Genomic DNA, 51500 nt, shown 5'->3' on the forward strand with positions numbered 1-51500 from the left:
TTCCCTTCCTTCCAGAGCTACCTGCTCTCTGTAAGTCTTTGGCTTCTGCTTCAGAACGGAGCATGTCTGTGCCTGGTGTATGTGCAGAACAGTCTTACAGCGAAGTCCTGAATTGTAAATGGCATAATCCTATTGCAGAACACAGAAAGGAGACAGTATTTGGGGACTGAAATAAGAAAGTTCATTAATCTTTTGGAGCTTTTTGCTGCCTCCATGAAAACTGAAAGTTCATTGGAGAGCACATGCCTATGTGCATGTGCACAGAGACACACTGATTTGAACACTTGCAGCACAAAGGGAATTTTGCATCAAGTCCAAATGAGCTTTTTCCACCCCTGAAAACAAGGTTAAAAACTGTTAGCATTTGGCCTCTACTGTTTTTTATTTTGTTTTACTTAAAAACCATGATGCCAGCTAATTCCAGTTGATATAAAACATGCACTATCATGCACATATATGCGCATATGTGGCTTTTTTCCAGCTGAAAATGAAAAGACTAGCACCAAAGCCCAGAATCAGCCTCCAAAATTCAGGTACAGTGTGACTTGGTCACCCTTCCAAATTACTTAACCCACCGTAATACTGCAAGACAGGCCCATTTGATTTGTCTGTGGCTCCCAAGTGCCCCTGATACTTCTTCCAGTTCAGCTCAGACTGCAAATCCAGCCTACTTCATTGGCAGCGCTTAGTGTTTGACTGCCAAGGAAGGCCTGGAGCAATCCAGGGCAGGACAAGCCCAGCTCTGCCTCAGCATTTCCTGAGAACAGCTGCTTCAGATAGGGGCAGTACCTGAATGTGCCCTGCCAAGATTTTCTCAATCACATTCAGAAAGCTAGACACCAAGGAAAGCAGTTTCTGGAATACTGAAATGACTGAGAAGTCCAACTCCAATTCCAAAGAAATCCATGTCAGTTACAAATTCCCTTGCTAAAAGTCTGCCAGAATCTTAAAACTGAGACAGTTGCTAGCTAATTGCCACATATGGTTATTTACCTCTTCAAATGAACGGTCTGATCTTCAAAAAGGAAGAATACTCAGAGCTTGGGAAAGTTGCAAAATAGTATTTTCCTTTTCTCTTAGGGGCAGTGGAGGAAGGGAGAAGGTAAATAATGGTAGACAGAAGTCAATATTAATGAACTTTTCTATCCACTTAACACCAAGACAGCAACTCTAGTTAGTCTGATCTCAAAAAGTGCCTGGCACATGCTGCTCCTGCAAGTTGCATTTTTGTTCTTGCAGTGGCTTGGCCCTGGGATAAAACCAAGCAGTCTCTGTCTTCAGAATAATCTTTTCATCCTGAATGATGAGCAAAGGAAAAAGAGGTTTCTTAGCTGATGTTTCTAGTTCTAGCAGACAAATAGTCCCTCATCTCTTCAACCTTGTTATGTCCTTCCTCCTCCAGTCAGATTTTGCCATTGTTTCAGAAACTGATGCCTATTTGTGCTATTGGCCAAGAGGACATCTGAAACGTCTTACATTGAAATTTTGTTAAAAACACTGGTCTCCTAATTAATCTCATGTGGTACAGAGTAGCTCCAAGGAAACAGAAAGGTTTTGAGCCTCTATTTCTGCTCCTGCTTTCACTTCCATGAGTGAATAGATGATTTTACTTAAAACTAGCTATTTTCAGAACAGTATTTGAATGCATAAAAAGTTAGAACATGCTGGATATGTGTTGCTAATGAGCATGGCTTACAGAGATATTAGCCTGCATCTAACACCTTGATTCCTGCCTGAGCAAGACTAATGTGACTCCAGAATGCCTTCAGAAGAGCAGCATATAATCTTGGGGCCTGAGAAACTAAAAGCCAACTGAAATGCAAATTTTTCTTAAATCTTAGCTCCCAACTTCAAATCATGTTGTGACTCAGTTCCATCAGTCAATCAGAGAGGAGATAACATCCCTGGAATCAAAATATACTAGCACAAGAGGTATCACATGTATGAGCCTAGTACAGACACCCTGTTATTCCATTTCCTGGATCTCAGAAATTATTCAAACCCAAGGACTGGATGACCTTTGCAGGTCCCTCACAGCCCAAACTATTTTATAATTCTATGACTCTGTCAATGTCCCCCTAACAGTCAAATCCCAGTTCCAATGAGTTAGGAGCAATTTGCAGCAGGAAAACTGCTGCTACACCAAGAAAGAAGTTAAGATGAGGATGTGCAGTTGCTGGCCTGCTGCAGGTGGTTTACCCACAGCACTACGGGTTCCACAGACTTATGGGAAAGGTGGAACTTGGTTGCCAATACTAACTCCCTCTTTTAAAGAAAAAAGGAGATTTCCATTTTCAAAATCTAATTTAATACAATGCATGTTTTCAGAAGGAGTAAAAGCACATGAAATGACAAAACCACTGGACCCACATCTTACCCCTTGCAGGTCATCCTCATTCAGAGCCAGTAGCTGAATACTGGAGCACCTACCTGTACTGGAGAATCACATATTACCAGCTACACTTCTCCTGCCATGTAAACACAAGTGCAGCTCAGATTGGAAGCTCTGGACAGCAAGCATCATTGAGGCTTCAATCTGGATCCTCCCAAAGGGCAAGCAGCAGAACAGTGGAACAGCCTTCCTTTTTGGATGCTAGTGCTTTACAACAGTGACAAAGGCAACTCAGATGCACATTTCAAAGCAGACAATCAAGTACGCCAAATGTGGAAAAAACCAAACCTGTCAATGCCACAGGTGTTGAAATGTGTAGAGCGGATCTACAATCAGCAGAAATAGACAGCATACAGAGCAGATTTCTTTCACTTATTTACAGAACACTAACAGTTTTATATAACTGGCTATTTTAATTAAAATTTAAAACAGGAGAGAAAATTGCAAACCCAACCCAGATCAATGAGCTGAGTGTTTGAAAAGTGTACTTCCTTTTTACCAATATCACAGCACTCAGCATGTGGCCCATACACCCCTGCTGCAGTTACTCTCCAGTTTGCAGATCCTTATGTATTTGCATGAACACAAAACAATGTTGCTTGCTTTTTCATCCAACTCTTTATGCAAGTGAAAACTTTAACAATATGGCCAGCAGACCACAAAGTCCTACAGCATAAGAAAATAACAAGTAGAGACATGGTTACAAGAAAGGGTGACAGAAAGAAAATAAAATTTAATGTTGAAGAGTCCTCATTATGCATCAGCGCTCTGTATGAAAAAACAGAGCAAAGTGCATCCCAGTGAACTTTACCACTCAAGCATCATTATTAGATAAAAGAGTGATTTTTCAGTCTCTAAAGTTTTAATGCTGAGGACTGGTCTTCTTTCCTGCGCAGGGAAACACCTACCAGGCAACTCCCCAACCTACTAAGAAGCATTGAGCTCAGAACTGGGCCACCCCTGTGCTACTTGGAGATTGCCCTGATGACATTTGCTTTTGGCTCTCAGAGGACAATGCTACAGTCTGGCAATAAAGCAGTGCATTAAGAACTGTCTGATACGGCTTATTTTCTGAATACAAACTCAGCAGAAACAATTACCCGTGTTTCTCCTACTGGTCAATTCCATTTTAGAGAGACAGCAGCTGAAAAGACAATTACTTTTATGTGGTTCTATTCAAAGCCTAGTTTGTCTAAAGCTTCAAGTGAAGAGCTCAACCAATGCCACGTGTTGAAAAGAGATACAGTGACTTGGTGTATGAACATCAGAGCTCAGCTAACATGCATGTTCTCCTTCTCCAGCAGGATGAAGAGGTCAAAATCCAGAATACAACTCAGTATCATTAAGTCCCTTGGAAACCATCTTTGCAGCATCTTTTTGCAGCGTGTGAAACAGATTACAGGTGCAGCTCTTACCTAAACCACACTTTGAATCAGCCTTAAGAAAGCACATCAGAATCCAAGCTGGCTGAAACTCAGAAGTCAAGTGCACGTTTTAGCAACCGCAGAGAGCTGGTGAGTTGGAAAGAGAATTTTCGATCTTCCCTCAAAATGCTGCAAGTAAGAAAGGCTGTGCTGTAAATCTTGAGAGAAACTAATTGGCCCGGTTATTACATTTGCCCTTTCACAGGAGCAAAAGCAATTATGAAGGCACATAGTGATATAGTTCACTTCACTGCTCACTCTTCCCGAGGAGAAGTGCATCCCACAGCAATTCAGCAGCATAGAACACTATAGAATAGCTCATGACAAGCTGCAAGTTCAATTTCGAAGCAGACTGAGCAAAGGCTGCTACATTATTCCATCTCTCCTGAGACACACCACTGTCTTAACTCCTAACTCAGCAAGAGAAGAGGGGCACCAGCTGCAAGAGAAAAACTAACATTCAAGGACTGCGCAAGAAAGTCTAATAAAAAAGCAACACAACAAAATACATCATGTAAATTCCAAGTCAGCATCAGCCTGAAAAAACTCATCTGCTGGGAGCAATCCCCACCTGTGAAAAGTGGAAGCAGAGGAACTGTCCTGCCCCAGAAAAGGCCAAATGTCCTTTTAAGCAGGGCCAACAGTACAAAGCAAGGCTTCAGGAAAAAATGTACACATGGAAGCATTAATTGCCTGATTCAACTAAAGTTTATTAATTTCAGTAGACTGCAGCAGAGACAAGTTTACACATGAATGTTGGTTTTTTCCAATAGTGACGTGCTTTTAACCTGCCAGTAGAGTTCAGCGTAGGACTATGAATTAATCATCGGCTGCATCTGCCTGAGAGCAGCTGATATCTGGGATGCCTTGCGAAGGCCTGAATATGCTGCCAGAGATATTTAAAAGAAAGTGCATCAAATAATGAGAAAAATGTGTAAATTATCTGAGGGGTGATGCTTCCTACCCCACTCACAGCTTTAGAAATTTTGGTCTGCTTAGTTCTCAGACCTGCCCTTTCTCACTGAAATGCTCCCTAGCTCCCTCCCCAGTATAAATTAAACCAAATCTTACTTACTCCTTGCTTCAGCGCCTCGTGTCATGAGTTTACAGAGCATTTTCGTGTTGGGCATGACACGCTGCTTGCCCACTGATGGCAGAAAGGTGCATCGTAACTCTGCTAGCAGCACCTCTGGGTTTTCATGCTGGTTTGGCTAGCAGAGGCACAAGAGCTATTCTAGATCTCCTTCCAGCAAGGAAATGCATTTGAAGTCCCAGTGCGATGCTGCCACTCCACCAGCTGGTGCCCACCTTGCAAGCCCCCTTCTTGGCTCTCTTCAGTGACACAGCGACCCCGGGTCACCTTGCAAAATCCAGTGTTCTCAAATTTTTGCCAGTCCCGGTGAAAAAGTCCCCGGCAGAGGCTGACAACACAGCACAGTCAGTGCAAGCAGAGGAAGAAGGAAAGCTAATGAGGAGATGATGGGCAGCATGAGACATGCGGTCATCGTCGCCAAAGCCCGGCAAGGGGACTGGGCTTGCCTCGTTGCACTGCTGCCCTGACCACAGAGCTTTCCGGGCGTGCTTTTGCTAGGATCCTCAGGACACCGGTGCCCCACCGTGAGAGCTGCTTCCCCCTCCTTCTCGAGCCTCACCTTGTCATGCCAAGGCCTGGGGGTACAGGGGGCAGGTGGCAGGGGACGGCTCAGGGACACGCCAGCTCCAGAAGGTCTCGTCCCCTCAGCCCTGCCGAGGACCAGGACACATGGGGCACACACCATCCCCTACCAGTGCTGCACCCCCCTCCAACCCCAGCCCAGCCCCTCCGTGTCCCTCCCCACCAGCCCAGTCCTGGGCACTTCCCCACAGTAGCAGTCATGGCAGCTGCCCAGGGGTCCCTGGGGAGTCTGCCCGCCTGGCCGCTCCCCTGGGACCTCCGTGGGGCCCTGTCCACTTGGCACTCCTCAGCCACCAGGAGCCAGACAGGGAGGAGCAGCGTGTCGAGTCTGGTGGGTCCCCGCAGCCCAGCAGTTCCCTTTGGGGGCATTAAGTAAGAGAGAAGTAGAAAAATTACAGAGACTACTGACTCCATGGACTGCTACAGTAAAACATGCACTTCTCCCCTCTTTTGGCCGAAGAGCTTTGCCTGCTGCCTGGAAAGCCAGAGCCTCCCCGTAGGCACAGGGTAGGGAAGTTGCAGGTGTCATGGCCTTGCCGAGGAGGTCTTCAGGCAGCTCCTGGTCTCCCTGAGACATCAGTTGCCCAAATCCCACCCCAGCCTGCTGACAGGAGATATGCCTGGGGTCATCCCCACCAACATGCTGCCCTCCTCCGTCTCCTCAGCACCCTTCCCAGCCTCTCTCCTTATCAGCCATTGTCTGCAGCATTTGTCGGTATTTGCCTTGCTCTGTTTGACGCAGGAACATCTATCCAGCGACAGCTTTGCATTCAGTTTCCCTTGGCTTCCCGATGGCTCATCAGTGCACCACGCACCACACCCATGGCCACCACTCCCAATACCTGGCAGTCCCAGGACAGCAAGGGATGTCATTTAAAGAGCTGTGCGTGATTGCTCCTTAATTACTGGGTAATCATCCCCAGATTATGAAAACTGTAATAATTGTTTATAATGATACTATTCCTGCACGTCATGTTAGGGTGGTTTGGCACTGTTGTCCAAGAGACCCAGGGGAAGATCCCGGGGCTGCAGCATCATCTCTGTACCAGCTCTGCTTCAGACTGGGGTCGGAGGGCCTCGTTTCCCTCTGTGCAGGAGAGTCCTGAGCTATGTGGCAGGACTCGTTCTTGTCTTCCCTCTGGAATGCTATTTTTCATTTCCTCCTATGCAGCCTGAACTAGGGTCAGAAGGCTGCCACACAAGAGTATAATCCAGGATTATAATGAACATACATCTGGCATTCACAGTAGCGTGGGAAACCACATAGTGGCCAGTGTCACTCGTGATAAGGGTTTATTCCTTCAGTTTCAGGATATCCTTTTAGTGAGTCTTGCCAGAAGGGCTCTGAATTCAGTAGTCTCCTTTTCCGCAGCAGCACCAGTCCCCAAGGACGTTGTAGACTGGAAGGTGACACAGCCCAGTTCTAGGGATCTTCAGATTTTCCTTCAGTTGTTGGTGGCCCAAAGTGTTTGCTTTCAGCACTGATCAAACTTTATTATTCACTGCTTCAAGAGAGAGGTAATTTATTCCTATCAGATTCAGGCACACTGAAAATTAGAGCAATTACTAATCTAACAAAGTAAAGCGTTTGGGTCTTGTTTATGCAATTAAAAGCACTTCTACTAAAAATAAAGATGCATACAATAAAATGCAGGCTTGGTCCACACCTAAACTTACTCTAGCTGTTGCTGCAAATGGCTTTCTGAGGTGTTTCTCAGCTACAAAAAAGTAAAGCTCCTACTTAGTGGTATGCTGCCTCTAGAGGCATAGCTTTCAGAGTAAGGCCTCCCTATGTTCAGTTATGCAGTTATATGTGAGGTTCTCTACGAGCACTGAATACAATTTATATTTCAAAGCATTTCTTTGTTAATTTAAGGACTTTTTTTTTTTTTTTTGCATTGTGGCCTTATTTTTAGCAAATCAGCAGCTAGGAGTCCTAATAAATTCCTAAGATTTACACTGCTGAATAGAGCGAGACTGGAACACTGGTGCTTCTGCTCATCTTCTTTTCCTCTTACGAAAGGACCTGAATTACGAGTTTACACAGAAATAGTTTTCAAATAATGTAACGTGCTTTTAAGCTCTGTTAATGTCTTCAACGTCCTCTCTACTGAAAAGTCTTCCCTGATCAGACAGGAGACAGAGGCCTCTGCTGGTGCTTGAATCTTTAAATGTACCTTATAACGGACACGTTGCAAAAGATTCTTAGGGAGGGCAGAATTTGGCTGCCCAACGGAGGTGAAATTGCTGCAGCTCCTTGCCCCCAGGTGCAACCAGAAGCAAGGCTGAGGAGGTTATTCCCAGTAGGCGCACACACACAAATGCACATACACACCACAGATATACATACATGGCTGCCACACAGGGCTACACAGACACACAAAGCACTCCTATGAACACAAATGGCATTAACAGCCTCCCTCCTTGTTTCCTCCCTGGCTGAGCAGGATAGAGATCCACTAATGTGAAATATATATGCATATGTACATGTACAATGTGGATCCCATCAGCAGCTGGGCTCTTGCAAACCAAAATATTATCAGGTCAGGTAAAACAGATAGACGATGCTCTCCATGGCTTGAATGTGCTATATAAAGATAGATAAATTCCAAAATTAACTTTGTGACTTAAAATTCACTTTTGATCCAATTCCTGCCTTTGGTTCCAGATCTCACCAGCAGAAACTAGCTACTTATCCTTGTAAGAGAGAAAACATCCAGCTTCCAACATCAGATGAGTTTCAGCATTGGGCTGCTGTTGTTAACTAGTGAAGGGAGCTACTCACCAAGTTCTTGCTATTGTCTTGAATCAGCTGTGGTGCAGCCCAGGGCTCCTCTAACATCGGGTCACAACTGCAGGCTGACTGAGAAAAAACATTCTGGTAATTAAAGAATGGAAATGGCAATCTGCTTTACACTTTGTATTTGACACATTTTGATCAAGATCCAGACTCTTGACTGCACTGTTTCACTTTCCCTGTCTACAGGCTGAATTTTTTCTTTTAAACAAAATTAGGATGACTTACATTACACTTCAGAGCCTGCATGTCTTATCTAAGCATTTCCCACCGTTGCTTAGTTGCTGTTGGTCACTATCCCAAAAGCAGACCTGCAAAGCTCAAATTACTCAGTATGAACTGCAGGTTTTCAGGTTAGCAACACGAAAGAGTGACTCCACTGAGGGATGTAAATAGATATCCCCCTCCACTGCTGCAGAGAAGACTAACCTTCCTGAATATCACACATCATGCTCCCATATTTCCTGCTGTAACCAAAGGGCAGTCAAAAGGAGACAACAGAGCCAGTACCTCTATTGCTAAATGCATCCTCTTTCTGGAGGGATCTCTGAACAGACTACATGATGCTAAATGTCCTGTGTCCACCCACTTAGGTCTCTAGAACAGATTGGAGTGGCTGAATTGCACAGTATTAGGCCCAAGTCTTTTCTGTAAATGCAGAAGTAACACGAGGGCTTTGCTGCAGTCCACAAGTTTAAGTGTCACATGTCCTGAAATGCACGATGGAGGCATGTGGGGGTGACTGCAAGGGCAAAGCCTAGTGACAAAGCAAAAAGGGGACCTACCGTACTCTGATCCAACCCATCAAGACTATCAGTAGCACTCCTTGCACTTGTATGGATTATCTCCGGAACCACATGTAGGTTTCTTCCTGGAAGGAACTGGTTGGTTCATTCCGAAGTAGATCCCTGTGGTGAATTGACATCCATGCAGGGTGGACAAACTGGGACCCAGGACATGGGAGCCAAGTGATCTGATAGTGCAGATATAGCCAGAAGATGAAGTGTTAGCTGAAGGGGCAGGGAATGACCATGTGAGCTGTACCTGTGGCAATGGTGTTGTGTGAAGGTACACAGTGGTGGAAAGATTGTAAAACCCTCTCAGGCTTTGGTAGCATCTAAAGTGTTTCTCCTGGAAAATGCAAGTTCTTCAAGGATACGGATGACCTGCAGGGTGAACTTATTGGCTGGAAAAAGTGAGGAGGACACACAAAGTGATTTGAGCTGCAGAGTGTTTGGTCCCTGGTCCCTACAAGAATGACTGGCTCTTCAGGCAGAATGGAAAAGCCTTGGTTTTGCTGCCTGAAGAATCACTCTTGAAGGCTTCTCCAGCATCCTGTTGCTTACAGATTAGATCGCTGAGTGCTGCCCCTTGCAAAATTACAGTGAGTAGCACAGGAGGTGCTTGTGGCTTGAAACAACTCATGTGGCAGTTGTTTCATACCACCAGGAAGAAGTTTTCAAAAGCCCACAAGCCTTTTTTAGATGAACTAATACACCTGAAAAATGTCTTGTACTAAATGGGAATCTTGGTGTTGCAAGGCATGTGTTGGAGCTATTACTCACGCATTGCTCAAAAGACTGGGAAAATTAGGTCTTAAAATACAAAGAGGGATGACATCACTTTATACGATATCTTTTATGTCTTTAAACTACTGATTCCACTGAACCAGTGGCAGCCCATAAGACCATATTAACTAGTTCTCTGCTTATTCATGAGATAATCTAGTCTTTGTGGTGTTTTCAATTAGAAGTTCCACGATCAAGATGCCTGGCTACCTGCACGTGATAGTCCACTTGTCTTCACGATTGTTCCGTAGTGGTTTATTGGACCATGCAGCTGGGGAACTGTTGCTCTCAGGCACGTGTTCCAACTCGATTCTAGCTGATGCTATAGAGTGAGCAGTGGGAGTGTGTCCTGGCTCATGGACCAAATACAACTTCATCCTAAGCATACCTTGTGAAATGTCTATTTGTAAGGATCATCCCAATCATCCCAGAGAACAAAAACCAGCAATGATTTTAGGTCTCAAGCCTGGCTTTCCTGTGATTGTAAAATATTCCTTTGACTTACAGGGTTTGGATGTTTCCAAAAGGGTAGAACAAGGGGATTCCATGAAATGGGAGATTGTTGAGTGGGCTAGTCTGGGGGCTGGTGTATTGTTATCTTTTTAAAAAAAACCTAGATATGAAACCCAAATGAACTCCTTTAACCATAGGGAGTGAGAGGTTATTTAGAATCTGAATCTGGAGGGAATTGATTCTGATTAATTTTCTTTGTAATAGAATCCAAAATTTGACATGCTGACATTTCAAAAAGGAAGCTCTCAGATATGTTTCTTTATTTTAACTCAATTACTGTTTGCCTTTTTTAAAGCCCAGTGCGTCAGTCTGCCCGTCTACCTAAAGCAGCAGAACAATATGAATAAGGGAACAAGGAAAATAGTGAAGACAGGAAAACTTTTCTACTAAAGGAAAAATTATTTTTACCCTTTAAAAGGCTCCCTGACACATGTTTTTGTCCTTTGTGATCAGGTGAAATACATGTTCATGGTCCCTTATGGCAAAGGTCTGTAATAACCAAATCTTAAGTTAAATCAGTATGTCATTGGTTCAAGATTTTGAGCAAATTCAGAATGTCAGCAATATAATTACTGCATCAGAATTACATTGTCCATAGATTGTTGGGTATTTTATTTTTGAGAAATTAAATTTTGGTATCAAAGTGTTCATTTAAATACAGTAATATTTTATACTTATTCAATAAACTGAAACAATAGAGAATAATAGTTATTGTTTGCACTGCTCCTGCACTCTTCTTGACCTCATCTTTTGTTCTTCTCATTGTGTGTCTCTGTGGATTCTCTGGCAGGCTTCCTAATCCTGTTGTTTCTGAAGAAAGATTGATTATTAGTTCTGATTGTCTTTGCTAGTCTTTTTTAAACTCTTTTTTTTTGCTTGCCTCATTATGTTTATGTCCTCCTATTTTCCTCAATTTAGACACAGCAGGGTTTTTTCAAGGATGTCTGTATACATTACACTATAAATCAAGAAAAATGGATGGTATTATTTCATGTGTTTCATGCCATATGAGGTTGTAATACTTTATTTTTCATAGGCAGGGCTAAAATATGTTCCAGAAAGATGACGTTGACAGCATACTAGTTAATTTACTATCAGTCTATCTGTAACAAAGATCTTGCAGGGACTGAACAGTGTGCTGTTTACTCTTCCCAATGTAACAGTGTTACAATGCTTAATATTACCTGATCTTTATTATTATAGAAAATGAGCACTATCAGAAAAATGTTCCATCCATTAAACACAAAATGATACAGCATAGTCTACCAACTGCACTATGAGCTGCCTGTTGCCAGCAAACTTTCTGAGAAATACCATCACTTGCAAATCTAAAAGCTTGCAGACGGGTACATGCCTTGGAAGAGTGGAAGGCTGTGTAGGCAAGTTTATCCAAAGTTCCAAAGTATCCAAACTCTGAGACATACACAATGCTATTCAGAGACACATTGGCTTTCTAAAACAAAATGTTTTGTCAGAGTGGGTTTGATAAGTGTGTTGTGGGGAAACATTTCTCAGATTACAATAGAATTTCCTGAGAAGATCACAGGCTAGCAAATAGCCTGGCACTGTTGATGAGGGTATTTGCACAAGTGAAATGGAAGCTGGGGCTCTGGCCCCACATCTACCTATTTTAGAGAAAGAAACCAGACAATAAAACAGGTATTGTAGTGTGGGGTGGATTGTTTGTACTTCATCTCAGGTGAAGTCATGACTGAGAAAGTACTCTTGGTCCTCAAGTGTTATGCAAATGTAAAGTGGAGCCATAGAAGAGAAACAAGTAATTATGTATTACTCATTCCTCTGGGAAATCCAAGGCTTCACTGCTGAAAGCTGCTTATATTTCCACTGAACTTCCTGCTATTTCTCTGACACAAAGGAAAACATGACTTAGATCTGTATTGACCGAAAATTTGAATGTCTCAACTCCACTTTCAGACTATGCAGTGTTCTGCATGGCAAATGGACATTCTCTGATGTGTTTATTTTCTAATTTGTGACTACATCTGGTGCCTAGATTCTGCACATACAGCTATACTGGGCGTTTTGGCACAGTGTAAGGACATCTGAGATGCTCTACACAAGGTAGCTGGGGTATCAGTGGTGGGCTAGTCACAATTTCATAGAATTCTCTATTGTGAGTGCAGTGTACATGCAAAACACTGAACCTAACTGCTCCCAGAAAGTGAGTGGGATCAGTGTTAGTTGGAAAACTTTACATTGCCCTGCTGTGTATGTATGCCCAGTGTAAAAGAGAAGAAGAGGACAAGTGCATCTGATGTAATAAAATGAATTGGCACATTCAGCTTTATTTGAAAGAAAACTAACTTGTGAAAAACATATGTTTCCAACGCAACTTCAACAATCATCCCTCTGACTCATCTAGAGAAAGAATGGAGAAAAAAAATGTATGTATATATAAAATTTCTTCATAAAAGAGAGCAAATGCAGTAACTTTCTGAAGTCTGAACTGAATGAGTTGAAGACATCTTGATGCTCTGCCATCCAAAGAGCATGCCACATGACTCTGCTTTGAAAACCAAGTACATATGTGACACTTAAGTCTTTATTTGCATTGTTTGGGTCTTGAAGTGCATTTGGCACTGTTCCTCATTTCATCAATTTTCTAGCCAAACTATGATCTCCAATTACATCTTTCCTTATGCCAATACAAAGCAGGGCCAGTCTAAGGTCAACAGATTGCTTGAGATGACATCCTGTATCAAGGCACCTTCTGTGTGTCTGTCCTGTAACAGCTGCTTAGTGTGAGGTTCATTATCTCCCCCATGTTAAATCTTGATCTTCATGCTTCCAGATGATTAATCCCCTCCTGCTCCTAGTTTCTTAATCATACAACCCAAAACTTCTTCTTTTTCACTCCTACCAAAGACAAATGGAATAATTTCCCCATTGTACTGTGGTCTTCTTAAGAATTATCCATGATATGGTAGTGATGTGCATAAAGATCTGAGCTTACTTTTTTTATCACAACATTGCTAAAATATAAAGAGGTCCTCTGGGATCAGTAATTTCACTAAAGTAATGAATTCAATAGCTTGTTTCCTGAGAAACATGTGCTCTTCGATTGGTCTGAACATAATGTTTTCTAAGATTTCGGTTTTCAAATGCTTTATCTTTTTCTTTTCTGCATATCAACAAGAAAGCCCTCTTACATTCATCCTAAAGGCATGCTGCACATAAAGGATGAGCAATTTGCACCAGGGCCCTGGAATTGATTGCCATTTTCTTCTCCCTCCTTGGTTTTTTTTTGCCTATTACTTAGTACCTGTTTAAAGTAAGACATGAGGTCTGAGGCATTTCAAAGCTGCAAATACAAACATGTCTGCAACATATTCTTAGCTGTCTTCTGCCCTCATTACAGCTAATGTGGTACCTTTCTTCACCATGGGACCGCACTGTTTGCATATCACTGGCCACACAGCTTTGTCACTTTAATGTCAGGTCATTCTGGGAAGCTTTGTGTGATATTTCTCACTAGTAACTCAGTAGGAATAAACAGTAGCTCCAGCAGCACTGGGGCAGTTTTCTTTGTGTCCTAACTAGGTCATCAGAAAGCTTCTGGGAAAGATGGGTAGGTTAGGCATGGGTCGTTTAGGGTATCACCTGTGCTTATGGAAAGACTAATTCCTGTATGGCTGAATCATTAGCAAGAATGTATTATATCATGAGAAGTGAAATTGATAGAATCTGGCTTTCAACAGTCCCACATCCATTTGTACCACATCACTACAGTAGTCCTCATTTCCTTCTCATACCCTTTACCACTGAAATAACTTCAGGCCCACTCTGCATTACCTAACACCTTTTTCAGTGCCCCTAGCTCTCCTTCATGTCCCTAATTACTCCTAAAGTATACTCAGCTTCCTCTTCCTATTCATCACCTGTTTGGCTGAGGAAGAGGGAGGGAAATTGCCAGTTACTTCCCTAAGTTGCCGTTACAGACATGTTGATTGGCTACCTTATTTTGTTTGGGGTTTGGGTTTTTTTTCTTTTCCTATGTAAGAGTGTGAATGCAGTCCCCCATTACTATAGATTATAGCCTGTGTTCAGGCTGTATTACCAAAAGTGTAGCCAACACTTCAAGGAAATTGATTTTTCGCCTCTATTCAGCACTTGTGAGACCACCAATGAAGTTCTGTGTCCAGATTTGGCTCCCCAGTACAAGAAAGGCGTTGACAGACTGGAGGGACTCCAGCGGAAGGTCACTGGGATGGTCAGTGGCTGGAAAAAACCTACAGAAAGAACCTGAGACAGTCTCATTTATTCAGCCTGAAGAAACAGAGGCTAAGAGGGGACATAATTGCAGTATTCTGCTATGTAAAGTGGGATTACAGAGAAGGCAGAGACAGATTCTTCTCAGGGGTGCACAGTGAAAGGACAAGAAACAATGGACACAAGTTTAGTATGGGAAATTCTGATTTAAGGAAAAAAATCTTCACAACATGGATGGTTAAGCATGAGAGCAGATGTCCAGAGATGATGTGGACTCTCTATCCTTGGAGATATTCAAAACATGACTGGACATGCTTTGAAGCTAGCCCTGCTTAAAAGGAGAGATTGGACCAAATAATGTCAGGAGGTCCCTTTCTATCTAAATTATTTTATGATTCTGTATCTTGATTATTCTGAAACTTCTTCTCAGTCAGATTTACTGAAAATTCACCAACAGGCTTACAAGTTGCTTGATGGGGGGAGCAAGGATAGGGGGGAAAAGTGGACTGACAGACAGATGAGTGAACAAATGAAGTAATGCTATCAGATGCCTTTCCCTAGAGATACGCTTGTCCTGACCACTGGCAAAAATGGTAGACACCTAGCCACCATTCCTTGCTGAATGTTGCTGTGCGCAGTAAGAAATCCAGATTACGATTAGGAGTTTCCTTCTGTGCCATACTGAATGCAGCTATAGTCTGAGGCTGTCTTATTACTGCCCAGGCCCTTGTGCAGGCATACAATAGCACTGTATTATGATTACTTCTGGTTTGTGAGATGTATCTACAGGAGATCTTCACAGAACAAGGAAATACTTAAGCGGTGGCAAATACTAATAGGTTGAAACATTAAGGAACCTTCAGCCAATGACACAATAATCAGAGAGGTAGGTTTCAATAAAACATTCAGATGGGCAGGAACCGGTTTGTCTTGCAATACCTCACAAAGCTATGTGAAATATGAGAGCTTTCTTAAGCTATTGTTTGAGAGTTCAAGGAGTGTGAGAACAGACAGCAGTGAGGAAGATGAACCTATGCAAATTTTATGTAGATATCTTTTGTTAGAGTATGATTGAAGCTGTGGAGGAGGAGCACCATCTCAGGCCAGTTTAAAAGCCAGAAGCCAGGCTGTCCACTTGAGATCAGTCTCTCTTCTTTCTTCTTCACAGACAGAGATGTGGTCAAGGATTCTGCTGAGTATTCTGTCCTTGAACTGGATTGCCACAGTATCTTCTGAACCGTAAGAGATCATACAATCTGTGTTTTTATGATAACATATTTTATTATATTTCCCACCACTTTATTTCTTCTGGGACACTGCTATATAATAAACTGGATGTCTGAGACCTAGGTTCTGAAATGTGTCTGAAGTAGATGACATTGAAGGATGATTTAGAATGATGCGCTCCATCATAAAACTGCTATGAAATCTGATGTGAATGACAGAAACCTAGAACTGGAGTAGATGAAGTCTGAAGTGCATGGGTAAAGCGGGGTGGAGATTCAAGACTAGACTAGCAAGTAATACTAATAATCAGGACTGATATGCATCAGCAGCAAAAGAGAGGCATGGTGTATGAGGGGGGTGGATAATGGCTGGTAGTAGGGACTATGCTGAATGGCAATACTAATATTAGTATGAGTATGAGTATAAGTATTAGTATTACGCTGGCTGTGCTGTCACAGCTTATACAGCACTGTCAATGTCCATGGCTTTATACAAACAGAAGATTTCAGCCACAATACACCAAGATTGGAGCTTAAATCCCCTTCTCAAAAGTTCTAAAGGAAAACACTGTGAAAGTCAGAAGGTTTAGCTTTCTTAGATACATTGTTGGTTTTAATAATTTTACTTTTTGGTCTTTGAATATCATGCAGTCTGAACTGGGCAAGTGAAAATAACAAACATAAGCAAGCAAAACTGTGGGAGAAAAAAAGGGAAAGGCTCAGATTACCAAGAAAAGATTGTGCGATTCATGTTGTGCTGCAGAACCAACTCATAAATTCTGTCATATATTATTTGGAAAGACTAGTTTGGGCAGCAGAGAACTGGCAGCCAGCAACAGAACCTTAGCCAAATATAGCAAATCTGAAGGAATGTTTTTCAGAGGAAGAATTTGGGGAAGGAAGGCTGCCCTAATTATAGAGAGCAGTATAACTAAAAAAGCCCAATGGAAGAAAGAAGCAAAGGAAGCAATGCAGGGAGAGAGAAGCATGGAAACAGAATATAGCATGCAGGTTAGATTGAGCGTTCCTTGGAATATTCTGCAAAATTGAAAAGCAGGATCATTTCTTGTGCATTATGCTGATTGACCTATGATAGGTCAGTTCTTATTTGGAGGGAGAGATATCCAGATAAAAATAAATTAAAAATTTGTTGCAACCGTTAACTAGTATTTTTGTCATTCATATCAAATGTAAATGTAAATGCTGTGTAAATACCTGGAATGGAAAGATGCAGTATTATGCTGGGCAAAAGACTGCATAGAATGTTGCCAGTCTTTCAGCTCAGAAAGAACTGTGAGGGACAAAAAAAAATTGTCATCTGTACTTTCTTAGCATATTATTCGAAATTCATTGAAAGAAATGGAAATCTTTCCACTGGTTCGAGCAAGCTTTGGACCATGGCTTCCTTCACATGTATGGCATTTCTGTGGTATTTTCCTCTCCTCTTTGCTCTGACTTTCCTCCATGACTGAACTGTCTGATCTGGTCTTGCCTTCTTACAGTCAGTATGTGCTGCTGGTCCCAACAGTAGTACGGAGCGACTCTCCACAGACCGCTTGTGTGCAGTTTCACAACCTCAGTGAGCCTCTGTCCCTGAGCATCGTCCTGGAATATGGCAGTATCCAGAGGACTCTCTTTGAGGAATCCATCACAAAGAATGATTTCTTCAAGTGCTGCGAGTTCAAGGTATTTTCTCTTTTGAGACTACTAGAGAGGGTGTAGAAGCTGGAATTACTTCTGAGTGCAACTCTTCTTGTCAGTGAGGGCAAGAAGATGAAGAGTGTGGCCAGAGAATAGGACGAAAAAAGATAACGTGCTGGAAAGGCTGACAATATAGACATATGGGTTGTAGGGGGAATCTGGAGAAAGGCTTTCCATCTCCATTCACAGAGTGAATAGAAAAAAGCTTTTGATTGCCATCACAGGTGCATGCGCCCTATGGGACTGTTATAATTGCCAAGCTGGAGAACCCAGCTGGGACATGCTCATTCCCTTTCCTGTGACTCTGCAAGATCTGGACAGATATGACAAGCAAGTCCCAAGGTTAGGTCTTCCAGAATGCAGCAGGAGAAAACACTTCAGAATTGAACGATATGCCTGGGGCAACCTGCATATAGGCAGGTAGCTACATGAGACGGGGAAGTGCATAGGACAGAGCATAGCTTAAATCCTTGGTACCTGGTGAACAGATTATGGGATTTCCACAGCAGAAATTCCCAGAGACTATCTCACTGGCAAAATGGGGCTTCTCATGACTTTGCACAAGATATTTATGACTCACTTGACAGTATCTTAACAGCCCTGTGCATCAGAGGACCTCAACATATCTCATTTACCACTTTTCCTCTGGGTTTTTGTTTCTCTCCAGGTTCCTCCTGCTACTTCTGACCCCCTAGCATTCATTTCCTTCTCTGCCAAAGGCACCAGAGTTGACTTAGCTGAGAGAAGATCAGTGGCGATTCAGAATGTGGATAATACCGTCTTCATCCAGACGGACAAACCCATCTACAAACCAGGGCAAAAAGGTGGCTGAGGAGTTTGAGTCAGCTAGTGACCTGGGAAACTGAGGGCAAGGGTGGGTCTAGAATGACAAGGACTTCCTCTTATGGAATAAAAGACCATGGACTGCAACGACCATGAGCAATCCTTCAGATAGTGTATAATTGTCATCTGAGGTTGGGCTCATCAAAAGTCAGTGAAAAATAGAAGTGATTCACAAAATGGCAACAAATGAGTAGAGTTCATGTGTTTTTACTGAGTTAATTGCATTTACAGGATCTTGAGTTCTGCCAGGTTTGCTGAGGTCAGTCACATTAAAAATGTCCTTAAAAATATAGAAAATAATAGGTTAAGCCTGGAATTAATGAAATTCATACAAAAATAAATTAAGCATGTAATTTCCTGTCAAAAGCTCTTTCTACTTAACTGCTAATGTAAATCACAGCTCTGATTCCATCATGATATTTAAATGACAGTACTAGCTGTGGTATAGTTAGCTGTCTCTTTAGTATAATTATACTTCAGTGCTGCACAGGGTTTGCACTTGGAATAAGGACAAATGCTTCCTTCTCTTCGATTTTCGCATTGAATTGGTTTTTATAAACAGTTTTTTAGGAAATGCTCCAAAGAACTGAGTCCTTCAAGAAGAACTGAAGGCAGTAAAGAGTATTTGTATTTACTATAGAGGTTACTTTAGTCCCAGTGGGTCAGAATTGAAGATATTTCAGCTGACAAGTTTATTTTAGTTTTCTTTTTCACTGGCTAAGATAATCAAGTCCTTTCTAGTTCTCTGTGGACTCTTTAGTTCTCCCTAAAAGCCTGGGCAAACTTTGTTTCATTTGTATGTTGAAAGTGACTCACCACTGCTAAGTAAATGATCCTTTTTTGTCCTACGTCTTTTTCAGTGATGTTTCGTGTGGTGACTTTGGACACCCAGTTCAGACCTGTTCAGGAGACAGTAAGTATGAGTGATAGTCAAGATTTTTCAAGCACCCTCCTGAAGTACCTGTTCACAGAGACACTCTCAATTAGAAATTTAATAAAAAGGGCTTGGGATAGGCCTCCTGATGTTTCTTTGAGAACTGCCATAACTCTTTAGCTTCACATTCCATCTTTTCCCTGCCTTTATAGAGGGCAAAGCGTCTGAAAGCACTCCTGGAAATCAATCACAGCACTCAGATTTTGTAGTCACTTCACCTGCCCCAGATATGTAGAAAAAGACTGGATGTTTTTGTAGAAAAGATAAATTCACAAACAGGTTATCCTCTTAAAATTAACTCTATTACAGACATGAGTTTCAAATTGATTCCTTGGCCCAGTCTTCTGTATCCAGGGGAAGCTTTTCACAGCCTTCTTTATGTTATAGTATTTCTCAAGCTCCACAGCTAATTTCTTGATGTTTTGATTTTTTTTTTTCTTTCTCTTTTTTTCCTCCTCCAGTATCCCCGAATCATCATTGAGGTAAGAGATGTAACATGTCATTAAAACACAAGTTGCTTTGGAAAGACTATGCTTCATCATTCCCCATAGTGTCAATAGCTGAGGGAGACTCATCCAGAGCACACTGTCCAAAGCCAATGAACTTGAGGTTGAACGGTGGCAGTACTCGTTATCAAACATTAGAGGAGAAGAAATCAGCAGAACTGGAGATGTGAGTCAGAGATGGCATGGGGTTGTTGCTGCATCTTTAGTTAGGATTCAGAGTGTTCAGTGTAGCCTTACTTTGGTAGGACTACAGTAAATGGGTTAGTGAAATAGCCTCATTCTCATACAGGCATAAGAATAGTAACTTCCTGAAACATCATGTTCTGCTGAGGGACAGGCTAACAATGAATCGGTCTTCTACCACATTTCATACCACTAGATCTCAAAACACTTCCTGAAGGAGGCCAGCATAATATTCCCATTTTACAGAAGGAGTTGAGTCAGAAAGACATGCTAGAAGAGCTACAGATAAGCAACATGAGTTTCAGTCAGGTACTATTCCTGGATGATCTGAGATCATCTGGCAGTGTAGCTAATTTCCAGTTAAACATAAATTTAGGCTTGTTTAATCCACAGATTTGGAAAATTAATGGGAAGTCAGAGCACACGTCATCAGCCCAAACTCACATTCAATCTGTGATACACTTAGCCAATATGCCAAGATACAAAACTTGGAAAGAAGGCAAGAAGACAAGAAACAGGGTGGTAAAGGTTTTGGTACATCTCTTTCTCCCACTCTGCAGGATCCAGAGCAAAACAAAATCTTCCAGTGGTTGGAGGTAACATCTAAGCATGGAATTGTCCAGCTCTCCTTTCCACTAATCTCAGAGCCTATTCTGGGGTCCTACCACATCACTGTGGAGAAGAAGTCAGGTGAAAAAGAGTACCAGTTCTTCACGGTGGAGGAATATGGTAAGCAAAGGCTGTGAACTGCCCTGCACGAGCACTGAGGCTGGCTCTGCCTGAGTCAGATAGGAGCTGCTAGTGCAGAGTTTAAGTGCTTTGAATTCTCCACTTCATGCCTGAGAAGGAAAGACTTGGAGAGGGCTGGGTGGAGAAAGGGAAGGCAAGAAGGGAAAAAAGAAATGCTGAGAAAGGCAGCATTTTTCAGGAATTAAATTAGGAGTCTAATTCTTTCCTGGGCTTGGCACAAAGTCGCTGTGTGACTTTGGGATCCACATCCTATCAGTCAGGCCTTACACTCCCTATCTGTTCAGGGGAAAATGAATTTGTCAGGCCTGTTCTGTTTTGTGGAGGTCATCACTAGGCTAAAATATGCAGTAGAAATCTGAAGATATTATCAAACAGCTTAAATGACAGGTACTGGATTGTTACTGGGGAAGGCTGGATAGCTAGTGGAAGTGCAAGATGGAAAACAGTGGGTAGCAGAGGTGCCAAAGCCCTCACAGTGATCTGCTTACTCTTTGGAATAGAACATATCAAGGGAGCTGCTAAGTTCATTTGAATTTTACAAGTTTTCTCATCTTATGGTGGCAGGTTTTCCTTAGTAGTTCCCAAAGAAACCTTGGACAACTCTCAGTTGTTTGGGTTTTTTGTAACGGCAGTAAAGCACCTTTCCTGCTTACCCTACAGAGCTCTTTCATACATTCCAGTCTCCTGTTTACAGGTGCATGAGAAAAAGGCCTTTTCCAGCTATGTTGTCATTATTGCTGGTGACCTGGGACAAAAGATAAGCTGAAAAGAAAGAGTGACAGTGACCTGTTTTATTTTACTATTTCACTTAATCTGTTGCCTTTCTTCTTCAATGGGGCTGGATTGCATAATAACTTCTGTTCTCCAGGGCTTAACTAGTTTGAGACATCAACATTACTGCCACCTTTCTCTTGAAGAAAATGTACAGCCAATTAAAGTGATTTATCACAGTTCTTATTGAGGCTATTATCATTATTAGTATGATTATTATTGCATTTTAAAGAAGTTATTCACCTTACCACTAAAGTTTATTTTTTTTCTCTGATAATATCCTACAACCAGCTCCTAGGTAGACTTTTCTTTGAACCATTTCCTCTCCCTTGTTGGTGAAAATGCCTTTGCCAATTGTTTTTTTACTGTCTTACACACACACACCTGTCTATGGTATGCAACTGCTGATCAGTCATATTCACATTGCATTCTCAGTGCTGCCAAAATTTGAAGTAACAACCAGTGTGCCGAAGAGGATTTCTTTCTTTGATGAAGAAGTCAGGGTGAACGTTTGTGCTTCGTAAGTATTACAGCTGAGAACAACACGTTTGTGCACAAGAAACACAGGATAGAGGATGGTGTGCCGTGCTGGGAAGCAGGCACCCTGCTGCTGATTCAGAGTATGGGTTAGAGCAATTCCTTTAGCTATGACTTCCATGACATGGAATATGATAAATCTCCTCCTGCTACATAGCAGAATTAGAACTAGGAGAGTTTGTGTGTGTCCAACAGTTTGAAGATATCAAGTGGTACATACTCGCTAGCTATTGTTTTTTATTACTACAGAAAAGGAGAGAAATAGTACAGAAGAAGAGTCTATCATTAACATCACTGGCTGTGACACGGCCAAAAGGCAGGGTGGCATGAGCTAGAGGGGTGTATAGGGATCTTTGTCCAAAACGTCCTTCTTTGCTTATGACATGAATGAGAAAAAGCAAGCAGCAGGGGATGATACCTCAACCCTGAGTCCAGCACCACTTTCCAGTTTCAGACCTTGAAGAATGACTACACCAAGACAATGGTAAAGCAGGCTTTTTTAACAAGATGCCAGAAACAGCCTAAAAACAGTTGAAGGGAACTCTGCTAGGGCTAACTGGACCTAATTCCCAGATGCTCTTCTGTCTGTCCTCTGGGCACTCCTGAGGGTTTTAGAGTCTGCATTGCTGTGCAATCTTTGCAGGTTTCATGCTAAGTCCGCATGACGTGATTCTTGTGTCTCTTGCTCTCCTAGGTACACTTATGGCCAACCAGTGCAAGGGAATGCCCAAATCAATTTGTGTCAGCAGCGCTTTTATCGTCCACGATGTGAGCAAAATGGGAAAGAAACCTGTGAAGCTGTCACTGGACGGGTATGATACAGGGCAAGGCCTTTCTTCCCAATCTGCTTTACTACCTAGCATATAGCATAGTGTTTAATGGCCTCATTCATTTCCTGGGGAACACTAGAGAGACAATCCTAGAGGCATGGTTTTTCTTACTATCTCACAGACAATGCTGAAATACCATGAAGGTAGTTTTTAGCAATGACCTCATTAGCAGACTTTGATTTTTCCCTCAGAAAGAGTCAGTAGGAGGGAGGAAAGCTTATGAAACTATAAATTTGTGATCATTCCTAAAACACTGGAGCTGTGTTCTTACCAAATCTAATCAGCAGACCTCTACTGGGAGTCTCTGAGGACACTTAATGTTAAACTAATGATTAATTTCTCCACTAGGTCAGAGCTCAGGCATCATGCAAGATGGGTTTAAGAAGGAGCATGAGCATAGAGAGGAGTAGGGGGAATGAGGAGTGAAGTTTCCAGGTGCAAGGGTAAATGGTACTGAAACAATGAGCTGGAAAGGGAGCCAGGGAGTGAGAAGTGTAAGGTAGGAGGGGAGCGGGTAGGAAGGAAGAGCTGAAGAAGATGTGACCAAAGACAATGAAGCTCTTCAGAGACCCACTAATACAGATTCAGGAACAATTTTCAAAACCTTGAGAAAATGGTCTTTCCCCTTTGTGCTCCTTTTTCAGCTGGGGAAGGATGGCTGCCTCAGCACTGTCATCTCCATCAAAAGATTCCAGCTCTACCGCAGCTATGCCAGGATGTATACCAGCCTCAACGTAGAAAGCACTGTCACTGAAAATGGGACAGGTAACACCAGGTGGAGGTTGGGAGTAGCTGATTAAAGCTACTAGGTGGTACTTTCTGAGATGAATCTCCTGGATCCCGAGCTGTGCAGCAAACAACCAACAATCACCATTTTCTTCGTGCAGCTCTCCCTCCAGAGCATCACTCCTCCATATAGCTTTTCAAAAGAAACAGTTTTCTGCCCACGTCTGATTTCTGTTTCCTCCCCTTTACGCTGGGTGTGTCTCACAGGTATCCAGATGAAAGGCTACGACTATGTTGCAGTCAATGAAGAAAATGACAGAGTGATGTTCAAGAATATGGATCTCTATTACAAGAGGGGAATTCCTTACTATGGTGAGGTGGGTACCTGAGAGGATACATTTAGATCAAAACTCCCTGAGGTGCAGCATGATGATTTCTGTGTTGCCCCATTTATGGCTGTCCCCTAACTCTGTGCTGACAACTTCTGGTGGTAATGCTGCATAACAGTGACTGTTGTATAGTTGTCTCATTACGTTAGATGCTCCTAGAGAAAATAAGAAAATCATATCATACCTGGAGTGTCAGGGTCTCTCTTCTGCCATAGTTAGAAAATGCCTAAAAGGTGGGTAAGTGAAAGGTCATATGAGTGGGAAAGAGTCTGCAAGAAACTATTTCAGCAACAGCTGTGCCTAAACTGAAGGTAGAATTTACCCTGTGTTGCATCATGCAGTCCCAGGGATGTTTCCTTAAAGCAGTATAGGTGTTGGAGCACATTCCAACTTCTTAGCAACCTGCACATGCAGGATAAACCCAGGCACAGAAAGGAGGATGAGCTGTACAGCATCATCCTGATGTGCAATGGGGGCAGAGGCTGTGCACAGGTGCCTCGGAGATGGGAGGTGGTACTGAGCTCCACAAGTCACCTGTCACTGTGAAGTCATCTGATTGCTTTAGGTTTGTTAATCAGTGCTCTCCAAAGAGTATGTGCTCTGGAGTCCCTCTGTTTCTATTTGCTCAGGAAGGGAGAGCATGAGGTAAGAATTTAAACCATCATCTCTCACTTAGTAGTCTTTAACTTATGTGATGGCCCACTGAACTAATGGTCACTGAGAAACAGAGGACTTATCATTAAAATAATCTTTTATACGAGATCATGTATATAAACAATTCCTTCTCCCTTTGTGACACATAGTTTGTCCTTGCACTGATGGGAATTGCCTGTCTTTGCCTGTCACAGAACTCCTGCTCCTTCAAAATATTGAGGAGCATTTGCCTCTTAAATACATTTCACTCTTGATTTCTACTCCCTGCAATTGTCCTCAGTGCTTAAGTGAGAGTCCTCTGGTGAGCAGAGCATTTCCCTTTTTTTTTTCTTTTTTTTTCTGAATCCCTTGGGTATTCTATGTGTCAGATCACTGTGACAAATATGGATGGCAAGCCTGTTGCTGATAGGACTGTCCTGCTGGACCTCAATGAAAACTATCTGGCCAACTATACCACTGACAAGAACGGCACTGCTGCTTTTTCCATCGACACGTCCAACATCTTTGATCCCAGTTTTAAGTTGACCGTAAGTAAATACAGTCTAATTCCTGAAAAAAATACTTCATTGGAGAGAGGGTTTAGAAGGAATCAGGGGGTGCTGGCAGGATTGTTTCAGATGAGGAAAGTAGGCGGTCACTCCACCAACACCTGCAACCTGTGTGAAACTAGTACGAGTAAACACCAGTGCATGAGAAGTGGCAGACTGCATCCCAGGAGTGTTTGGGCTGCAGTGATCTTCAACACCTCCCTGCTTTTCCCTCTGCTCAGAAGCCCCTCCTGCAGCCATCGTCCTTCTCTTTATTCTGTGCGCTAGAGGAACCTTCCTTGCAGTCTGCCTTGCCTTCCCCACACAGCCTGGATGCACGGCAGCCTCTTTCCCTGCTTCCCTGCATTTCTGCTGGCAGAGACTCCTGCCTGTTACCATTACACAGTCTTCTCATGTTGTCATGCCTTTTCTCTGGTGTGATGGGAAGAGCTGTGAAAAAGAAGGCTGTTTGAGAACAATGCCATTCTAACCCACAATAAGTCCTAGCAGTTTATAGAGCCTGTTCCAAGCCTGCAAGGATCTGAAATCCCCTCCCTACTGCAACGTGCCATAGGTGTCTGCATACATTAAGGTGTCCAGAAGGCCCCCTGCTCTGGGCTGGTAAAGCACAAATTTATCACACCAGCTCTTGCTCTTGGCTTAAACAGCCCCACAAAATCAGCTTCCCAACAGAATATTTTAGAGGAAAGATGCCTTTGCCTCTCATCTGCCTGCCATTTTTTAATTTTCCACTTTGTTGATTCCCCATGTATGACTCTTCTACTTCATAGGTCAGGCAGGCACCAGATGACTGTGCAGACTTCTTCATCTGGAGGAATGATAATGAGCACCAAGCCTTATTCCTTGTCTGGCGTTTCTACTCACGAACCAACAGCTTTGTGAAAATTGAACCAGTGAGGGAGAAGCTCAGTTGTGGCCAGCAGCAAATGATCAATGTTCACTATGTCTTGAACAGAGACGGCTACAGGAATGCCAATCAGACAAACTTCTACTATGTGGTAAGTGCTACCTTGGCTCCCAAATCATGTCTTTGTTTTCTCCTTCTCTTGAACGCTATATAAGGCAGAAATCTCCAGACCAGAGGGTGGTTACAGATCACAGCTCAATTTGACGGCCTTTGAAGCCTCTCAGAACACTACTCAAAATCAATGATTTCATGGGGGAAGGGAGGAGGTGCTTTTGATCCTGTCTCATGAGTTTTTTCTATGCTCAGGTGATGACAAAAGGAAAAATTATTCTCAGTGGCCAGAAGCAAGTCAGCATCTCTGGTGGTAAGTTCTAGACCGTATTACTACTGATACTTCAGAGCATCGTTCTGAGCACGAGAGCACTAGTAAGTTTTGTAAGAAGGGATGAAAGCAGAGAACTGCAGCTAAATCAGGTACTAGTTCTTAAACCCCATGACCTGTCACCACTCACAGTATCATTTGCTTTTGCTGCAGCATCTAGCCAATCCCCCATATCATAATCAAACTCATCTTATTAGTTGAAAGATGAAAACTTTGTCATGACTGAACACAAGGAATGTAACCTTCTGTTTTATTTCTTTCCAAGGAGTATTTACAGTTTCACAGTTATTCTGTGACATCCTAGTTTTCACCAATTAGAAGACTAAAACTTTTTAAAATTTGAAATAATAGGTGTCCTATTTGACAGGGATATTTAGCAGTTAACTACCTGGAATTCATTGCACTTTCAGAACTCTCCAAATACCCACAAATGACAATGATCCTACCAATCAGAGCAAATTGAACTTTGTTCTTTCATTGTTAAAAATATCTTTTCTTGCAGAACCTGGTCTATTTCCCGTCTTCAGTAGGTGGCTTAAGTAAGCCTCACTACACATATGGGACTTGTTGTTTAGTATTTGCCATCTTTGGTCTTAAGCTTAATTTCCTGCCCCTGCTCTAGTAGTTGTCACCCATGTAGATAAGAACTTCATATTTCTTAGTGTTAAGAGAGCTCTCCCTTAGCTCAGGAGACTGGCCTATCTCCTCTGGTGTAGGAGGTTCTAGGTTTGAGACCCAAAGGCAATGTTGTGCTCCTCTCGTAGCAATCATGCACAGATTTCCCTGTCCAACTTTTACTCAGCTCAGTTTGCCCTCTCTACAAAGCACCCTGCTCTCAGCATCCTCCGGTTTGTATCTGTTGTCTTGCTGATGGGAGCTGAGATGAATCTTCCAATATTCAGCTTCCCTGTTTTTTAAAGGTACTGGTAGGTTATGGATAAATATGTGGCCCTTCCACCAAAGCAGAGGTTTGTCTAATCTCTTTTGTTGGCTTCTTTTCCCACTCCATGTTCTTTCCACAGCTCCCAGAGGTACATTCGCCATCACGCTGACTGTCACTGAGAAGCTTGCCCCCAGTGCCAGACTGTTGCTCTACACGGTGCATCCTCATGGGGAGATAGTGGCTGACAGCTCTTGGATACGCAGCGATGTATGCTTCAAAAACAAGGTGAAAACCTTTGCTTACCTATTAAGGGCTATATCAGCCAGTTCTTTGCTGAGAGAACAGTTAGGGAATTACTTCATCAAGAGCCCTGCACTCGGGATGGGCTTTAGGAATCGAAAAGGTACAGACGTGCCTGGGAACATGAGGAGCTGTCCTTGGAATTGACCCGTATGCTCAGACTCGGACTGAGTTCTGACATGAGTGGGCAGAGGATGGTGACATGGGGAATATAGAGATGGGGAATTTTTACAGAGCAGTGATTCAAAAGACCATCTAGCAGTAGGAGCTTCACCCCACTGAGAACAGAGAAATGCTGGTAAAAGGTGATTTTTAGATATATGTGCCAAGCTGATTCTCCTAATTTCTGTGTGGTTGTCTTGGATTTATTCATTTCCAGCTCCAGCTCAAGTTCTCTGAGAAGCAGGGTCTCCCAGGCTCTAAAGTCAGTCTCCACCTTGAAGCTGCTGCCAACTCCTACTGTGCCCTGCGAGCTGTAGATCAGAGCATCCTTCTTCTTCACCCTGCACGAGAGTTATCTGCTGAGAGCGTAAGCCACATCCCCAGTGCTGTGTTCTTTTGACCTAGGGATATCCAGAATGACATTCCAATTCCCACCTGTGATCTCTCTGTTGCTGGCTGTATTTTTATTTTTCTCTTGGAAACCGACAACTCAGTGATTAAAGAAAGGTCTATGGCAGTTGTACACTTCAAAAACAAAAACTGATAGTGGAACATTTACTTTTGGAAAGCATGGCAGTGTAAGACACATCCCAAGAACATGCCTAATGTAAATCCTTGAAAGCATAGTTCATCCCTGGGGAGTGATTATGTCAAAATTGCATTTTATGACTCAAATAGGCCTTGGACCCAGAACAAAAGCTGTAGATGCCAGCGAGTATCTTGTTGGACTCCAGTCTCCAATTTGCATAACTCAGGAGTATATCTCCATGCTTTTTGCTCAAGTTCACCCCACAAAGCCATTGCAGCTCAGAAGGAGGAGGGTAGAGTCAAGTCCTTCTTGTGTATCACCAGCTAAACTGCTTATTCATCTCTAGGTAGGCATCACTAGACAAACCCACCGCAGTCTACAGGATTGCTGAGGGGCCACCATAAGCTTTGAATACATGTGATTTTGCACCTGCCTGGGACCTTCCTTGTGTTTACCCTAGTCATTCTTACCTCCCAGGTGTACTACCAACTTCATGTGAGTGATTTATATGGCTATTACTACAACGGGCTCAACCTGGAAGATGACAAGCCAGAGGAGTGTACCCCAGTCAAAACCACCTTTTTTGGTGGCTTGTACTATGAACCTGTGAATGTCAGTAGTGATGGTGATGTCTACAGGATTTTCAGGGTATGTGCTCTGTGTGGTTCTTTAAGTGGGAGATATTCCAGAAGAATTCATGCACATTAGCATTCAACTTTCTCCGGTGGTGGTTCTTACTGCTAAGAGAAGGCAGCAGATGCCTGGAACTGCCTAAAGTCTCTGACCACCCAGTTTCTGCCTTCTTATCCCCACCTCTTACTCAGGAATACTGAAAATCACTACTTGATATATTCGCTGGGATCCTGCCCATGCTTCAGTAGACATTTCATAAGCAAGACCATGGCCTTGGCTCATGAGCTCAGGCATTCCTAGTAAAGATCTGAGTCAGTGATGCGGGCCACTTGATTCCTGATACACTTGCCTCCACTTCCCACTGGCCCCGTGGCCTAAGCCCTAACATAAGCCCCATGATTACTGCTCTTCACAGAATACCAAGTGTCACTGCTCTGTAAAAAAGACATAGGGGTTGGAGGGGAAGAGTTGTGACATTGAGGGTTGAAAGGATGGGATGTGAGGAGGGAGGAGGGAGATGAAGTATGAAAACCTAGGTGGGAGAAGTGTCATGCACTGGTAGCTAGTGCTTGCCCTGCATGACATGATTGATTCTTTTACATTCAGGATATGGGCCTGAAGGTTTTCACCAACTCTGTGCTGCGGAAGCCAGTTCTGTGCAATGAAGACAGATCAGATATGGAAGATTACCCTGTCTATTTTCACCATAGTGTCGCCCATGTCAGTGGCTATGGCATAGGTAAAAGAATGTTCATACTCTATCTCCAGTCCCAGTCTACCTGGTCTTCAAAACTGTTGCCTGTATAAAATAACAGCCAGCATGTTGAGGTTTGGGGGGGGAATAGGCCTATGTGTCCCAGTTTGCCCCTAGTAATTTCTTTCTGACAGTCCTTGAAGTAGAGTCAATTCTCTCTCACTTAGGTAGAGGGTGCATATAGAAAAGACAGGGAATACTGGGATACTACTTCTTTCATAAACTGATATTAGTTTTTCAGGGTTTTTCAGGTTAGAACCTTTCATCAAATCACAGTTCAATTAAATATTTAAAAGGAAATGCCAATGCAGAAAAATAATGGCAATTCCCAATGTCAAGAATTCACCCAGCACTTAGCATACTTAGCACATAGTCTCCAAAGCCTTTGTAGATCAGCAAGAGTTATGATTATCTCTCTCCAAGTCAGATTGCTCAGCAAAAGAGCAAAAGTAGCAGTCATAGGTTGCCACAAGGGAAATTACTATTCAACACTAGGAAAAAGTTCTTCCCTGTGAGAGTTGTGCTACACTAGAAGAGGTTCTCTAGGAGGTTTTGGAATCTCCAACCCTGCAGATTCTCAAAACTGAACTGGACAAGACCCTTGAGCAACATGATCTGACTTTGAAATTAGCCCTACTTCAAGGAGATTGGACTAGAGAACTCCAGAGGTTACTCTCAACCTAGATTTTTTCAATGATTCTGTGATTCTACCATTCTAAGTCCAGCAAAATAAAAAAGTATTGTTATTTCCATGATACAGCTAGGAAATATGAGGTACCTCCATGCTAAATGAGTAGTTGGATATCACAAGTGAGTCTGTGGCAAAACTGGACAGAGGACCTTGGTTCCTAATATCAGACCTGTAGTTTGACTATATGAACAAAAGTAGTTTTCTAATGGACTGGATATTCAGCTCCAGTTTTAACTACTAAACAGGGTAAAAATGATTAAGTTCTCAGGGAGGTTTGTAAAGCATTATAAGCTTTGGTGACAATACTGGCTGCTGTTGCCCATTTGCAAATCAAAGAGAGCTAGTGGTAGAGGATGGGGAACATGCCTTTCTAACTGGATGATAAGACCTTTCAATATGAAGTGAAATGTCTTGTGAAATAGCTAAATTTTCTAGTATTTTCCCATGGGAAAAGAGAATAGATAAGAAATTGTTTCTTCCCATACCCTGTATCTTTTAGAATTTTCCTTTTTTACGGAAAAAGAATGGAAAAGTGCTCAAATGAAATACTTAGTGTTCATTTATGGTGTTGAGCATGTCTGACAGCAGTTCACATTCTTCTGGACTGACCTCTCTAATGTTATACTTAACCATACATGATCTTCTAGATGAGTCAAGGCTTGTTGGTGGGCGTGGTGTTGACACTGTTCGAAAATTCTTCCCTGAGACCTGGATTTGGGATCTGGTTCATACCGAGTGAGTATTTTTACCTTCACTTCTTACCTCCCAAGTGGATTTTTGAGTTGATACATGTTGCTGAAATGAATTTTGAGAAGAAGCCATGGAACGTATGTCTGCTTTGTAGATGCAGGTCTCCTTTTCCCTTCTTGCTCAATGACCGTTGAGCTCCCAACCTTGTACACAGTGTCAAACCTACCTGAACTGTGAATGACATCTGTTCTGTGCTCTGCCCCCATCCTTCTGATGGGTGGAAAGAATAAGGGTGAAGGCTAAAATAAAAGCATTTATTTAGGAGAGAGCAGGACCAAAACTTGTTATTTTTCATCAGATTTTTAATTCAGCAGCAGAAAACTCAGGTTATTTTGTTTTTCTTTCCAGACTATCACAGCATCTGCAATGATAATATCTCCATCTTAACGATGCATCCAGGGGCTGTTCTAGAACATTAATCCAAATTTATTTGTTCTAATCTGTATGTTTGGGCATTATGGTATTTGAACAAATGGTGTTTCTAAATTTTAAAAGCTGTGTATTCTTCCAAATGTTTTTTAACATGTAGTTTACAGCACCTTCATCTTTACTTCCAGCTTTATAAGATTTTTTTAAATATAGAGAGGTAACTTGCAGAAAGTGAGGAAAACAGAAGTACTGCCTCAAGCAGGGAGCCTATTCTATAATTTGGCTTGAAAATGCCAAAGATCATTTCTCATTCTTTTTTTCTTATTTTCCTCAGTTCCAGGGGAGAGGTCAATGTCTTTTACACCATTCCTGACACCATCACAGAATGGAAAGCCAGTGCTTTCTGTGTGCAGGATGATGCAGGGTTTGGCATCTCCTCACCTGTTTCACTGACAGCATTCCAACCATTCTTTGTGGAGCTCACCTTGCCATACTCTGTCATTCGAGGGGAAAAATTTAATTTAATAGCTAATGTCTTCAACTACCTCAACGAATGCATCCAGGTATATCAAGTTCCCTTTTGCCTCCTGTATGGTTTGCCTGTTTCCCAGAGATCCCAGCATTCTCCTGCATAACGCACCAGAAATGCAGAAATAAGTGTTTAACTTATGCTTTAGCCTGACATATTACTCTCTCACCCTCTCTCCCTGGACCCATCCCTGTGTGACAGCATTAGGAAAATGTGGCCAATGATCACTGTGGCTGGTCCACAGAAGGTAAGAACTTGGTCCTTATCCCTACATAATTTAGTTCTTCTTTTTGTTCCTGAAGGAGGAACTTGAGCAGACGGTATGGGTACTGTGCTGTGCAAAACACAATAGATACCAAGTATGTTGTATGTAGCAGTAACTCCTAAGAAGACTTGACTAATGAGCACGTACACCTTGGTATACTTCTGCCAAAACCAGACACTAACAGTGGGCAGAAAAGAGACAGGTTAGCCCTTCCTTGGAGAAATGCCTCATCCTTCTGTCCTGGTACCATCCCACGGATTCAGATGACAAATAGCTACTTCAGCAAGTCTCCCTTGCCCTGCCCCCTAACTTTAGGGGCAGTCTTCTTCATTTGTAACCTTGATCCTTCTTTCTTTGTCTCAGATCAGTGCCATACTCGCAAAGTCAGGTGACTACAAGGCAGAAATCCTTTCACCAGAGGGCAACACAGCAAGGGTGTGTGCCAATGAAAGAAAAACCTATATCTGGGCTGTTAACCCCCACAAACTCGGTAAGTTGATCTTTTCATAACCTTAATATATCCCTGTTTGATCTTTCTCCTCTGTCACTCCCGCCCTTCAATGCAGCATCAATAATCCACAGCCAGGCATTTCTGGACAGCTCCATTAATTGCTCCACAAATTTAGTATCAGACATCTGCTAAAGCTCCCTTAGACACACTGAATGAACAGTGAATTGTTCTGGTGTTTTATCTCTTCTGATTTTTGGTAGTCCATTTTAGGAAGAACTCTTTACTTGCCACATCATGTGTGAAATACTGGCAGGATTTCATGTGCCTATGATCTTTCAGCTGACAGTTTTGCACCAAACCAACTGTATTCAGTAAGAATAAAATTTGTTAATAATTTTGGACTGGATTCTCAACAGGCAAAAAGGACATTGCTCCTCTCCAATTTTACACCTGTGTTAATTCATACCGCCTTCAAGTCAATATTACGTTTTTTAAAAAGCAGTTACAACAGCTTGCATCTGTAAGTGCCCCAAAAGCTGAAGTACAAAAAACTTTTAACTAGCAAAGATTCTTCTCAAAATGAACCACAGATGGATCTTTTCTTTAAAAGGTTGTTTCTAAAACCCTATAGTCAGTATGACTGATTTCCTTCAAACTTACTGAGAAAGATGCAAAGTCATACTGAGATGAAAACTGGATATGCAGCGAAATAATACTGCAGAGCTGAAAAAAAGAAAGCTACTGTCTCACCCTGGTAACTCTGATAATAATGCATTTTGTTCCAACTAAAAAAGTCCTGTGGGTTTCCAGTTTGCAATGATTGCAGGGGTGAAGTGAGCAACGCCTGCAAAGCTGCTTACTTTAGGGTTGCTCCTCAGAGCTGCAGCAGCACCAAGGCTGCTTCTCAGTTAACAAATTCCATCTGAAGGAAAGAAGCAACGGAGCTATAACTATTGCAACACTGCCCTAGGCCAGAGAAAACTCAGCACAAGGCTAAGAAGAGGTAGAAACTGGTAGTGAGTACTGTCAGATTTTTGGCCAGGATCACCCCTATTTCGTTCTTCATGCTAGGGCCCCAGGCAGCCTCTCCTTACCACTAGCAGACAGACATGGAGCCTTCATGAAATATGTTTCTGTGCCTTCAGAGAGAATACGTTTCTCAGCAGTTGTCCTGACTGCAGCTGGGATAGAGTTAATTTTCTTTCTAGTAGCTGGTATAGTGTTATGTTTTGGGTTCGGTATGAGAAGACTGTTGATAACACACTGATGTTTTCAGTTGTTGCCAAGTAAGGTTTAGTCTAAAGTCAAGGATTTTTCAGCTTCTGATGCCCAACCAGCAAGAAGGCTGGAGGGGCACAAGAACTTGGGAGGGGACACAGCCAGGACAGCTGACCCCAGCTGGCCAAAGGAATATTCCACACCATGTTACATCATGTCTAGTATATAAACTGGGGGGAGTTGGCCGGGAGGGGGGGCGGATCACTGCTCGGGGACTAGCTGGGCATCTGTCTGCGAGTGGTGAGCAATTGTATTGTGCATCACTTGTTTTGTGTATTCCAATTCTTTTATTATTATTATTATTGACTTTTTTTTTTCTTCCTTTCTGTCCTGTTAAACTGTCTTTATCACAATCCATGAGTTTTACTTTTTTCCGATTCCCTCCCCCATCCCACGGGGTGGGGGGGAGCGAGCCAGCAGCTGCGCGGTGCTTAGCTGCCAGCTGGGGTTAAACCACAACAGCAGTCCATCAGCCTAGAAGAGGCAGCGAAAACCAGGGGTAACTGTAGACATTGAAGATAACTTTCTTTTCTTGGGTTGGTGGGTGGCTTTCCAGGCGAGGTGAAATTCACAATTACTGCTGAGGCCAAACTGAATAGCAGAGGTACTGTAAACAGCACATCCCCAGAAGAAGAGACAATTCGCCGGGACACCCTGATTCGAACCCTACTTGTTGAGGTACGGTAGGAACTCTGCACGTGCTTTCTGCTTTGTGGAAACTGCAATTCCTATAGCTGTAGGTTAGAAGCAGTTAGCATGAGGAGGTAAGGCAGATGGTACAGATGGAGCTGCATACAGTAGGTTTCTCCATGTGAAAATGAGGGTGTAAAACACAGTGATCAGTGGCATCCACTGTCCTTCAGCCACTGTCTCCTTCCTGGGACCGTGAGCATACATGCCCTGACACCGCACAGATGTCAGTAGAGATGGAGCCAGAAGGGAGGAGATTCCATACCTTACCTATAAGTGCCTTTAGCCTGTGGCTCTAATACTGGGGAGGAGGGTGGAGGGCAGATATAAAAGGAAAAGGACTTAACTTGAGCATCATAAAGCAGCAGCCACATAGGATTAGCTGGAGAGAGTCCCTCTCAGAGGCTGGGAATGTCTATTTTATAACTGCTTTCTAAGAAGGGAGGTGCTCTGGACAGGGTGTTTGGTAAAAGAGGGGGGAACCATGGACTAAGAGGTATTCTAGTGGAGATAGGAGTGGGTACAAGGGCTGCACTGTCTGGATAGCCACATCCACACACTGTTTTACACTGTTAAATTGCCACGGTTTCATGGAGATGTTCTATACTTTTCTTCTTCCCAACTACTTCCCTGCAATCAAACAGCCTGAAGGTATTAAAAAGGAATTGACTCAGAGCTCCCTCGTCTGTACGAAAGGTAAGGCAAGTTCATTCCTTCATTCCAGGGAGTCAGTGGAACAACTTCACTGGCTTGTAGGTTTTGTCCTACAAAACCAGAGACCCTTCCAGGGGAGGAAAGAGGATCTCAGGGTCAAGGTGCTGGGCTACCGTTCAGGATTTTCAGAGATACCTTTGACTCATTGGGCAAGTCTCTGCAGCATTTTCTTTACCCAGACTGCAGATAGTAACAGTCACTGCAGTAATGCTTATGAGGTGAAGACTTCTGGAAAAAAGATGATTTTAACAATTCTTGTTGTTACGTTTTCTCATCAGGCATAACGATTTCTGAACCAGTGTCTCTCAGCCTGCCAAGGAACCTAGTGCAGGGATCAGCCAGAGCTTATTTTTCTGTCATTGGTAAGTTTAGAACTTAGACCAAAAACAAAAGTAAATGGCATTTCTCCTGTGCTGCACTAAGTGCCATCATGTATACACATGCCAAACTAATGTAAAATTGAGGAAATACTTAATCTTGATTTTAGAGGAAACGTTTCCTACTTTGCAAAATGGCACAGAAAGACAAAAATTGCTCAGAATTCTCTCATATCAAAACAGGACAAAACAGTAAAATTATTTCAACTTGCATTGCATTTCAGATTATATTGCATTAGCAAATCCTATTCTGTATAGTAAAGCAGTTAATTCAGCTGAAAAGTAAGATAAGGCAGAGATCTTTGAAAAAAAATTATTTTGATTTCTTGGAAAGAAGACTTCAGAACATTACTGACTGAATAATTTCAAATTTATGCTTTTGCATAATGAAAAATATTTTTCAGTCAATAAATTCCCATAGAATAAGACTTTCAAGTCCCTATCAACTCTACTAATCTTAAAGTCATTATTAAGACTGACAGTTCAGTGAAAATTTTTTGAGGTTCTGAACTCAGATTGCTTTCTAAACACAGTGGTTTTGCATGCCTGGATCAGTGTGAGGTGTGCTCATACTGTGCAATACAGCCTCTGTAGCCCACTAGCACCATACCCCACACATTCTCACATGTACACACGAAACGGGAAGCAGGTTGTAAAGGGCAGGGAAGTCTAACCCTTCTAAGGGTTCACGGCTGTTTCTTAGAAGCCATGTCAGCCAGTATCGGTGCTCAGTTTTTTCTCAGATTCTCAGTTTCTCCCAGGTGTCCACCATCAAAATTTAAAAAAAAAAAATGGGGGGGGGGCATTTCAGCCTTTCTTCTAAGCTGTGTCTTTGGTTACTGTGATTACTCTATATTGGTCATTGCCCTTGGATTCATAGGGTAATATAAAGCAATGTATAATTCTGTGTAATAAAAACGTGTTTGAACTGACTAACTTCTTATGTCTTTCATTCTTCAGGAGATATTTTGGGTACAGCCCTGAGGAACATGGAGAACCTCCTCCACATGCCTTATGGCTGTGGAGAACAGAACATGGTCTTGTTCACACCCAACATCTATGCCCTGGATTATCTGAATAAGACTGGGCAGCTGACTGAAGAGATTAGAATCAAGGGTACTGGATACTTATCCACAGGTGGGAGGCTTTCAGATTCTTCCATCTAATATTTTGATTGTGTGCATTGAACTCTAAAGCTCTACACGGTGAACACTGATCTCTGAATTCTAGCACTGTGTTTATTGCACAGGAGCAGGCAATGCTCCCCAAAGAAGCATTGCTTCTTCCAGGACCAAAAGCAGCTAGAATACCTCGTGGCTGACATTATTCACCAGACATACATTACTGAATATTAAATCCAGAAGTCTTACTGCTTCAGTTGAATAAACAACAGAATTAGTCCTTTTCTGTGATTAGAAAATATGTCATCTTTTTTGTGTTTTCAGGGTACCAAAAACAGCTATCATACAAACACCAGGATGGATCCTACAGCTCCTTTGGCAGGCGAGATAGGGAAGGGAGTGTATGGTAAGAGATGGTACTTTCTATTTCCCTAGTCCATGTCTTTAGGCTTTGAAAAAATGATCAAAGTATTAAGCGATTCTTATTTTTAATAGACTAAATGGACATAGCTCAATTAATATGGATCACCTAGTAAAGGAGACATTCATAAACTGGAGAGAGTGTAACAAAAGGATGATAAGAAGACTGGCGGCTGGAGTACATAATGTTCAAAGGGAGGCTGAAAGAAATTAATTTGTTCAGCCTGTAGAAGAGGAGGCTAATGAGGAACCTAGGTAAAGCTTTCCGCTACCTAGGTGGAGACTGTAGAAAAGACAGAGTCAGACTCTTGTCAGCGGTGCACAGAGTAAGGACAAGAATTTGTCCTTACTCAAGCTGCAACAGGGGAAACTCCAACTGGGTAGAAGGAAAAAAAAAAAAATCCCCAAAATAAGGCTGCAGCACTGCGACAAATGCCCAGAGAGGATGTGGATATCTCTGTCCCCGGAGATTTTCACAGCATGATTGGACAAGAGACTGAGCAACCTGACAGAGCTTTGAAGTCAGCCCTAGTTTAAGCAGGTGGTTGGACTGGAGACTTCCAGAGGTCGCTTCCCACCTAGTTTATTTCATAATTCTATAAATGAAGATTAGAAATTACTATTATCAATCATCAAGCTGTGTCTATACTTTACCCCTGCTCTGAAAGAATAGTTTCAGCACAGTAATGGAGAAACATCAGGTCAGTTTTTAATATCAGAATTTTAACTATCTTACTTATTTAAAACTTACAAACCACTTGTTTCTTTTACCTCAGACATTATGGAGTTCATTTTATGTCATTTTCTATGCAAAACCAGTTGCTGGTAAACCTTCTTTGTCTTGTTCACACCTAACCTGCTGTCTGTTTCTGGCTCACCTGCAGGCTCACTGCCTTTGTGTACAAGTCATTTGCACAAGCCAAACGCTACATCTACATTGATGACAATGTCCAGTCTCAAACTTTGATCTGGCTGGCAAGCAAACAGAAGTCAGATGGCTGCTTTGAAAATGCTGGTTCACATTTCAACAACGCTTTGAAGGTAACCAAGACAAGTATAGTCCCAAACTTCCAGTCCTGTCATCAGGATTGATTTGGATCATTTCTGCTGGGCACAAGCTTATCACCACACCCTTGCTCTTCCTAATACTGTTCTCTCGTGTCTTTCAGCAGGGCATGATTCTTATGTCTGCTATTGATGATGAGGTAGAAACAAGTAGAACTTTCAGAGTCAGAAATCTCAGGTTTTATTTTCCACCACTGCATTATGTGTGTTCAGCTCACAGGCTATAATCTGCTTTATTGCATATGTGCAAAAGCCAAGAAAACGCGTGAAATAATTTTGGCTTTATCCTGAGTGAACTTGATCTTTCTTGTTCCTATGCATAGTGGGAGACAGAAATTACTTCGGATCCCAAATCTAACTAGTATCTGAACTATGAATTAATTCATATTTTGTTTCTTTCTGGGACATCTGTACTGACCTGTTCTTTGCTTGTTTTTTCTTCAGGGTGAAGAAGGTGGTGAATATTCACTCACAGCCTACGTTGTGGCAGCGTTGCTGGAGGCTGGACACTCTGCTGCGGTAGGTGTTTGATGCTGTTACGCTCTATTAGTCCAGTCAGCCGTTTGTCAAACAGTGCACAAGTCATAGTCCTCACATGCATATTCTTTAACTGTGTGGTGAATACTGATTGTAGGATGGTAGGGTCAGCTGAGGAAATCTGTTTCTAGAACCCTGCAGTTGCTATAAGTACTTGATAAGTGTTACAAATAGTTATGTATCTAGTTCCTATGGATTAACTTGAAAAATCCCCAAGGAGTCTGTTTGTGTTAAAGAATGGTAGTCTATGTAGGTGCAAAATCCAGATTGAATTTGCCCACTCCATCCAGAGTTCAGTCTGGAATTTTCTCTAAATTTGCCCAGTCCAAAGTCCAAGCTATCCAAATCTTCAGTCCTACAAACTCTCTCTGTGCATTTAAACCCAAGCTGTGTTTCCATTTCCCTATGTCATTGTTAATAATGGAAGGAAATGATGAGCTGCTGGTTGCAATACTAGGCACGGGGGAATGAGAGTTGAGTTCTGTTCTCTGTAATATACTCCTGCATATCCTTGAAACCCTGGTTCTTTGCTGACTTTGTTCTTTGTAAAATGGGGAAGATGAGAATTGTTCCCAATCTGACAAATATGTTCTAGGCATGGTGAGTTTTGCAGGTCCCTCAGATACTGTGGTGTGGGGCATCATTTAAGTACCTGAGACTGGCAGGATAAAAACATTGTGCAGAACCAAATAGTTCTTCAGCAACATGAATTTAGTTCCCAGTATCTTCATAAGAATCTCCAAAACTGGGGCCACCTCTATAGTGAAGTTGCATAGGCAGGATATGGTTAGTAGTGTGTTGGTGATGTCTGAGCTGAAGCAGAGCTCACAAACATAGTCTGTAAGGCTAAAAGGGCTGAAGAGTTATCTTGATAGCTATAGCTAGCAAATGAGTAATAACATCCATCTGAGAGAGTCTGCTTCATCCTTCATAATGAGGTCTCAATACACTTTGTATAGTTCTGTAAAAATGATCCACATTTTAGAGCTAAAGCAACCAAGGCACAAAGGATTCACCTGCATAAGGTCATCTTGCAAGTCAGGAAAAGAACCAGTGCTCTGTTAGTCTGGCCATGCTGCCTCTAAATAAATGCTGATAAAAGGCAGCACCACTAGAAGGGCATTTTTTACAAGGTACACACTGCAGGCCCTTAAACATGCCATGGATAATGTATATTTTTAGCATGAAGGGACAGTGATGGCAGCTTAAACAGTGATGGAAGTATTTAAAGAGAAGCTGAGACACAAATCCAAGTACCTGACAACCCTACTATGTTTTGCTTTACTAGCATCCTGTCATTCAAAGTGGCATGAACTGTTTGGAGACTGCCTTTGGCAATGGGGTCCACAACCTGTATAACCAGGCCCTCTTTGCCTATGCTTATGGATTAGCTGACAAAGAGCAAAGATGCCAATTCTTCCTTGAGAAGCTGGACAAGGCAGCTACCAGAGATGGTAAGTGCAGTATGGCCACGATACAGGCAATACAGCTGGTGGAATGGCCTGTGGTATGATGTGAGCTGTTCTGAGGTAGAGTTTTCTCATTCATGCTGCTCCCTTCCCATTTCATGCCTGCTATGCTACTGAATTTATCTTTACAAACTTCTCTGTCTCTTTTGGCTTCACGAAAGATTGAGCTGTGGCCTGATTTTCTTAGAATTATGAAATAATGTAGTTGGGGAGAGACCCCTGGAAGTCTCGGTCCAAGGTAGTGGAACATTGTACCTAGTTTCGTGTCATGGTTTAACCCCAGCCAGCAACAAAGCACTACAAGGTCACTTGCTCACCTCCACCTGCTCCTGCGGGATGGGCAGGAGAATCAGAGGGAAAAGAAAAAGGTAGAACCTCACATGTTGAGATAAGGACAGTTTACTGGGACAGCACAGGGAGAGAAGAAACAATAATAACAATAATACTAATAAACGAACATACAAAGCGAGTAATGCACAAGGCAATTGCTCACCACCCAGAACCCGACGCTCTGCCCCTTCCCCTGCTGCAATACCCCCCAGTCCACTCCCCAGTTAGATACTGAGCATGACATGGTATGGAATATCCCCTTGGCTAGTTCAGGTCAGCTGTCCTGGCTGTGCCTCCTCCCAGCTTCCTGTGAAAATTAACTCCATCCCAGCCGAACCCAGGACATTTCCCCATCAGCCGCCTCTTCTACAGGCTGAACAACCCAGTGCCCTTGACTATGCCATGTGCTCCAGTCCGCAACTGCCTTAGCATCCTTCTGCTGCACCGCCTTTCCTTCAACCCTGTTTTGACTTATACAGCCCCCTTTTATTAATTCCCTTCCCAACCTTTCCTGTTTTCTTTTCCATCTTGGAACTAAAACTTACCCGGTTCAGGACACTTGTAGCTGAAAAAGCTTTTGGGTAAAGGCAGAGAGGGAATTGTATGCCTATCTCCCACGTGATACTGTAGTGAATTAACCAGCAAGTAATTTTTCCATGCTTTTTACACCCCACTTTTCTGTTTTCAGGTGGCTCAGTTCATTGGCAAAGAGAAAATAAGCCACCAGCAGAACATTTCCCTGTCTTCTATTCCCGCGCCCCTTCTGCTGAGATTGAAATGACCAGCTATGTGCTTCTGGCTTTGCTCAACAAAGCCGAACTCTCTCCGGAAGACCTATCTTACATTTCTCGCATTGTGCACTGGCTTGTCAAACAACAGAACCCATATGGAGGTTTCTCCTCCAGCCAGGTAACAAGTGGGTGTGGTAAAAAGAAAGCTTCTGAGAGCAGTCCAGCCTGCAAGCTGGATCTCAATAGTATGACCTATCTTCCTGGCTGCATATTTGTTTGAATAATGTTTGATAAATGGTGCTTGGATAAGTCTCCTTGTCAGGGCACATCATGCTCTTCATATGCAAATTCATACATATTTTAGTTTTAGGAAATGGGAACTTTCCTGAGTTTCAAGCTAGCTGTAGACAGCAGTCACTGTTGACACAGCATTATCCCAGGTTTCCTGGGATAATTCAAATCTATTGCCCTAGAATGTCTATCTTGTCTCCTTAGCTGTTTGCAAAGTCCCCCTCCATTTATAAGCACTGACAAAGCGTCAGGGAAATAGGAGCTGTGCTAATCTCATGCACCATCTTACAGCTGGCTATCTATCTAATTAGGGATCATGTTCTTTTCAGGACACTGTTGTTGCTCTCCAAGCTTTAGCCCAGTATGGATACCTCACCTTCTCTAAAAACAGTCTTAACACAGTCAAAGTCAACTTCATGGAGTCCCCCAGTAAGACTTTCCAGGTGAATGACAAGAACCGCTTCTTACTGCAGCAGGCTTCCTTACCCACTATTCCAGGGAATTACAGCGTGGAAGTGAATGGCACTGGCTGTGTCTACCTGCAGGTAAGCAAGCCCAAAACTCAGCACCACCCCTCTGAGAACTAAGCAGGGGGTCCCCCATACCTCACTCCTCTCCATTCCTCATGCCAAAGCCACAGAAGCCTGCAAGTCTGTGACCATCTCACGCTTCCCATCTCTTTTAGACCACCCTGAGATACAACGTCCATTTGCCAAAAAAAGTTGCAGGATTTTCTCTCTCCGTACAGCCAGCCAATGTATCCTGCACAAGCAACTTCCCACCAAAGTTTGACCTTGTCCTCTCTGCCAGGTAACTTCTTCTTCTTGACCTACCCCCTCGCATTCACAGTTTGGTAAAGCATCCAAGGCAAGTTTTAAGTACAGGCAGTTAACTGCTACTGTGCAGCCGCAGGAAGACAAACAGGATCACTGGGAGCTGAAAATGTCATTCAGTGGTCTCCTCTCCATTTGCAAACCAGACTAACAGAACTTTTCTCATTTTAGTTACACAGGAAACCGCAAAGTCTCCAATATGGCTATTATTGATGTGAAGATGCTCTCGGGTTTTGTTCCTGTAAGATCTTCCCTGGAAAAGGTAAAGAATGGGAGCAAAGTGAGTGGTAAACCCCCAAAACATAGGAAGTTGATAAAAACAGTCTTTGGTTAGTAAATTGGAGCTCCACGGGAATTCTGCAAAGTCCCTGGGCATAGACTTCTGTCACATACTCTGTGTCTCTGACTTCTAGCTGTTCATCTACTGAAGACAAATCTGTTAGGATCTGATTGCCAGATCCAGTAGCCCAACAGAGGTGAGACTGCTGCAGCTTCATATCCCCATGCCCAGCCAACAGCAAGGCTGAGTGTGTACTCCCAATAGACAGACATGCACACTATACATATATATGTATATACATATATAAATATATACATATATACACGACTGGCCATACAGATCAACAGAGACAGAAAAGACAGTACTTACAAAAACACAGATAGCACAAATGGCCTTATCCGGTTCCCCTTTCTGGCTGATCAGACTGAAAGCTCATTTGTGGAAAAGATAAATAAATATATATATATATATGTGTGTATACACACGTACATATATACATGCAAATACACAATGTGGATCACTCTGGTAGCTAACCTCAGGCAGACACTCAGTCTGCCCAGTACCTGCCCCTGGATCCTTGTTCTACCCAGTCACTGGTACCTGGACACATGCACCCTTGGGGCCGCAGCCCCACTCCAGTGGCTGGAACCAAGCCCCCCAGCACCCACACATAGGCATGGTGGGTACCCCCAGTAACCAGCCTCAGAGATGCAGTCTCTGCAGCAGCTGAGCTTGGATCCCCTGGTGTCCCAGTTGCCTCATACAGACACACCCACAAATGAGTCTCCGCTAGCTGGTCTAGCCCAATAGTCCAGCCAGTATGTGCCCCCAAGACCTTATGGTCTCTCCAGTAAGAGGCTCGGACCTCATGGTCCCTCTGGGAGCTGACTCAGATCCTCTGGTACCTTCGATATTTGGCCCAGACTAGTGCCTGCTTCAGCAGCTGGCTACCAAGCCACTTAACTCACACACCAGCTAGTCACTAGCAACCACACACTGACATACACAGCCCCACACAACAAGCCTGAAGTCTGGTGTCTCAAGATGCTAGCATGCCAGATACACGTTCCTGTGATCTGTGGTCCCCTCTTCAGTGGCTGGCACTCCGTACACACATGCACACGGAACAGAGAGCCCCTCACCCAGGAAAATAGTCAGGAACAGAGTTTAATAAGAAGGCAGGAGAGAATGTGGTGACCAGGTGCAGGGTACGGCCAGACAAGTTTATGTACAAACAGCCCCTTTTATCCCATTTTCCACCCTTTTTTCTCCCAATTGGACTTTATCCTTTGTTACTTCTGATTCTTCCCCTAACCATCCTTTCTTGAGTGCCAGCATCCAGCACTCAGCCCTGGGCCCCTGCAGGCAGCACTCCCCTTAAGTGCTGCGGTGGCTCTGCTCAGGTTGCTGGCGTTTCCCTGCGCTCCTTCGTGTTTGTGTGTATGAGTCTCTAATCACAGAACCCAACAGAATCTCTGTAAGGAATACTTCTGCCGCAGTTAAAGTGCTCAAATGGACATTTTGCAATGTTATCCCTTTGACATGGTTCTTCCTTCCTCTACAGCACGGTTTAACAAACCAAGTGTGTATTGCTCTTCCTTTACTATCCAGAAATTTGGTCATGATGATGACAATGCTGGGGAGAGCACTGATAAGCACCTCATTACAGTTCCTAGTGCAATTTAGGTTCTGCAAGGGATGCATTATCTTCAGGCCATGGACTGCAATCTCCAAGTAGATAAAAAGAAGAATGCAATTCATTGTAGAGCCTGCTCATAGCTTGGTGCATTTATAATCATTCAGCGTTCCAGCCTGAATTTCTTTTTTGCCTAGAACTGTATGAAATTCATAACTTTTCTTTGGAAGATTTTTCCATTGAGATGTTACACTGTTTGGAATCCTACTCCTCTTTATATGTACTTGGGAAAAAATTGCTGGTCTTTAACATTTGAAATATTTTGGGTTTGTGTGTTTTTATAGTAAAATAATTTTCCTCATATGCTTTTCTAAACTCTTTTTAAACTTTTGTTTTTTAAAATACACAATGGACTAGCAAGTAAGTCAGCCTGAGCTGCAGAAATGGTCGTGTAACTGTAAATTCTCACTGAAGTGAGAGCAGTCTTAAGTTAATGATAAAAGTCACACACGCCAAAGCTGACTCTAAAACTGCTTATTACCATAGTGATCGGTTTGCCCTCGTCAGGTGGTGAACTTACTCAGTGTGCATTTCTTATTTTGGCCACGAGATGGCGGGGTGGCACAAGAGGAGCAGCGGCAGCCCCTGTAAACGCATTTTGCTGCCGAATCGTCATTTGTAAGTCTCCTTGGCAAGTCTCCTGTGTTAACACTGCCATCATTTGCCTTATTTAAAGGTTCAGTACCAGAATTCCGTTGTGGATCGTGTAGACATCAAGAACAACCACATCCTCTTCTACCTTCAGAAGGTAAGTCTGTGAGTTTTCTTTTTGGTTTTATTGAATTGGAAGTTTAAAACAGGCTCCCAGATAAAAGAAAAATCTCATTAGTAGCAAATTAGCAATACGCATGTTTTAAAGACGTAAAGGGACTCCACTCAGTCCAACATCAATTATATATACACAGTAGTTGTAGTCTACAGTGAAGAGTTACGCATTTATTACTTTTTGTGAAGAATGCTGTATGATTAAATAGCATTTCACAAACAAAGCTAAGTTGCATTCCATATTGCAACAGTTCCCAGTCTACATAATATTGCTCAGCCTCTAAGTGATGCTACTCATCAGTTGTTCTGACAGTGCTTTACAGGGAGTCAGTATCATCTCCTCCCTTTTAGAGAGATTTCTGTATGAAAAGAATAGTCCTCCCATATCCATGACATTAATAAAGGGAATAAGAGAGGAGAAAGATGAAAATCAAAACACACGGGATCTTAAAATACCAAGAAGGGAAGGAGAGAGGAAGCAAAAAGTAATGATATCTACCTCTCAAACAGTCATTTTTATTAGTCGGTCTCCAAGGATCTAATAAGGAAGATTGGAGTCAGTATTCTGAATTCACAGAGAAGCTGAGATGTTGAGATGTGAAAAGTTTACCCAGCAGGGCACCAGTGATGCAGAAAGTTCTCCAGAGCCCCTATCCATAGCTCCATTCCTATAAAGAGGTCAGCAAGATAAAAACAAGGACAAAGGGAGAAGCGAGCAGGGGCACAGTCCCAGGCATGCAAGAGAAAGCTTGAGAAGCTGAGGAAAGTTTGGGACTTTTGGCTGCAAGAGTGTGGAATGAGGAACAGAAGCACAGGGAAGGATGGAGATCTTGGGTTCAAAGTGATTAATGAGAGAAAAGTGGGGAGAAGAGTCATAGGGGTACTGACGGTGATTTTAGCTGGGAAAAGGCAAGGAAACAAACTAACAGCAACTTTCAGTGGCAGGATGAATGGTGATGTGCTGAAAGCCACAGAAACCACAGAAAGGTTGGGGTAATTGTCAATGAAAATACGAAGAGGAAGAAAGAAAATAGCACACAATATTAGCAACAAAACATATTTAGCAACAGCTTTTAAATAATTATCTGATTTGACATCAAGTTTACAGTCTGGAGAGAACTGTAGAATGGCACTTTGTCACCCAGTCTGACCCAGAAAAGCAGCTGTTCAACCTTAGCCTCAGGGGTACATATGAAAAGAAAGTCTGATGCATTTTCTTGTCTTGCCATTTCCAGGTCTCCCGGAAGGATATCAACTTCTCCTTCAGTGTGGAGCAAAGCTTGCCAGTCTCAGATATCAAACCAGTGCCAGTACATATCTACGATTACTACGAAACAGGTAGGTGACCTCACTAGGCCAGAGCAAAACCTGTGAAATCAAAGGATTGATCTCAGCATTTACAAGGTGCAGACGGCATATTTTCCCTTGCGCTTTCTGTGCAAGCTTCTCTTCACTTTTCTGCATTTGCTGCTTTTGTTAGGAGAGACAAGTGGAGAGCAAGCTAGGAGTTCTGCTGCTTTTGATTACCAGACTGCAAAGGATTTGTAGAGCACAGACAGTTTCTGCACCCCTGTCTTTCCATTTCTTCCTTCATTTCAACATGAAGCAGATTAGAAAGTGATACATCACGAGTTGCTTTCTTACAAGCTACATACAGAAAGAAGTGTGGTTCCACTTTCTTTCCACAGTTTGAACATGATGGTTAAAATCAATAACTCAAAGGCAGCAGTGTTTCTGACTTCCCTGATCTGGGTTATCTCCTATTTTTGCTTTGTATTGCCATAGTAGGCTGCAGTCAAAGAACTCTTCCTTAGTGGAATTTAAATACTTCAGTAGGAATGACAGTCCCACTGAACTCAAGAGGAGTTTAAGCACCTAACTAGAAAATTAAGTGCATGACCACCGTTCTCGATCTGGCCTCAAGGAACTACAACTGCATCAGACATTACCCAGTTGTGGAACTTACGTTATCAAAACTGTGGCTGAGGTTCCCCTGTGCTTTTCTCAAACTTGGCACAACCTTTGGGAACTGCATCCTAGCAGATAAGTAGCAGTATCCAGAGAACTGACTCTGGAGTGCATGTTCTGCCACCTAATCCACATCTTGTGTGGTCACAGCAATGTTGTGTCCTCACAAACACGGCAGAGGAGAGCATTGGGCTCTGACTGTGCAGCCCTGCAACTGGGTGCCTTCACAACTGGAAGACTACCACAAAATCTGGTTCATAATGTGTTAATCACAGGCACACGTGGATTGGGGTCAGAATGATTTCTCACTCTCACTTTCTTTCTTCTTTCCAGATGAATATGCCCTCGCAGAATACACAACACCCTGCTCCCCACCTTCCAGCTGAAATTAGATATATGCCAGAAGAGGTAATGGTTCAGAAGGTATCAGGCAAGCATTTGTAGAGGAAGAAGAGGCTAAGAGACTTGGTTGTTTCTGGGAGGGCAATGACCCATTCTGGCCCACACTTCAAAAGAGCTTGGGTCAGGGTGGATCAGAAACTCCAGATAAAGTGCTTTTCCTAACAAGGGAGATACTGTGCAATTGTAAACCATGACCATCCAGCTTTTTGGAAACTCATTACATATATTCCAGTGAGAGCTTTGTCTAGAGGTAAACTCCTGAAACGTGTACTCTTGGCCACAGATTCCTCTTAAAAAATCCAAGATTAGGAGAATAATCTGCTGCTGCTGCTTCTGTAGATTTTATTTGTTTTGGTCTTTCCATTTATCCTGAAGGAAGATTCTGAAGAAATTACTTTGATCCTCACCTTTTTCAGTGACTGAACTGAATCATTTAAAGGTATCAGAATTCTAGTTACAGGAAGGCAACTTTTATGCAGTTTTTGACTCTATTTAGAAAGAAAGGGGTTTTTTCAGATTAACATCTCATATTTTACTGTTCTTTGTAATAAAACCTTCTAATGGCAATGCTATTTGTCCCAGTCTCCACTCCTTCTTGTATCTAGAAATGGGTGCTGTGAGGTATTTCATAAGCTAAAAAAATTCATACCTTGGACAGGGCAACCAATTACAATGACACGCTGACATCAGTGACATCTTGTGGCACAGACAGGATCGGGGCCCTGGCCTATGTGATGGAAGCTTTCTACCCAAAGCCTAATGGTGGGAGAAGCTAGAGAGCTGAAACACAGAAACTCTTTGAAAAGTGGTTAGGGAGGAATGGTGTATCCAATGGAGCCCTTGGACGGAGAAAAATGAGAAGACTTGGAGGGAGTGAAAAATAAAGAGAGCCACACGGAGCTTGTGATGGAGTAGCAAAGTACAAGACATTTGCTGTCTTGCTTTCTGCATTTAGATACAGCAGACAGACAGCACTGTGGCTACTGTCCCTCACAGTCTGCAGCGGCCTGGCATGACCTTCATCCTGACTAGATCACACTGGTGGAAGGACACAGAAACCAACTGAATATCCGTAACAATCTGAGCAGACATCTGCTCATTGAATCCTATCATTGAGCTCCTGTTCCTTCAGTTGGAATGTTAGACATAGTCTTAGTTACAGTCTTGGAAGATACTAGCTGATTTATCATGAAAGTAGGCTTCTCAAAGCAGATTTTGATTCCTACAAACACTTTACTCAGCGGCAACGTGCCTGCTGTGAGACAGATCTCACGATAACACAGGAGGTGGTAGGAGAGGAGCAGCCCTTCCTACACCCCGAGAGCTCTGTTCAGCGGGGTGTCAGGCTTGCCCAGAGATGGCTCAGGCGAAACTAATCCTACTGCACCCAGCAGTGCAGGAACCTTTGTGCTAAGAGGCAGCCAAGATAGAGACCCACAGGCTCCATGTAATCCCAAAAATATGCAAAAGTAATTCGGGAGCTGTAGAAGCAGATAAATGGTGTTTTGGGAGGGACCTGTGGAGGGCATTAACTGAGACCTCCTGTTCTAAGCAGAACCACCCAGTAGAAACCTGCAACTCAAAGCAGGAGACAGCTGCAAAGGAAGAATCTCCGCTGTCTTCCCAGGACCTCAGCACTGGCCTGAGGGATGCAAGCTCTGTAAGATGAGGTCCAACCGTGACCAGTGTATCGAGATGCATGACTCAGGCAACAGAAGACATCCAGACCTGCAGACAGACCTGTCCATCAGGTCTGCACTGCACTTACTGCTGCAGTTCCAAACAGTTTACTAAATGTTAGTTCTCCGTGTCACCAAAAGCAATCACACATGGGTCCTTCATTGCACTGTAAAAGGAAGTCATCCAGGAGGTTCCCTGAGGAAAGACCCAAGGGGTGGGAGAGAAAGAAATGAAGGACATTTTACGTGAAAGCTGTAAAAATATAACCTATCATCCCCCAAACAACTTCCTTTCTTCTTCATGCCTTCCACCAACTTTCACATACTTTTAAAAACAGACCTGTAAAGTGATTTAGCACCAGGTGTTTCCACTGAGATAAAATCCCAGAACCTAAAGCCTAAATGTCAGCAAAGGTTTACTGACATCACCTTTTTTGCTGCATCCAGGACAATAATATGCCACTTGTACCAGACCAGCAAAACCACAATGCCAGGGACTATCTATGCTGAACTTCCAGCCACATTGTGTGAAGCAATATTTTTCTGCAGGGGGTTTTCTCCTCTGAGTCACACATTAACATATGCATATGTACACATACCGACAGACGAGGAGCCTACTCATCAATCTGTTACTCCCAGTACAGGTATTTCTTGGCTTGTTGCTCAGTTTTCTGCAAGTTCAGGCATGTTGTAGGGTTCGTGTGCTCCAATACGAGTTGGGTTATTACAGCTGTCTTTGGTTTAGTCAAATACAACACCCTTCATTACAAACCCTGCCACCTTTGTGAGTGAAGGGATTGTGGGGATGCAAAAACTGTCACTGATCTTGTCTTGGACAGTCCTTGTGAACTAAACTCTGCTCAGGCACCTTCATGGATAACAGCCAAAGGCAGGAGGCTGCAACTTCATAGAGAAGAGAAGCTTTTTCTAGAGCAGCTGTTGATGGGACCCCAGTCCTCTGGGACCCCAAGTCACATTGCAGTTAAGCCAACCTAACAGGTAGGTGTTGCTGAACAGCATAGTCTTGGTCCTGCTCAACTTTTTCTGCCTTTTCTCCCTGACCCTCAGAGTGGTGCTCAACTCGACCCCACAGAGATCAGGTCAGAGATAGGGACCCAACTCAAAACTGACAAGATTTAGGGGGGAAAAGTATGTTTCTTCCTTCTATCTGCTTGAACAGGCTTACCATGGGGCCAGAGAATCAGTAGGAAGCAGGCAGGAGAAAATGCACTGTCCCATTCAGCAAGGCCTGGACACAGCTCCGCTACGTCAGAGAGCTGTGCTGCACATCTTGGGAGCTTTTGCAGAAAGTTGAGCAGGCAATGTGTCAGCACTCCACCTCCTACCCCTGCTTACCTTCTTACAGCACAGCCCTGCCTCTCTGCATGCTCCGTGGCTCCTGCTTAGGGTCACAACTGTGGTCTCCAGTTTGACTTCTTGTAACAAATCTTGGGTCTCTCCTTCTCTCCATCCAAAACCCCCGTGACAGGATGTCTTCCTTTCCATTGCTATAATTTGCCTGCTTGTTTTTATGGCCCTAAAGACAATGTCCTGACCCAACTTAAAGCCAGAGAGCTCTGGTCTCTGACTGCTCAGAGCACAAAGGAGTTAATGGGAGTGTGTCTTACCTAACCTGTGGCAGCCTTGGTTCCTGAATATCAGGTACTGTCTAGGATGAGAAATAGTCTGAACTGTGGTGTTTCTAGTCATATGAATGTCCCTCCTTTTCTCCCTCTTGGAAATCCATCTCTATTTCCTCACACATCCTATGAAGTTGTGGTTGTATACAATCTGAGCTGTGCTCTGAAGACATGAAGCATGTAAAAATAACCCGGTCTACTAAACAATTAAACATCTCTCCCCACAAGGTCCCAGCATCTGCTGGGTCTCAAATTTCAGCCATTTCCACAATCTTCTCTGTGAAGGTGGTTTCATACACTGAGGCCAAAGAATAGCTCTGGGCATGTCCTGGCTGTCTCTGCTTGGTCATGCATCAACAGATGCAGACAAATCCAAATCCTTCTGTCCAAATCTGGATGGGGAAGACATGAA

At 42.9% G+C, this 51500-nt stretch overlaps 1 protein-coding gene across 1 annotated transcript; it reads left to right on the forward strand.

The window, feature by feature from the left end:
- The first annotated feature begins 15773 nt into the window (after nucleotides 1-15773).
- On the forward strand, nucleotides 15774-47753 carry LOC104836728 (ovostatin-like). Its single transcript, XM_010575450.1, has 35 exons — nucleotides 15774-15838; nucleotides 17328-17511; nucleotides 18194-18350; nucleotides 19230-19282; nucleotides 19765-19785; nucleotides 20553-20721; nucleotides 21949-22033; nucleotides 22745-22862; nucleotides 23525-23645; nucleotides 23874-23983; nucleotides 25018-25176; nucleotides 25968-26195; nucleotides 26411-26468; nucleotides 27509-27654; nucleotides 28049-28198; nucleotides 28838-29008; nucleotides 29600-29732; nucleotides 31086-31173; nucleotides 31892-32120; nucleotides 32715-32841; nucleotides 34637-34758; nucleotides 35415-35466; nucleotides 35763-35846; nucleotides 36822-36998; nucleotides 37307-37388; nucleotides 38287-38443; nucleotides 38912-38986; nucleotides 40293-40458; nucleotides 41492-41712; nucleotides 42155-42370; nucleotides 42511-42635; nucleotides 42830-42920; nucleotides 45311-45382; nucleotides 46635-46737; nucleotides 47701-47753. Exons 1-35 carry the CDS (start codon nucleotides 15774-15776, stop codon nucleotides 47751-47753), a joined length of 4368 nt encoding a protein of 1455 aa, XP_010573752.1.
- The last annotated feature ends 3747 nt before the right edge of the window (nucleotides 47754-51500 follow it).

This window comes from Haliaeetus leucocephalus, unplaced genomic scaffold (assembly GCF_000737465.1).
Source record: "Haliaeetus leucocephalus isolate CR32 unplaced genomic scaffold, Haliaeetus_leucocephalus-4.0 Scaffold473, whole genome shotgun sequence".
NCBI lineage: Eukaryota > Metazoa > Chordata > Aves > Accipitriformes > Accipitridae > Haliaeetus > Haliaeetus leucocephalus.

Coding starts and splice junctions, on each gene's coding strand:
- LOC104836728 (XM_010575450.1), top strand. CDS start 15,774: ATGTGGTCAAGGATTCTGCTGAGTATTCTGTCCTTGAACTGGATTGCC. Junction 41,713..42,154: donor GAGGTTTCTCCTCCAGCCAG/GTAACAAGTGGG, acceptor TGTTCTTTTCAG/GACACTGTTGTTGCTCTCCA. Junction 45,383..46,634: donor TCCTCTTCTACCTTCAGAAG/GTAAGTCTGTGA, acceptor TGCCATTTCCAG/GTCTCCCGGAAGGATATCAA.